Source organism: Ovis canadensis, chromosome 21 (genome assembly GCF_042477335.2).
Source record: "Ovis canadensis isolate MfBH-ARS-UI-01 breed Bighorn chromosome 21, ARS-UI_OviCan_v2, whole genome shotgun sequence".
NCBI classification, from domain to species: domain Eukaryota; kingdom Metazoa; phylum Chordata; class Mammalia; order Artiodactyla; family Bovidae; genus Ovis; species Ovis canadensis.
The window spans coordinates 28702013-28774101 of record NC_091265.1 but is presented as its reverse complement, the minus strand read 5'-3'; the positions used below and the strand labels follow the sequence as shown (position 1 = coordinate 28774101).

General features: G+C 42.9%; 1 protein-coding gene across 2 annotated transcripts; it reads right to left on the bottom strand.

Annotated features, from left to right (window-relative positions):
- Positions 1 to 32139: 32139 nt before the first annotated feature.
- On the bottom strand, positions 32140 to 55066 carry FAM181B (family with sequence similarity 181 member B). 2 transcript variants are annotated; one of them, XM_069564903.1, is made up of 3 exons: positions 54560 to 55066; positions 39037 to 39124; positions 32140 to 34277 (listed from the first exon to the last, which is right to left on the bottom strand). In XM_069564903.1, exon 3 carries the CDS (start codon positions 33848 to 33850, stop codon positions 32585 to 32587), a length of 1266 nt encoding a protein of 421 aa, XP_069421004.1. In that variant the 5' UTR covers positions 33851 to 34277; positions 39037 to 39124; positions 54560 to 55066; the 3' UTR covers positions 32140 to 32584. The 2 variants fall into 2 exon arrangements, with proteins under 2 accessions (XP_069421004.1, XP_069421005.1); XM_069564904.1 differs by lacking the exon at positions 54560 to 55066 and having other exon boundaries at positions 38575 to 39058.
- Between the last annotated feature and the right edge of the window lie 17023 nt (positions 55067 to 72089).

Sequence of the window (72089 nt, the reverse complement as noted above, 5' to 3'; positions counted from 1 at the left end):
CTTCCAACAACACAAGAGAAGACTCTAAATATGGACATCATCAGATGGTCAACACAGAAATCAGATTTATTATATTCTTTGCAGCCAAAGATAGAGAAGCTCTATATAGTCAGCAAAAACAAGACCAGGAGGTGACTGTGGCTCAGATCATGAACCCCTTATTGCCAAATTCAGACTTAAATTGAAGAAAGTAGGGAAAACTACTAGACCATTCAGTTCAGTTCAGTCGCTCAGTCGTGTCCGATCTTTGCAACCCCATGAATCGCAGCACACCAGGCCTCCCTGCCCATCACCAACTCCCAGAGTTCACTCAGACTCATGTCCATCGAGTCCATGATGTCATCCAGCCATCTCATCCTCTGCCGTCCCCTTCTCCTCCTGCCCCCAATCCCTCCCAGCATCACAGTCTTTTCCAATGAGTCAACTCTTCGCATGAGGTGGCCAAAGGACTGGAATTTCAGCTTTAGCGTCATTCCTTCCAAAGAACACCCAGGACTGATCTCCTTTAGGATGGACTGGTTGGATCTCCTTGCAGTCCAAGGGACTATCAAGAGCCTTCTCCAACACCACAGTTCTAAACCATCAATTCTTCGGTGTTCTGCCTTCTTCACAGTCCAACTCTCACATCCATACATGACCACAGGAAAAAACATAGCCTTGACTAGACGGACCTTAGTCGGCAAAGTAACGTCTCTGCTTTTGAATATACTATCTAGGTTGGTCATAATTTTTCTTCCAAGGAGTAAGCGTCTTTTAATTTCATGGCTGCAGTGACCATCTGCAGTGATTTTGGAGCCCAAAAACGTAAAGTCTGACACTGTTTCCACTGTTTCCCCATCTATTTCCCATGAAGTGATGGGACCGGATGCCATGATCTTCATTTTCTGAATGTTGAGCTTTAAGCCAACTTTTTCATTCTCCTCTTTCACTCACATCAAGAGGTTTTTTAGTTCCTCTTCACTTTCTGCCATAAGGGTGGTGTCATCTGCATATCTGAGTTTATTGATATTTCTCCCAGCAATCTTGATTTCAGCTTGTGTTTCTTCCAGTCCAGTGTTTCTCATGATGTACTCTGCATATAAGTTAAATGAGCAGGGTGACAATATACAGCTTTGATGCACTACTTTTCCTATTTGGAACCAGTCTGTTGTTCCATGTCCAGTTCTAACTGTTGCTTCCTGACCTGCATATAGGTTTCTCAAGAGGCAGGTCAGGTGGTCTGGTATTCCTATCTCTTTCAGAATTTCCCACAGTTTATTGTGATCCACACGGTCAAAGGCTTTGGCATAGTCAATAAAGCAGAAATAGATGTTTTTCTGGAACTCTCTTGCTTTTTCCATGATCCAGCAGATGTTGGCAATGTGATCTCTGGTTCCTCTGCCTTTTCTAAAACCAGCTTGAACATCAGGAAGTTCACGGTTCACATATTGTTGAAGCCTGGCTTGGAGAATTTTGATCATTACTTTACTAGCATGTGAGATGAGTGCAACTGTGCAGTAGTTTGAGCATTCTTTGGCATTGCCTTTCTTTGGGATTGGAATGAAAACTGACCTTTCCAGTCCTGTGGCCACTGCTGAGTTTTCCAAATTTGCTGGCATGTTGAGTGTAGCACTTTCACAGCATCATCTTTCAGGATTTGAAATAGCTCTACTGGAATTCCATCACCTCCACTAGCTTTGTTCATAGTGATGCTTTCTAAGGCCCACTTGACTTCACATTCCAGGATGTCTTGCTCTAGATGAGTGATCACACCATCGTGATTATCTGGGTCATGAAGATCTTTTTTGTACAGTTCTTCTGTGTATTCTTGCCACCTCTTCTTAATATCTTCTGCTTCTGTTAGGTCCATACCATTTCTGTCCTTTATCGAGCCCATCTTTGCATGAAATGTTCCCTGGTATCTCTAATTTTCTTGAAGAGATCTCTAGTCTTTCCCATTCTGTTCTTTTCCTCTATTTCTTTGCATTGATCACTGAAGAAGGCTTTCTTATCTCTTCTTGCTATTCTTTGGAACTCTGTATTCAGATGCTAATATCTTTCCTTTCTCCTTTGCTTTTCACCTCTCTTCCTTTCACAGCTATTTTTAAGGCCTCCCCAGACATTCATTTTGCTTTTTTGCATTTCTTTTCCATGGGGATGGTCTTGATCCCTGTCTCCTGTACAATGTCACGAACCTCATTCCATAGTTCATCAGGCACTCTATCTATCAGATCTAGGCCCTTAAATCTATTTCTCACTTTCACTGTATGACCTAAATCAAATTCCTTATGATTCTACAATGGAACTGAGAAATAGAGGGATTAGGGGCAGGAGGAGAAGGGGACGGCAGAGGATGAGATGGCTTGATGGCATCACCGACTCGATGGACATGAGTTTGGGTGAACTCTGGGTGTTGGTGATGGACAGGGAGGTCTGGCATGCTGCGATTCATGGGGTTGCAAAGAGTTGGACGTGACTGAGTGACTGAGCTGAACTGATTGCCTTTTTCTTAATTGTTTTGGGTTGATTTTGTTGATCTTTTTTCTTCTCTTGTACTTATTGGCTATATAAGTCCCTTTACCATTTGTTGTAAAGCTGGTTTGGTGGTACCGAATTCTCTTAACTTTTGCTTGTCTAAAAATTTTTTGATTTCTTCGTCAGTTTTGAATGAGATCCTTCCTGGGTACAGTAATCTTGGTTGTAGATTTTCCCCTTTTAGTACTTTAAATATATCCTGCCATTCCCTTCTGGCCTACAGAGTTTCTACTGAATGATCAGCTGTTAAGGGTATGGGATTTCCCTTGTATGTTACTTGTTGCTTCTCCTTTGCTGCTTTTAATATTCTTTCTTTGTGTTTAGTCTTTGTTGGTTTGATTAATATGTGTCTTGGTGTGTTTCTCCTTGGGTTTATTCTGTATGGGACTCTTTGTGCCTCTTGGAGTTAAATGACTATTTCCTTTTCCATGTTGGGGAAATTTTCAACTATAATCTCTTCAAAAATTTTCTCATACCCTTTCTTTTTCTCTTCTTCTGGGACCCTATGATTCAAATGTTGGTGTGTCTGACATTGCCCCAGAGGTATCTGAAACTATCCTCAGTATTTTTTTCATTCATTTTACTTTATTCTGCTCTTCAAAGTTATTTCCAGCATGTTATCTTCCAGCACACTGATTTGTTCTTCTGCTTCAGATATTCTGCTATTGATTCCCTCTAGAGTATTTTTAATTTCAGTAATTGTTTGTCTCTGCATGTTTATTCTTTAATTCTTCGAGGTCCTTGTTAATTGATTCTTGCGTTTTCTCCATTTTGCTTTCAAGGTTTTTGATCATCTTTACTATCATTATTCTGAATTCTTTTTCAGGTAATTTACCTGCTTCCTCTTCATTTATTTGGACTTCTGTATTTCTAGTTTGTTCCTTCATTTCTGTAGTATTTCTCTGCTTTTTCATTATTTTTTTAACTTATTGCACTTGCAGTCTCCTTTTCCCAGGCTTCAGGATTGAGTTCTTTCTTCCTTTTGGTTTCTGCCCTCCCAAGGTTGGTCCAGTGGTTTGTGTAAGCTTCTTAAAGGGTGAGATTTGTGCTGAGGTTTTGTTTGTATATTTGTTTGTTTTTCTGCTGATAGGCAAGGCCAAGTGAGGTGGTAATCCTGTCTGCTGATGATTAGGTTTGTATTTTTGTTTTGCTTGTTGTTTACACCAGGTGTTCTGCACAGGGTGCTACTGGTGGTTTGGTGATGCAAAGGCTCAGGGCTTGATCTCTGGTCAGAAACGAAGTGGTTTTTTATGGAATTAAGTGAGATTAAAACAAATATCCAAAAACAAGAAACCAAAGATGATCCCCAGACAAATGCCAGTTACAAAATCAGGCAAATAATAATTAAAATAATGGAATATACACATATACATATACAACCATGAGTAATGTCAAAACAGTCCAACAAAAATAAAGTACAATAGATTGACCAGGCTAACAAAGGAAACCAAAAATTATATCTATCAGAACAAAACTAACTGAAGCACAAACTGGAAAACTAAACTAAAGCAAGGTGCCAATTGGGGAATAAAGCAATGAAAATAAAACTAACAAATACATTGAGAAGAAAGTAAAGAAAGATAAGAAATAAAGAATAGAAATGCAAAGTTAAACAGAGGTAGATAAAGAAGAGTTATATACATTAAAGATTAATTGCAAGGGAAGAAGAACAGTAGGAAAAGCAAACAAAGGAATAAGTGTAGAAAAAATAATAATAGGTTTAAAAAATTAAAAAGAAAAAAAGAGAAAGGAAAAAAAAGGAAAACTCCTCAGAACTGCAAAAGCCCAACATAGAAGCAGAGGTTTATAACAACAATAAAAAATGTGACTGAGGAAAAAAAGAAAAAAAGAAAAGCTTAATTAGATTTCATACTGTCAATAAAATCGACAACTACAATGGGGAGAGGGAGAAGGGAAAAAAGAGAAAAAATCCAAAAGACTCTACAGAACAAGTCAAACCATAATATATGTTTTTCTTGAGTCACTGCTGTCAGAGTGCTTTCCCTTACTGGGAGTCACAGTCCACCTCACCTCCTTAGGATGCCCTCCAACACTGTGCTAACCTCTGGACCTGCTGTGGGAGCAGCGCAGATTCTAATCTGGTCCTACTCCTCTGTGTTCTTGCCTCCAACGTCCACAGCTATCAGAACTAGTGCATTCTCTTTTGTGGGAGCTCTCAATGACCTTTCATATATTCCATAGACACAGAGTCTGCATAGTTGACCTTGTGGGTTTAATCTGCAGCTTGTATAGCTGGGGGGAAGGTTTTGGGTCTTCTTCCCTACCCACACTGTCCCTGGGTTTCAATTGTGGTTTTATTTCCACCTCTGCAGGTGGGTCATCCACTGGGGTATGCTCCAGAGGCTGCCCTGGAGGACTTGGGTTTGCCCCTGTGAGGGCCAGGTGTGGAGGTGGTGCAGCTGCTTGGGTTGCAGGGGTTCTGGCAGCACCAAGTACTCAGGGGAGTTGGCGGCTAGGGTAGCAGGAAATATAGTGCTCTAGAAGGGTATGGCAAACAGTGTTGGCCAATACGCTCCAACAGTCTTGCCTGGAGAACCACCCCCCCCACACCCCACCCCACCGCCCCCCACCTCCCCACAGCCCCCCACCTCCCCCCACTGCCCCCTACCCCCACTACCCCCGACAGAGAAGCCTGGCAGCCCACAGTCTACAGGTCACAAAGAGTTGGACACTACCAAAGCAACCCTGTGCACATAGATGCAAGACATTTTTTGCCAACTGTAACTTCCTCCAACTTTAAAGGAAAACTGGAGAAGGAAATGGCAACCCACTCCAGTGTTCTTGCCTGGAGAATCCCAGGGACGGGGGAGCCTGGTGGGCTGCCGTCTATGGTGTCACACAGAGTCGGACACGACTGAAGCAACTTAGTAGTAGCTCTGCCCCAGTGAGAGTTGAGTGTGAAGGTGGCGAAGCTGCTTGGATTACGGGACCTTGGCAGTGCCAAGTGTGCAGGGACATGGACGGCCTCCGCCACAGGAGTTATGGCCCGATCAGAGTCTTTTATTGAGCCTCTTGTAGCCAGAGATCAGAAGGCCTCTTTGGCCAGTATTTCTCTGTAGCTCCACCTGTTCAGGCACTTGGAAGGCTCCCTTACGTGGGGTCCTTCTCTGTTTTTCACCGCGTCAGGCACATAGAGGGGCCCCCTGGCTGGGGTCCTACTCTGTAGATCAGCACGTCAGTCACTTAAAGGAGCACCCTGGATAGGGTCCAACTCTGTAGTTCAATGTGTCAGGTGCTTGATGGGCCAGCCTCTCTATTTAGTTGCTGATGCTGGTGTGTAGGGGGAGGGAGGCTATGGTGATGGCTCCACCACCTACTTGTGACTCAGCAGTATCACCTTGCTTCCATGCTGGTGGAAGCAGCGGCCACCAGGAAAGCAGGCTGCCCTGCTTTCCTCCACAGGTATTTCCCACCATGATCTCCTCCCTCATATCCCCTCTATCCGTCTCTCTGCAGTCAACAGCAGCCCGCACCCTAGGATTGCTCCACAATCCCCAAACTCCAGCTCCCAGCCACTGCACCTCCCAGGGGATCTATGACCCTGTCCAGGGTATGTATGGCTGCAGCAAGGACTTTCTGATTCTCATTCCATTTAGGCTGCCACAGATCAGCTCTTTCACTATCAGCCTTAAATCCTTCTCCTCCGACTCAGACAATTGCCCTGATGTGGGGATCGGACCCCTGCTTCAGTTCCCCCAGCCCCCGAGGGCAGGTCCAGTCCTACTAACACTCCTCTTTTTCCCCCTAGTTCCTTCCTCCTACCGAGTTTGTGTGTTCTATATATTCTTTTCCGCTGGTCAGGTCCTCCTGTCCACTCTCTGCGGGTGTTCTGCATGCACTTCCGTGTCTGAAGGTGTGTTCTTGATGTATTTGTAGACAGAGATGTACTCCATGTCCACCTACTCCTCCATCATCTTGTTCTCCTTTGCCCATCCTTTTTTAATGCAGAAATCTTCATGTGACAAATAACTTACATTTTCTCAGCTATATATTCATCTGTTGCACAGAATAGATCCCCTTCAACAGATCCTGGGACTGTTATAAGAGCAAGAAATAAACTTCTATTGTGTTGAGCCATCACATGCATGAAACTTTTTGTTACCAGAACCTAATCCTACACACCTTAAGCTTTAAACTGACTATTATAGTACAAGGCAGAATGAAGTAAATGCTAGGTAGGGATATAAGTCAAACACTTAGAAGAGCACAGGTAAAGAAATGGTGATATTTTCTGCTTAATATTTACTATCCAGCATATCAGATTTCGCCCTCACAATAACCCTGCTGAGTATATTCTAGTATCACTCAGGGAACTGAGATCAGAAAAATTAAGGAATCTGCACAATTTCATGAAGCTAACTATTTGTAGAAATGGGATACAAATATACGTGTCACTTCAAAACCCGCAGTCTTTCCAAGACACCATATTACCTTTATAGTGGAGATCCAGGATGACTCAAGAGGGGGCTGGTATGTGAACTGGGCCTGAGACAATGAAAACAGTGCACCAATCAAGTATCAGAGGCAGCCAAAGGCATCCACCAGTATCACACTTTTACACAAATTAAGCTTTGCCCAAGTGGCCCAGAGTTATATTATATCATGGTGGTTAAATTGGAAACAAAACTTGTTCAACACGTAAAACTACTTTCTGGAGACATAACTCACCTTCTCAAATTGAGCATGTATTTGTCCTCTTGTAGGTACACAAGTCCTTGGGGAGAGACCCATCCACCATCTGTCTGGGTAACTAATAACTGCCAAAAACCAGGGGCTGAAGCTCTTAGCAGAGTGAAGACACTCTAGGATCAGCAGTCAGCTTCCACCTCTTCATATAGACCACACCAATTAAGGGGACTAATTAGGTTTCTGTTAGATTCCAGGGATTCATTCAAAGAAAATCTTGTAAAACAATTTATCCTAGAACATGTACTTGGATAATCCAGAAGATTGATTTAATTAGAGGAATAAAACTCACTGAAGTAGATTCTAGAACAGAATTGTTTCTATCAAAACAGCACGGGGATCACTGTCCTGGGGGAGAAAAAAAGACATGCCAAGCGTCCCCTGCCCTCCTTTTTAATGGACAGATGACTGTAGTGATTCATCTCTTAAGCATTTTAGGTCCAAACCTAAAGGAATATTTTTCACTGAGTCTTTTCTGCCTTCATTAAGCCACACTGACAATATAGATCTCAATTCCTCCTCCCAATGTTGCCATGTTGGGGACCTGGATTCTCTAACAAAATCCGTGTTCAAGGTCATCTTTGTACCGAATGTCCTGTATATCCACTTCCAAATTGTGAGCAAGGAACAAGCTGTGTCACGTCGTATTAAAGACAACCCAGTGTTTGCTATATTGTGCTATAATCTAGAATTTATAACTGCTCCAAACAGTGAAGACGGTGTTTGAAATTTTTATGTATCCCATATCACCCCAAGTTCACACTCTACCTGGAAGTAAGGTTGGGGTCACAGGAACAGTCAAAATCCAAATTCCACTCTTTCCTGCCTCCATGTGTGTATGCAGAACCTCAACTTCTGCAGAACACCTGCAGAGTCTTGCTAAGAATTCCCAGAACATGTCTATCTGTGCTCAGGAGCAAAATCAGTCAACTTCCTTGTGGGGACCACAGTCTCTCCTCTTCCCACCCCTTCTCTGCTTTCCAAAAACTCAGATCCAGAACCAGTGGGAACTGGATGAGGAAACAAACTGAAATAGCAGATGCCACACTCTACTCAAACTTGCCCTGCCCAACCTACTACCAAGACCCCCGGTTTCTAGTTTGTCCAAGCTGGCTCCTTTTCTCATCAGGGTAATCCCCTGGAGAAGGAAATGGCAACCCATGCCTCTATTCTTGCCTAGAGAATCCCACGAACAGAGAAGCCTGGTGGGGCTATGGTCCATGGGGTCACAAAGAGTCAGACGTGACTCAAGCAACTGAGTAGGCATGCAAGATCTTGTTTAGAAGACTCCTCACCTGCGGCTCTTAGTTGCTCAGTCATGTCCGACTCAGCAGCCCCGTGGACCGTAGCCCACCAGGCTCCTCTGTCTATGGAATTTTCTAGGTAAGAATACTGGAGTGGGTTAACATTTCCTACTCCTGGGGATCTTCCCAACTCAGGGATGGAACTCACATCTCTTGCATCTCCTGCATTGGCAGGTGGATTCTTTGTCACTAACACCACCTGGGAAGCCCACAACACTCCTCCAAACTCTGCCCATCCCCTCCCCGCCCCCCAACACACATCCAGCAAATAGGCTTCTGATGAGCTGGACCCTCCTAGACAGCAGACAGCTGTGACTTCTCGGGCTAGTTCAGGCTGATAAGCTTTTCACACTCTCATACAATATGTACCCTTCCTTCATATAATGTATCAGAGCCCATGGTCATATCTTATTATGTAATTGATTAAAATTGCACAAGAGTCTTTCGAAGAATTCCCAGAACACGTCTACTTGTGCTTAGGAGCAAAGTCAGAAAACTTCCCCATGGAAGCCACAGTCCCTCTCCTCTTCCCACCCCTTCTCTCCCTCCAGGGAAGAAGCGACCGTGTGCAGTGTGCTCACCGCTGCAACCCCACTGCTCAGCACAGACTGGCAAACCTGCAAGACATTCAACAAACATTTTTTGAATGAAAAGACTCAAGTTTGGAATGCTTCCTTCTCCTTCTTCAGTCCTATCTACTGGCTTCAATCACTGTAAATAAAAGGAGAGCTAGTTGGGCCAGGAATTATTATAATGAAGAAGGGAATTCCCCTTCTTCTAGAAAATAGAGCTTCGGCTCAAATTATTAGACACTATTGCCTGCTATGTGCGAAGCACTGATTCCTAATAATAAGATCTACTATGAGGTAGATCTTACTATTATTGATCTTTTCTAGAAGACAGAACCAAAACAGAGAAGAAAATATTAATAACTTGCTCAAATGGCAAGAACCAGCAAGGAGTACAGCCAGGCAGTCTAGCTACAATGTCTGCACGTGCTTTGACGTGAAAGGACTGCTTTGAATCCCTCAGTTCAGAATCACCGCTCTCACAGTTAAAGCTAACAAACCAAATAGCAGAACCTAAAAAGGGACTAAGAGAATTACATAGAAATATTAGCATCATAATGACACTAGAGTAAACTATACCTATGCCTATGGTGCTTTCACGCTCAGTCCTGTCCAACTCTTTCTGAGTTCATGGACTATAGCTCACCAGCCTCCTCTGTCCATGGGATTTCCCAGGCAAGAATACTGGAATGGGTTGCTAGTTCCTCCTCCAGGGGGTCTTTCCAACCCAGGGATCAAATCCACGTCTCCCGCTGCTCCTTCATTGGCAGGTAGATTCTTTACCACTGAGACACCAGGGAAGCCCTTTACCACATACCATAGATATATATATATGTATATTTATATATACATATATACTACTATACATACATACACACACACACAATAGAATGTTAGCCATAAAAAAGAATAAAATTTTGCAACTTACAACAACATGGTTGGACCTGGAGGCTATTATGAAATAAGTCAGACAGAGAAAGGCAAGTACTGTATGTTATTATTTGTATAAGGAATCTAAAAAGTAAACAAACTAGTGAATAAAACAAAGAAGAAACAGACTCACAGATATAGAGAACAAACTAGTGATTACCAGTGGAGAGGGGGCAAAATGGGGTAGAGGATTAAGAGATACAAACTACTATCTAAAAAATATATAAGCTACAAGGATATATTATACAGCACAAGGAATACAGCCAATATTTTATAATAACTTTAAACATAATATAATCTATAAGAATATTGAATCACTATGCTGCATATCTGAAATTAATATAATATTGTAAATCAACTATACTTCAGTTTTTAAAAATGAAGGATTGAGTTTGAACATAAACAATCTGAATTCATGCCTAGTGCTCTATCCAAATCACAAGATAGAATTATCCAATTCCATCCTCAGCACCTGTCGAACAAACAAGTCTTACTCTTTGGAGTTCATAGTTGCAAAATTCCTTCCTCTCCCTATGGGTTTCCTTGGACTTAAGCTCTAACATCTTCTCTGAGTATAAGGAGAACACAAGAATAATGGCATCTCATCAAACTATGTTTTACCAGCTCCATCAGTCAGAGTCTTCAGAGTAAACAGATGATATGCTCAAGGGGAAAAAAATGAATGGAGTTTTACAAAGGTCTTACCTTATGCCGGTGGAGGTGAGGGAAACGGTGATGGATGAAGACCCAGACACTAGCTACAGCAGGAAGACTTTACCACCTCAGGCACAAAGGACCCGGGGAAGAAAAACAGTGGTAGAAGAGCCTGGACAGAGCCGGAGCCGCAGAGTAGGGCCACAGAGCTGGAAAGGCAGCCTGTGGTAGGCAGAATATTTAGGAATGGTCGCAAGACTACACTCTCATCTTCAGAGCAGCTGACTGTGATAAGCTATGCCTCCTGAGATTGTGCTATGAGATTATATGTCATGTGGCACCAGTGGCCTTAACTAAGGGGGATTATCCAGGGGAGCCTCATCAAATTACACAAGCATTTAAAAGCAGAGAATCTAGCTGCTAAGGAGAGAAGCTAGGAGAAGCCAGGAAGACTTAGACTTTGAGGACTTGACATACCATGGCTGGCCTGAAGATGGAGGGATCATGTGGGGATGATGCAGACAGCCTCTAGGAGGAGTGGGCAGCTCAGCAAGAGCCAGCCAGGAAATTGGACTTTGGTTCTAAGGCAGCAGGAACCAAACCTGAGAGCCTGAATGAGCTTGGAAACAGACATCCCTGCCCCCACCTAGAGCCTCCGGTTAAGAACCCAACTCAGCCGACACCTTGATTTCAGGCTTATGAGACCCTGAACAGAGAACTCAGTTGAGTCTACACATACTCCTAACTCCCAGACCTGTGTGCTGATAAATGGGTGTTGTTTTCAGCCAATAAATGTGCTGCTTTCTTACAGCAGCAATAGGAAACTATTGGGTTGGACCAAAATTTCCTTCAGTTTTTAAGTAAAAATAAAAGCCACATATTTCATGTTCACTAAGACTTTATTGAACAACGTATTTGTTCTGTTCCACTACCTTCTGCCATTTTCCAGGCAACTTCATAATTCCATCTTCCCTAAACTTTTTATCTTTTTGAACAAAGAACTATTTCAACTGCCTTTTACAATCTTCCAGGAAATTGAAAGTTTTTCTGAAATTCTGAAATTTTTCTGAAATCTGAAGATGAATATGCAGATGAATCAGAACTTTCCGCCCAAATGGGACAGTTTTTGCCTGGCCATCAGAGAAATATGTGATCTCGTATTATCCTGACACATGTTATCACACATGTGTTAGTCATTCAGTCATGTCCAGCTCTTTGCAATTCCATGGACTGTAGCCCACCAGGCTCCACTGTCCGTGAGATCTTTCCCAGGCAAGAATACTGGAGTGGGTTGCCATTTTCTTCTCCAGGGGATCTTCCCAACCCAGGGATCAAACCCAGGTCTCCTACATTGCAGGCGGATTCTTTACCATCTGAGCCACAAAGTCTCATGTTATCCTGACAGATTATATGTTCTCTGTTGACTAATTGCAGACTCTTTTCATCAAGTACTGCCTTCAGTTGGTCTCATTAGGTTAGCTGTCACAATCCAATCCAACAAAATTGTTTCAAATGAAGTTAAAGACAATTAAGTACTACTAGAGTCACCCAGGTGGCTCAGTGATAAAAAAAAAAAAAAAAAATGCCCCTGCCCATTCAGTAGATGCAAGAGACTCATGTTTGATTTCTCAGTCAGGAAGATCCCTTGGAGGAAAGCATGGCAACCCACTCCAGTATTCTTGCCTGGAGAATCCCATGGACAGAGGAGCCTGGAGGGCTACAGTCCACAGGGCTGCAAAGAGTCTGACACTACTGTCTGAGCACAGCATAGTTGACCAACCTTTTGGCCAACCCAATAATATAAGCCAAAGAGGAACAGCTGTTGTCAGAACCAAAGATCCCTACCCATGTGGGAAAGGCAGGGAAATAAGCACCCCAAACTCTATTTTCTCCTACCAGGGCCTCCTATTGACCAGGCCTTTGCAATCACCCTTTAAGGTCAGTCTTACAGAGCCTTGCTCAGGAAAGGCACCAACAGGTTCCAGGCCCAAGGGTGAATTTCTATTTCTGTAGAGAAGGAAGCTTTTACAGTCTTAGGACCCACTAAAGAAAAAGAATACAAACTTACTATCACAAGATGAATCACCAAGCAAATATTTATTTCAAAATTTTAAAAATTATAAGATGACACAGATTTATTTAAAAAAAAGTACTTTAGCATTTTTCTTAATTGCTCTCAAAATGTTTCTGTCCTATGTTTTGGCTGTGTTTTGTTTAATTGCCCCTTCATATGGCAAGGATATTGTAATCTTATTTTCTATGGAGAAAATAGACAATAGTCTTTAGCGTGGGTGATTGATTCTTTTTTCTCCTTATTTAAGGAAATTTTTTCACCTTCACAGCTTGTTATTTGCAGTATCATGTGAAATCTTAGAATTGCTGTCAAGATCCTGGGAACCTTCTATTAATTTTCTTTCATGTGTGAATGTTAAGATTCCAGGATATTTCAAGATTTTTTGTGCAATGATTAGCCTAAACCATCCTTGAATTGTATATTTATTAACCAGTTTGCTGTTAATATTCTTGCTGCACTGGTGTATTTTGAGTTGTATAGCATTTTTTCAGTTTCAGAATTACTAAGGAACAAATGTTTCCTGATATGTTCATATAATTTACAACTCTTCAATAAATGGATTACCAAATAATCCAAGAGCCTAATAGTTATTTCTATTTGAAATTTCTCTCTTCTAGTGAATTACTGCTTGGGGCATAATCTGAAAAGAATTATGTTTCAATTTACTTCTTGTAGTCAGAATAATTTTTTTTATTTTTCTCATTTACTGCTTTCATATTTTATATTCTCTCAGTTTTACCTGTATTTTCTCTCAGTTCTTTGAAAATAACTTTAAATTTGTCAAAATAAGGTCAAATCAGAAGTCTGTAGTTTCTGTAATTCAACTTTTACCGAAATGGTCCAAAACATCTTTCAGAAATCAGTTTAAATGCATGTTGAAGTTTTATCAATCTTTCCTATTTTATCAACTCTTCCTGTCAAAAAAGGGGAGAAATGTAAAGTGTTTAGAATTGTACATGCTTTTAAAAATTACCAAGTATATTTCTCTCAGAGAGAAATTCAGCTTTGACAAAGTATCAACAAGAACTGAATAGTCTATAGTTTTATATATGTGATGAATTAGAAGAAATTTCTACAGACGAGCTCTGACTCCATACATATCAGACCTTGTTTCTCCTCTCCTGCCCGTATTGCTCCCAGACCAGGCACTTTAGATTCTATTACAGCACAGCCCCTCTAACTGTGAACCTTCTAATAACTGCACAGTGGGGGCATGAATACTCTAGAAACCTTTCTATCTGAACAGCTGGCAATAACAATTCTCCATGGAAGACAAAGATATAAATATATCCACTAAACTCAGACTAAACTTATCCCTCTCAGCTTCCCATTAGATGAACCCAAAAAATTCCCATGGTCTCTCCAACAGCATCCGATACAAAGGGAAGTGTGGTGCAGGGAAGTTGAAAAGGTAGGAGACAGCCATCATTACCAGTGGCATGCAGTTAAGAACATCTTAACTTCTGCAAATTGCAAAAAAACATAGCCATATGAACACATTGCCAGAGGACCACACACACACACACACACAGATACACACATCCTGGGCCATGGAAGGGTCTTGTGTAAGTGAAGAACCCTGAAAATAGACATTTATTGACTTCATGGTAAATCAGTGGTAAGGCGTGGTAAGCCTGTCTATTGTCAATTTGATTAGCATAACCAGCATGCACAACTGTATGGGTTAAGAAAGAAAGTGAAAAGAAAGTCACTCAGTCGTGTTCGATTCTTTGCAACCCCATAGACTGTAGCCTACCAGGCTCCTCCGTCCATGGGATTTTCCAAACAAGAGTACTGGAGTGGGTTGACATTTCCTTCTTCAGAGGATTTTTCTGACCCAGGGATCAAACTGGGGTCTCCCACATTGTAGGCAGACGCTTTACCGTCTGAGCCACCAGGGAAGCCACAGAAAGTCACTCCAACTTCTGTAACAAATACAAAGATGACTTACAGCCCAAGCACATTAGAGGTTTATTTCTTGCTCATATACAGTCCAGAAGAGATTTTCTTTATTGACTGGCAGTTCTCCTCTAAATAGTTCCTTCCACCTATGGCTCCATCTTCAGTGCATGAATTCCAAGACTGCCATGCCCAGTTAAATCAAACCACATAGGAGAAAAAGCATGGAGGGTCACATATGGGCAGTTTTAGGGGCCCAACCCACAAGTGAAGCATACCTCTCTCACACTTCATCACCTAAAACTCAGTCACATGCACTCATCTAACCACAAACGGGGAGCCAAGAGTGGAGACCTTGCTTTGTAGCAGTTCAGGCCCGCAGAGGTCTTCAGCTTGCATCCAGCATCACTCCACAATCCGGTCTACAAGCAGAGAAGATGCACCACTGCATCAATCTCTGTTTCGTGGTTGCCAGGGCAGACACAAAGTGAAGAGAGGAAGAAAACAAACCCATTCCTTTCACCTCTACACCAGGGAAGCTACTGGAGAAGGAAATGGCAACCCACTCCAGTGTTCTTGCCTGGAGAGCCCCAGGGACAGGGGAGCCTGGTGGGCTGCCTTCTCTGGGGTCGCACAGCGTCGGACACGACTGAAGCGACTTAGCAGCAGCAGCAGCAGCAGCAGGGAAGCTTCTGGCCACAGAGTCCTGTGCGCCTCTCATCACTAGGTGGCTCTCTAGGCCTTTGGATTCCCCAAGATTTGATCTGAGACAGCTTCCAGTGAAGCAGGATAAAAGGATTTTCCAGTCATCTGAGCAGAGATATAAATGGCCCTATTCTTCCTGGCCTCTCCCAAAGAACAGGTCTGGGCCTGCGTGTACCTCAGGGAGATTAGCAACAGAGAGAAGAGAAGGCACTGCAGTTAAGCAGGGCATGGGGGACCTCCACTGGAGGCAGAGAGGGCCTGGCCAGAGCCCCGACTCCAGCTGAGATGCTCAATGGGACAGCGTCTCACACTACTTCCATCTCCATCATGAAGTGGAGACTGTAACACCGCAGACATCTCCTACAAGTTTCCGGCTTTTCCAAGTGCTTTCACCAACACTCTCTCCTTTGTCCCCATGACATCCCACTGCAGTGGGCGTTAGGCATTGCTGGTCCCACTTTGCAGGTGGGGAAACAGAGGGACTAAATGAAAACTTACTTGCCCGAGGTTACAAGGCAAGTAAGAGGCAGAGGCAGAACTTGCCAGTCTTCCCATTGTTCTGCGCCCTGCATTTTATAAATCACTGCCAATTACTTGATCCCCTTGTTCCTCACTATGGCATACTGATGACAAGTGGTCTCATTTGAAATAAAACTGTATTCATTTCACAGAGGAAATTGAGATTCAAGGAAGTCTAAGCAACCTGCCCATTTGGCAAGACTAAGGTCATAATTCACATTTCTAGATTTCCTCTTCAAACAGGCTTTTTAACCCAAACACCAAACACTGTAACTGGCCAAAAGGCCAATTTTCTCTACTTCCTGCCACATAGCATATAAATATTTAAATTCTTTTCAGATGTTTAGAAAAGCCCTTTTTCCTCTCTCCCACCAGACATGATCCTATAATTTCGATCAGTGTCAAAATCACCCCAATCTTTTACATGCTCCTGTTGTACATTTTGTCAACTGCGTGAATGAAGAAAGTAGAAAATAAAGGCATTGACAGAGGCCGAGGAGCAGGCAGGTAATAGAAGTGGCCAGTCTTCCCGAGCCCGCATGAGAAGCTTGTGGCACAGAACAGAGGTCTTCAGACTGGCTTCCAACCCTGGCCTGCCTGCACCAGCCACTTCAGCAGTGTAGGCGGAGCTGGGGCTGTTTCTCAAGCTGCCCGCTCACCCCGGGTGATTCAGAAGATCAGTCAGGACTGAGGATCATTCTGCTCCCATGATCTGCCCTTGTAAGCAGATCTTTTCCCTTAGCCGAAAGGAAATGATAATCTCATGAGAAGAAATGATACCAAACTGACCTAAAAGTCAGCTACAAGCATTAGCTCAGAGTTGGGAATCATTAAAAAGCCAACAGGACTTTGATCGTCCAAAGACTCCAGGTGAAATGGGAATAAATTCACAGTGAAGGAGGGGACTGCATCCTCTGGCCACATGATTTTCAGATTCCACAAATATTTGCTAGTGTCTGAAACATGGCAGACAGTATTGGAGGCTGCTTACATTTCAGTTCATTTCATGACCATCATGTAGAGACGACAGTGTCCTCCTTTCAGAGATGATAAAATGGTCAAGGGACTGACCTACAGTGCTTGCAAGTACCAGAGTTAGTTACATCCAGTCAGAAACAAGGGCACTGACCATCTCCTGGAAGTCCGCCTGGCCCTTTACTAAGAACTATGTGCATGATTTCCAATGGTCAGAGCCACCGTAACCAGCACGCAATGTCCTTTTTCCCACTTTTCAGATGAGAAAACCAACACTTAGAAAGGTTCTTTAACTCCCAGTGGCATCAGTAGGAAAAGGCAGAAATAGAATTCAGCCCAGGTCCACCTGGGCTGTGCCCTGTGGGTCCAAGTTGCTGTTGTTGCAGCTGTGATGGTTCCCCCACTGTTTTCCAACTCACTCTGGGCAATTGGTGTGCAGTGACACGTAGGGGCAAAGGTAAGCCCCCTGCCCCCACCTCTGCTCAGAGAGAGGACAGTAATTAAAGTCAGGCTGCAGGCTCCCTGATTCCTCACGCCATTGTGGGGTAGAGAACGGCTGCCTCTGGCAGCCACCCATGACCTGGGCCTGTGCCAAGGGGTTTCAGATTCTGCTGGAGTTCGGGCTACTGTTCAAATGTGTCCCGGGTTTCGCTGGGCCCTTTGGTCCCCTGCCACGCAATGAAGTCCTGCTGTTTGGGGCATAACTGATTGAGAGATTGGATTCTGGGCAGCACTCTGCACCCAGGACTCTGGTGTCCTGGGGCTCGCCTGGCACAAAGATGACCACCCACCACTGGGGCCTCGGAGGGAGGGCTGGCCAGGAGCAGGATGGAGCGCACAGCGAGGGGCCAGCGCTCTCCCGCCCGCTGCTGCGAGCCCTTTGTGCCGGTTTTGTTTTGTCTTCTGGGGTAAAGGCTCCCTCCTCCATCACCCCTTTAGGAACCAGCTCATGTGAAGGGGCCCGTTAGTCACGGATTCCGAGTCATTGTGGAGGGATCGGGCATTTTCAGTGCCGGAGCTTCCAGTGACCTTTTAAATACTGAGATGAAAAATAAAGATAAATCCAGAGCCCTTCCTCAGTGGATGCAGAGAAGAGAAAGGACCACAGAGTCTGAGGCTCTTTTCCTGCTCTCTGTAGAGGACTCTGGGCAACAGTAGTAACAATAACAGAGACAGGTTTAAAGAGGTCTTTATATAATGCCTGGGTCTCTATATACATTGTCTAATGGACCCATAACCCCCTGTGATATCATTATTGCCAACTGACAGAAGAAAAAGCTGAGACTCTGGTTTACTATTCTACCCAAGAGGTTCCCTGATAGCTCAGTTGATAAAGAATCGGTCTACAATGCAGGAGACTCCAGTTTGATTCCTGGTCGGGCAGATCCCCTGAGGAAGGGAAAGGCTACTCACTCCAGTATTCTTGGGCTTCCCTTGTGGCTCAGCTGGTAGAATCTGCCTGTATAGTCCACAGGATCGCAGAGTCAGACCCTACTGAGCGACTTTCGCTTTCACTTTTCCAAGGGCACACAGCTGAGAAGGCAGTGCAGGAATTCACATTCAGTTCTGTCTGGCTGCCTGACTCCAAAGATGCCCCTCAACATTCAGATCACCTAACCAATGTAGCCAAGACCTACCTGTGGTTGCTGTTCAGTCGCCCAGTCACGTCAGACTCTTTGTGACCCCATGGGCTACAGCACGCCAAGCTTCCCTGTCCTTCAGCATCTCTGAGAGCTTGCTCAAACTCATGTCCATTGAGTGACTAGGTAGGAGTTGCCAACTAGAGTAGGCTGGAACAGGAAATCAACTGGGAACCCTGAGGGAGCCTCCCTTAAAAATGAGGGCCCCATTATCTTACTCTTTCAACAATTACCATGGAATGGGGGGCTTAACCACAGTCATGTATTCCTCCCAGTTCCAGAGGCTGAAAGTTTGATATCAGGGGGCCAGTGGGATAGGGTCCTTGGAAAGGCCCCTGCTTCTTTCTATGTCCTCACAGTGTGGGGAAGAGAGTGAGGAAACTTTCTGGTGTCTTCTTTTACAGGCACTAATTCCATTCATAAAGAACTCCACCCTTATGACTTAATTAACTCCCAAAGGCTCCATCTCCAAATACCACCACAGTGGAGATTAAGGTTTCAACATTTAGATTTGAGGGAGGACACACACATTCAATCCATAACACTCGTAGTTCAGGCAAAGGCTTTAAAAGGAAAAGTTTATTACCCAAGTATATCCTAGAAAGAGAGGAAGGAGAGTGTCTGTGTTGTTGGGTCCCTGAGGTGGTGGTTCTGGACGAGTCCCAACCTAGAGCTCCTGGGAGGAGACTGTCTTCCCACAGTGCACATGGGACCTTTGCAGCAAATGGGGTCAGCTGCACCAACAGGTCTGTACCTGAAAGTAAGATGAGTTTCCAGCGGTGAAACCCAGGGTGAGAGCTGCCTATACAGTGTTTTTGCACAAATTTTAAAAAGAAGAAGGCATCCCCTTTTTGGGTGCCCAGTTTAGTGGCACGAGAATCAGCATGCGCTGGATTTTAGTTTCCACTCATCTCCTTGGCTGTGCAGACTCCACAGTGTATATGACCTGTATCACTCAGTGAAGCCGAGTTGTATGACAAGCAATGACAGCAGCAGATTTATCTTTAGACCCCAGTTCTAAACCCACATGAATGGCCAAGCCAGTCTGGATACCCTTTTTGGACTAAATGTCTATTTGGTCATGTAAGCCTCCAGGGTCTGGTATGCTCTGGGGAGAGGGGAGGACTCTAGCAGAGAGATAGTAAGAATTCATACAAATAAGACAGAAGGTATTTGAGCAGTCTGTAAAGAAACCCAGTTGCAGTTGTTCCCAGTTCTGTGGATTTGTTTATGCAAGTTAGACCACTCCGAGCTCCTTCACACTGAGTGCGGCTCTTATGTCTCTATCTTCTGCGACCACGTGTGTGTGCTTAGTCTCTCAGTCGTGTCCGACTCTTTACAACCCCATGGACTGTAGCCCACCATGCTCCTCTGTCCATGGCGATTCTCCAAGCAAGAACACTGGAGTGGGTTACCATGCCTTCTTCCAGGGGATCTTCCTGACCCAGGGATCGAACCTATGACCATACATAGTGGGAATTCTCATGGTCAGGCATGAACAGCTTGATGGAAAAAATTGCCCTTAAGCATAATGTATGATCCTTTTAATGTACTGTTGAACTTGATTTGCTAATATTTTGTTGAGGATTTTGTTTCAATATTCCTCAGGGATATTGGCTTGTAATTTTCTTTCTTTGTAGTGTTGTCTGGCTGTGGTGTGTCAATGAAAAAAATCTTGCCAGCCATATCAGTAAACAAAAGATATTGTAGCCATCAAGCCACTAAAGGGATTCATCAACTCACTGAAGGGATTCAGGATGGAGACGGATGCACTGTCCATTGCCAAGTCCTCAGCCTCTGCAGTCTCCTCCAGCTGCTCAGACTAAGGGGATTCAGGGTGAGAAAGCACAGGATTCTGGCCCCCAGGAAGCTGAGATGCTTATCAAAGGAATGATTTCAGTGAGCCCAGACCCTTGCATCTTTCCATATATAGAAAAGTGCTAAATTCCTTAACTGGAGAATTAACTTGTGTGTGTGTGTGTGTGTGTGTGTGTGTGTGTGTGTGGTGTGTGTGCCAAGTTGCTTTAGTCATGTCTGACTCTGTAACCCAGTGGACTGTAGCCACCACAGTGGACTATCCATGGGGTTCTCCAGGCCAGAGTACAGAAATGGGTTGCCACGCCCTCCTCTAGGGTAACTTCCCAACTGACAGATCAAATCCATGTCTCTTATATCTCCTGCATTGGCAGGTGATTCCACCTGAGATATCTGGTTTTCTTTAATTAATAGTGATCTTTTGATGTTCCGACTACCTGGTCTTTGATGTTAAAAACGCCTATATATCCTGGCTCCTCCCTTACCTCTTTGGAAACAGTCTCTGAGATGCTGTGTCCTGGATTTAAGTCCTCAGTTTTACCCACGGAATAAAGCATAATTCTCAACATTTAAGTTGTGGGTTTTTTGGTTTTTTTTTTAAGTTGTCAAGTATCAGGGAGATGCTAGCCTCACACAATGCAGCTGGCTTGACAATGATCAGACAGGGCCATGAGCTGTGCCCCATAGATGGGTAGGGCCACAGGCTGTAATCCACAACTGGACAGGGTGCTGGCTGTGCCATGCTGTGGGGCTGGCTCCCTGACTGGGTTGAGCCACCGACAGTGCTCAATAATCAACCTGGGCCTTAAGCTCTGAGACTGGGAAGGATTAGTATGCTACCTCCCCAGCTGGGCGAGGCCACAATCGGTGCTCTGATGCTATGCAGAGTTGCTGGCCTGGCTCCCTGCCCAAACAGGGCAGCAAACTGGGCTCAGAGGTTGCTCAGGGTCTCTAGCCAGGCTTTCTTGTCAACCAGATCTGGAGGCTATGCTCAGCAAACAGTCAGGGCTGGGGGCTTGGCACCCTGTCTGGGTGGGGCCATAGGATGAGATCTACAGCCAGATGACCCTTTGGCTGCGAACCCAGCCTGGGCAGAACTGCCCACAGAGTTCCCTGGCCAGAGAGGGCCACAGCTCGGCTCTGCGGTTAAGCAGGACCACTGGCTGGGCCCTCTGCTCAGGTGCCACCACCAGGAGGAACAAAGTCGGCCAAGACCCATGTGCTGTGCTGCTTCCTGTCTAGCTGACCCCTGGTCATCTAACCCTACTGATTCACACCCCTCCAGGGATTCCTGGGAGATGAGACAGGGCAAGTAGTCCTCCCAGGAGGCATCCTGGAACACTGAGGAAGCTGGATGTCAACCTTGAACTCTCTTCCTCCCACAGGAGAAGAGGGAGGCCCTGGGGGACCCTTCAGAGAGCAACGCCAGCCTTGGGGAGAGGTGATGCAAAGTGAAATCCCGCTCTTCTAATGCACTGTTCCCTGGTTTCCGTGATCCCAGGGAATGCCTCAGCCCCACTTCTGGGTTCTGGAACCTTCAGAGAGGCATCTTATTGTGCACAGTTGCTAGTCAGTCTTTCTGTGAAATAGGTGGAAGGAACCACCTCTTCCACCATCTCGCTGACATCCCTCCTCCTGACTAATATTTCTTTATTACTATTTCCTGCCTTGAAAAAATAGTCATTCTTACACTGCTGCCAAACAAATAGAATCATGACTTAGATGGTTAATTTCATGTGTGTGTGCTGAGTCATGTCCAGCTCTTTGTGACCCTAAGGACTGTAGCCTTCCAGGCTCCTCCATCCATGGGATTCTCCAGTCAAGAATATTGGAGTGGGTTGACCTACCCTCCTCCAGGGGATCTCCCCAGTCCAGAAATCAAACCTACAACTCTTGTGTCTCCTGTATTGCAGATAGGTTCTTTACCCACTGAGTCACCTGGGAAGCCCCCAATTTCATGTTTTTAACAATTCTACTAATTTCTGACTTTAACAAAAACTTCTCCTTTTGGAAAATGAAAAGTGGTGGCCTTTCATGGGGTAAATATTGCAAAGGCAATAAAACAGGGCTAGAGACACTGATGAGGACCAGGTTTGGATAGCAGCTTAGTCACAAGTTCCCAGAGGCAAGTGGAACTTGAACTTGGGAATCCGTTGGGGGAAAAAGAAGTTGAGAGGGGCAGGTGAGACATTCAGCACTATTAGAATCCAGGAACAGCAGTCACGTGAAAGGCAGTATCTTAGTTCCAAGCCATCCTCAGAGGCATCTTGAGGCAGTGGCTGGAGCTGGCAGAGCATTTGGTAGCAGGGAAGCACAGCGTCTGTCCAATAGTAAGGAGGGCCACATGGTAAGCCTCTGAGTCCCTGTACGTCAGACACAGGTAGTCCCTGGAGGTACAACAATGAAGGGGACATACACAGTGCCTGGGCTTACAAGCCTCAAATGCAGACAGAGGGCCAGGCCCCAGCTGAGTGAGCTGGGTTTCCTGACAGAGCTCCGGAACACAGCTGAACTCGAGCGAGGGACAGGACCAAAGCGGTGCCACGCAGATCAGACACACAGAGAGGAGGGTGGGGGAAAGGTGCCCCACCTGAGCACACAGATGCTTGTTTGCTTCCCCACCACCATCACTGGGCCAGTGGACCCCCTCCTGGTGAGAAGCAGACCCCTTAGGCCCTGGCAGGATAGGTTCTTCCCGGCCCAGAGGCTGAGTATTTGCAGCCAAGCGATGCTGGATGCAGTGAGTTTTAATAGCCTCAGAGAGCGTCACAAGTAGGAGGAGACACAGGAGACGCGGGTGTGGTACCTGGGTTGGGAAGACCCCCTGGAGGAGGACATGGTGACCCACTCAGTATTCTTGCCTGGAGGATCCAGTGGACAGAGGAGCCTGGCGGGGTACAGCACACAGGGTCGCAGAGTCAGACAGGACTGAAGCGACTGAGCATGCACACACGCCACAAGTCAGCCCTCTGTCGGATGCACTCATTCCGCCAAGCCCGGGCTTACTCCGAGCTGCTCAGTCTGCTTCCAACCTTCTTCAGTCTGAGGAGAGCCCACCCTCAAATTGTGGACAGCTCTGACAGGCTGTGTTACATCTGTTCCGAGTCCCTTTCCTGGTATTCCTATTCCCCTAAAATGAAATGAAATCAAATCAAATGAGATAAAATAAAACAAAACAAAATAAGGCATGGTTAATTCTCCAAGCCAGGCTTCAGCAATATGTGAACCGTGAACTCCCTGATGTTCAAGCTGGTTTTAGAAAAGGCAGAGGAACCAGAGATCAAATTGCCAACATCTGCTGGATCATGCAAAAAGCAAGAGAGTTCCAGAAAAACATCTATTTCTGCTTTATTGACTATGCCAAAGCCTTTGACTATGTGGATCACAATAAACTGTGGGAAATTCTGAAAGAGATGGGAATACCAGACCACCTGACCTGCCTCTTGAGACATCTGTATGCAGGTCAGGAAGCAACAGTTAGAACTGGACATGGAACAACAGACTGGTGCCAAATAGGAAAAGGAGTACATCAAGGCTGTATATTGTCACCCTGCTTATTTAACTTCTATGCAGAGTATATCATGAGAAATGCTGGGCTGGAAGAAACACGAGCTGGAATCAAGACTGCCGGGAGAAATATCAATAACCTCAGATATGCAGATGACACCACCCTTATGGCAGAAAGTGAAGAGGAACTAAAAAGCCTCTTGATGAAAGTGAAAGAGGAGAGTGAAAAAGTTGGCTTAAAGCTCAACATTCAGAAAACGAAAATCATGGCATCCGGTCCCATCACTTCATGGCAAATAGATGGGGAAACAATGGAAACAGTGTCAGACTTTATTTTTTTGGGCTCCAAAATCACTGCAGATGGTGACTGCAGCCATGAAATTAAAAGACGCTTACTCCTTGGAAGAAAAGTTATGACCAACCTATATAGCATATTCAAAAGCAGAGACATTACTTTGCTGACTAAGGTCCATCTAGTCAAGGCTATGTTTTTTCCTGTGGTCATGTATGGATGTGAGAGTTGGACTGTGAAGAAGGCTGAGCGCCGAAGAATTGATGCTTTTGAACTGTGGTGTTGGAGAAGACTCTTGAGAATCCCTTGGACTGCAAGGAGATCCAACCAGTCCATTCTGAAGGAGATCAGCCCTGGGATTTCTTTGGAAGAAATGATGCTAAAGCTGAAGCTCCAGTCCTTTGGCCACCTCATGCAAAGAGTTGACTCATTGGAAAAGACTCTGATGCTGGGAGGGATTGGGGGCAGGAGGAAAAGAGGACGACTAAGGATGAGATGGCTGGATGGCATCACGGACTCGATGGACATGAGTCTGAGTGAACTCTGGGAGTTGGTGATGGACCGGGAGGTCTGGCGTGCTGTGATTCATGGGGTCAAAAAGAGTCGGACACGACTGAGAGACTGAACTGAACTGAACATAAGTCTTGTGTAAGTACACATACACACACACACATGCAAAAAAAAAAAAAAAAACCTTTGTGTGGCACAATAAATAGGATTTAATTTTGCTTGTCATAGTGTTCATTCCTTTATAGTTTCCTAGGACTGCTATAACAAAGTCCCACAAACTAATTGGTGGCTTCGAAAAATAGCAACGTACCGTCTCACAGTCTTAGAGGCTAGCAGTCTGAAATCAAGGTGTCGGTGGGGTCTCCGTGAAGGTGCTGGAGAAACATGCTTCCCGGTCTCTTCTAGCTTCTGCTATTTGTGGGCAACCTCTGGCACGCCTTAGCTTATAGACACACCTTGCAATCACATGGCTATCTTCTCCCTGCATATCTTCACACTGTCTTCCCTCTGCATCTATCTCTGGGTCCAAATTTCTCCTTTTTATAAGGACACCAGTCATACTGGAATAGCTTCCACCCTAGTGACTTCATTTTAATTTGATAACCTCTGACAACTTAAGACCCTATTTCCAAATGAGGTCACATTCTGAGGATCTGTCTGGGGAGTTAAGACTTTTGAGGGAATACAATCCAATCCATAACATTTATTCTAGGTAATAAGTGATCTTGAGACTGTTGTCAAAAATCTAGCCAGGTATTCTTCTTCCTCCTCCCCTCCCCTCCCTCTCCTTCCCTACCATCACATTCTATGAAAAAATAAGAATGATTTTTCTCAACTTGGAATATGTTTCTAAGAACATCACATTTTGAAAGTGAAAAAGTCTTTCATTTAGCAATTAAACTAGCTAGTACTTTGTGACATCTCTCAGATTATTTTCCTGTATTGCTTCTTCACTCTCATATTAGCACTAAACATCTCCTGTATCTATAATTTGAACTAACTGTCCAACTCAATTTTAGACTCATTGAGAACAGGGCTTCTAGTTATGGTTAATCTCAAGGAAGAAAATTCTGGTCACACTCTATACATGAAACAATGACTGAAAGCATGTTTTAATATCCACTGTGCCTGCCACCAAGTGCACTTTTTTTTTTTAAGTCACTCAGTCATGTCTGACGCTTTGTAACCCCATGGACTATATACTCCATGGAATTCTCCAGGCCATAATACTGGAATGGGTAGTCTTTCCTTTCTCCAGGGGATCTTCCCAACCCAGGGATCAAACCCAGGTCTCCCGTACTGCAGGTGGATTCTTTACCAGCTAAGCCACAAAGGAAACCCCAAGAATACTGGAGTGGGCAGCTTATCCCTTCTCCAGCAGATCTTTCCAACCCAGGAACCGAATTGGGGTCTTGTGCATTGCAGGTGGATTCTTTACCAGCTGAGCCACCAGGGAAGCCCAAGAACACTGGAGTGGGCAGCTTGTCCCTTCTCCAGCAGATCTGTCCAACCCAGGAATGGAATTGGGGCCACAGCATTGCGGGCGGATTCTTTACCAACTGAGCCACAAAGGGAAGCCCAACAACACTGGGGTGGGCAGCTTATCCCTTCTCCAGATCTTCCCAACCCAGGGATTGCATTGGGGCCTCGTGCGCTGCGGGCAGATTCTTTACCAGCTGAGCTACCAGGGAAGCCCTCCCACCAAGTGCACTGCTCCAGGCAAAATAACTTTGTCCTTTGGTTCAACAACATTACTAGCATAGTTGTTCTTGCCACGTACATGAATCCTGCCACAATTAGGGTTTCCACAGAAAGTAGGCTCTCTTTGAACATTAGCTCTTTAGCAAATAGTGGCATATGGCCATTTGACCATATGCCTGCCATAAGTCTGGGGAAAGGTCCAATGTGAAGTTTCTTTTTCAACTTTAAAGCCCCATACAATTCACTCAATAATCATTTATTACATGTAATTATTGCCAAATTCCAGAAAATGATAGGAATGCAGAGGTTAGTACCACCCTCTATAGACAAGTCAGAGGAATAAATATCTGCTATTATAATAGTATGATTAACTGCAAGAAGATAAGCCTGGAGGTCTTGGAGTAGCATAGTTGATTCCATGGTAGAGGCACTTAACTGATTCAGAAAGGTTTTAAAAGGTGACACTTAAGCTGAGAATGAAAGGTTTAGTGGAAACGAACAAGCAGAGAAAATGGGGATTACATTCTAGGTATAGGCAGAAGAGGGGTAAATTCATGAAAGCGCCACGGATATAGAGCATTCAAGCACCTATCTATAGTTGGTACTAGATTCCTACAACATGGAGACTAGAGGGGAGTGGGAGGGACTGGAGCAGTGACAGGAGAGGCTGACAGGACCCGTGTGTTTGAGCTACCAATTCTAAACTTTACCTTGAAAGTGACAAAAACACTGAAGGATTATAAGCAAAGGAGTGATGACACAGAGTTGCTTTTTTAGCACTAACGCATCATCCAGCAATGAGGAGGATGAGTTAAAGGATGGAGAGTTCAGAGATAACGAGGTCTTTAGATCATTGCAGGAGATGAGGTGAGGGGTGATGAGGACCCCAACCAAGGAAGGGGCTGGGACAGAAGAGCAGAGGAGACACAGGAACAGGGCCTTTCCAACTGCAGGCCCAACCTACTAGTGAGTTGTAACAGCAATCAATGGATAATAGCCAGGCTTTATTAACAAATAGGAAAAAATATATTGATGTACCACACAGTTCCTACATGAATCAGGGCTTTGTAAAGAAAACACACACACACATACACACAACGTCAATTATCTACCAAAACAGATCATTGAATATTAATACAGATAATAATCTACTATTTAAATTATTAAATATGGGTATGTTTGTATGAATATAGTTATATTGAGTTAGGATATAAAATTAAGTTTTTCTGAAGATCATGAATAAAAATATTTCAAACATACTGACTTAGAGACTAGTTCAGAATAGGCCTTGGTAACCATTTGGACAAGATGAGAGGCTACAAGAAAAAAATGTGGCTAGGTTGACAATGGCTATTCAGGTATGTTTAACTTTGGGACAAAAAGTTGAAGGAGTTTATGCCCCGCCCCACCCCCTGAGAAGCTATACAGGAAATAAACGGGAAACTGCTCTAGGATGGAGGAAAGAAGCTGAGGCTGCAACGATAGATCTTGGGGTTGTCAGGGCATTCGTGATCAAGGAAGCCTTGGGAAGTGCCACCCTCACATGGAGAGAATATGTGGACTGTGAACAGCAAAGGGCAGAAGTGAGGGCACCCGGGGGCACACCAGAGTGTGAGAGCACCAGCAAGCAGAGGAAGAAGTCCTGGCCAGAAAGTTAGAAGGGAAACCAGACTTCCAAAGACCCAAGAGGAGTTTCAGGAAGATGGAGCCCAGTTGTTCAGATGCAGCGCAAAGGCCTTGAAAGTTTGAGGCCAAAGACTCTACAGTTGGTAACTGGGGCTTCATGAAAACAATCTGGGGGAAATAACGGGCAGAAGTAGGCTTCCCTGGTGGCTCAGACGGTAAAGAGTCTACCTGCAGTGCAGGAGACCCGGCTTCGATCCCTGGGTCAGGGAGATCCTCTGGAGAAGGAAATGGCAACCCACTCTAGTATTCTTGCCTGGAAAATCCCATGGATGGAGAAGCCTGGGAGGCTACAGTCCATGGGGTCATAAAGAATCGGTCACGGCTGAGCGATTTCATTTCATTTCAATGGGCAGAAGTAGATTGACTAACTGTACCAGTTTGCATAGGATTGGGGGGTTTCATGCTACATGGCACTTTCAATGCTAACACTGGACAGTGCTATGCAAACTGGGATGGTTGGTCACCTTAGGACTCAACATAGTTAAGGTTTAAGTTGCAGATGAGATGGAGGCAAAAAGTGTGGATTCTTTTTCTGAGAGACTCCAACTCTAAAAAGAAGAATGTAGAGTAATATTCCCTGTAGAGAAGGAAACAGGATCAACAGTTTTAGACTTCTTTATTCCTCCTCTTTCTTACTTTAAAGCCATGCTAAAGGCTTAGTTCTACAATGAAAGGAACAAGTGAGGATGAGGTTGCAGCTGTAAGAGACTAGGGATAATTAATGGGGCAGCATCTTGTCCTCAAGAAGCAGAAGAGGCAGACGCTGAGTCCTGAAGGAAGAAGGTCCCACCTGCTTGAGAGAAAGTTCCATGTGTGTAAGTGGGGATGGGAAATCGAAGGGGATTACAACAGATGCTTTCCATCTTGTCAGGACATGGAGTGAGGAGACAGGTGGGACTGAGGCTTGAAGGGAGATGAGCAAAGGCGTGGAACAGCTGTTCAGATGTAAGAAGACTAAAACACATTCCAGGAAACAAGGAATGCCCAGCTGAGATGGGGAGTCATGAACATGCAGAGTACAATGTAATTATTATTACTAACTAAGCTAAGGTCCCCAGCCTGTCCAAAGTCATACAACTGCAAGCATATTATAACATACTTCCATTCTTGAAAAATATCTGATGCTGTTTTAGTCTCTGAGTCATGTCCAACGCTTTGTGGCCCCTTGGACTATAGCCCACCAAGCTCCTCTATCCACAGGATTTCCCAGGCAAGAATACTGGAGTGGGTTGCCATTTCCTTGTTTAGGGGATCTTCTTGACCCAGGGATCAAACCCACATCTCTTCCTTACAGGTAGATTCTTTCCATTGAGCCAAGGAAGCTCCTTGAAAAAATCTACCATTGCACTTAAGAATTGTCTATGGGCAAGTATATGGTTAAACAGGAGACAAAAATACTTGCTAAACAGGCTTTAGGGAAAAATGACATGAGAGAAAGCAACAGTGTGTTCAGCCTTTGGCAGGACTGTTACTAAATGGGCACTCCTCACAGTACTGCTGTAGGGGGCACAATCCGACACACACGAGCCCAGGCTGGAAAGTAACACAGGGAGCAGAATCAGAGATCGGGCAGTTTGGAACCTACAGAGGGGCCAAGCACACATTCCCAGCACCCTGCATGGCTTTGCACCTTGACCTAATGCCAAGTCTTGGCTGCCTGATACTAAGAACTCTCTCTCCTTCTTGGTGGGCATTTATACATACCCTATGCCAAATCCCCATGATAATCCTTTGAGATAGTTCTCCAGCTGGGCCAACGGGGAAGACTGTGTTTCAATATGGTTAACTAGTCCATGACTGGTAAATTAGCAGGGATGAGGTGTAGCTAAGCTGACTGACTTAGCCCCTCCCTTTGCCTTTCTTTATTTTCACCTGTAACAATGAGGATAATAACAATATCTAAGCAGAGGCCTTTGTAAGTATTAAATGAGATCACGTATGTGAAAGTGCCAGGCACCCCCACAGACGCTGCTCATTTATTTGTCCAGCACAGCAGTTTTCAACTGGTAGCAATTTTGCCCCCAGGGGATCTGTGGCAATGGGGATATTTTTGCTTGTCACAAGTAGGGGGATGCTATTGGTCTCTAGTGGGTACAGGCCAGGGATGCTGCTAAAAATTCTACTGTGCACAACCCCCACAACAAAGAATTCACCTGCCCAAAATGTCAGTGGTAGTGAGGTAGACCCCTGCTAGCAGCATAATGCAGAGGACTGGGAATCACACACGCTAACAAAGCACAACAGGGTCTCACAAGTAACAGGTCGCAGTGATAGGATGCTTGTAGATCTGGATCTTGGACCCACTACGTGCTTTTGGCAAGGTATTTAACCTGTCTGCATCTTACCTTTCAAATGGGGATCATAATAGCATAAAGTCACCTCAATAAGTTAAATTATTGCTGAATAATTTTCTGCTAGCACAATGAAATTACTCACTTGTCACCACCTTGAAATTTAATAGACACCAAGTGTCTGAAGATGCCAAGAGTTCTTTTCATAGTTAACAAGGCTCGCTGCTGTATTTCCCGTAGTGCCTTCTCAAGACAGCTTTTCTTCAGAAGTGACTTCAGGATAGCATTGAAAGTTGTCTGCCATGGCTCAGTACCATTTGTTCTTTCCCCAAATTCTTTTCTAAAAAGATGGCAGTACTTTTGATTTACACAAACACTGACCTAGATTCTAAAATCTTTTGCCTAACACTGGGTTTCAACTTTCTCCCATGTAGACACTCTTACCCTCTATCTTGGCTACCTGAATAGAAGCAGCTCTCTGCTCTACAATATAATCAGTAGGCAATATCTTCTATTGAAGGGGTGTTGGTCTCTCGACATTTTCACCAGAAAAGTCTACAGAACTGAAGGGCCCCCTTTCTTCTTTCCAGCGGCTCACTTCCCACCCACTCTTTCCTCCTCTGCCCCTCAACCATCCTGCTATGCTGCCACTTCATGGCTGGTTAAAATATGTCTCTTTTCCCCAATCTCCCTATGATAATCAGATCAGACTCCTCTCCAGGGCTCCTTCAGGTTCTATTCATCAAACCTGCTATCCAGGGAAGACTCCCTTGGAAACTTCACACCTTCCCTACTCCCTTTCTAGGAGAGAATGTAGGTCTAGGCAGTGAGGAAGCACAGACAGGCAGAAACCAACAGATGGGGAGGGGAAGAGGAGGAAAGAGGGTAGAGAGAGTACAGCTTGTAAGGGAAAAGGCAAACAGATCAGCCAGCAAAGAGCATGGGGCTCACAACCCTAATGGCTTCCATGTGTAGAAAACATTTATCTATGTGCATAAAATCCATATACCTGCAGTACCAATTCAACAATGGGGAGTGGGGTAGGCTCAAGGCATGTTAGGTATTTTCCCTCTGAGCTACCCAACAAGCAGTAAAAGAGTGGAAGGAAGAGGAATATTGTCATCCCCACCCTCTGAGATAAGGAAACTTGGATGCAAAGATGTTATAATTGGCCTAGTCTCCACCTCCCAAGGAGAAGGCAATGGCAACTCACTCAAGTACTCTTGCCTGGAAAATCCCATGGATGGAGGAGCCTGGTAGGCTGCAGTCCACGGGCTTGCTAAGAGTCGATCAGGACTGAGCATCTTCACTTTCACTTTTCACTTTCATGCATTGGAGAAGGAAATGGCAACCCACTCCAGTAGTCTTGCCTGGAGAATCCCAGGGACAGAGGAGCCCTAGTGGGCTGCCATCTATGGGGTTGCACAGAGTCAGACACGACTGAAGTGACCTAGCCACCTCCCAAAGTGGCTGAAGCATGGGAAAACGAGAGAAATAGACTCCAGGTTTGCTGACTTTCTCCCATACCAGAAATCTTTAAGAAAAGCCCACAGGAAAAAAACATCAGAGAGAGCAATGAGAGTCCAGAAAAAGAAAAATGAACAACAGCACTGATAAGAATGGGAGAGATAAAGAGATGGAAGAAACAAGGTGGGTGGAAGAAAAACAGGCGGAAGAATGACAGAGACTGACCCCGGTCCCCAACCGGGGATCAGTAAAGGGAGGGTCGCGGTGGCGCACTGGCCTCACGTCCTCAATAACACTGTCACTAACAAGGCAAAGAGACCACACAGGAAACCATCCTCTAAGAAGACACCCAAATCAATAACAACATACCTCTGCTCCAGTCTTTTCAATACAGACTTTAATTCACAACGCGCTCAAAGGGGAGGGAAGGGGAGAGCCCAGAGCACTGTTGGGAAGGGGCTATTACACTAAACACACTAACCTTTTGATGAAAAGTTGACAAAGGAACAGGGGGCTGCAGAAGCCACCTCCTGCCCTTTCTGCCATCCCCACCCCATTTCCCCCATCCCGTCTTGGTTTCTTGGCTCGATTGATTCGGTAAGAACCTATCACCGGCTTTTTTTTTTTTTTTTAAACATGAGGCTGTGGTTAAAACAACCCCCAACTCCTTTTCATCTCTTTTTCTGAAGTTTCTTTTATTAATCGAATTTTTAAAATCCCGTTTTAACTCCACGTGCATTTGACGGTCGTTCTTAAGGCTCGGGAGAGACCCAGAGCGGGGAGCCCCAAGCGCAGTGTCTGCTGTGGAAGAAGGGTGCCGCGCAGTCAGTCCCGGGGCGCCCCCTCCTCGCCGGGCGCCCCTTCCCAAGCCCCGTCGGGTCTCCAAAGGCCGGCGAACGCCGTGCGGCTGTAGCCCGCGCTGTAGTCGTAGGACACCTGTTGGGGCGGCGGCGGCGGCGCCGGGGGCAGAGCGCAGTCTGAGAAGAAGGGGGCGAACGAGGCCAAGAGGCCGGGCCCGTCGTCCCCGCCCGGAGAGTCCGCGGCGGCGGGGTAAACGGAGCGCAAGGGCTCGTTCAAGGTCAAGCCACCGCCGGGCGCGGGCAGGGGCGGCTTCTTGGTCCCGGGGCCGCCGGGGGCGCTCCAGGGCTCGGGGTACAGTAGGCTCCCCACCATCGCGGGCTGGGACTCAAAGAGGCCGGGCTCCAGCTCCGGGGGTCCCCGCAGGACGGCGGCCCCGGCGGGGAACACATCGAGAGGCTCCGCGGCAAGTAAGGCACCCGCCTCGGTGCCCGCGCCGTAGTCGGGCCCCAGAAGCTCGAAGAACTCGGCGGCCTCTGAGCCCTTCTCCAAGTCACCCAGGCTCACGCCGGGCCCCGACGGGCCGCACCCGCCGCCGCCGCCGCCCGCCCGGGACGGCTCGGTGAAGAAGGACGGCGGCAGGTTGCGAGCCCGCAGCGGGACCTTCCTGGAGCCAGGGACGGCCGGGCCGCCCGCGGAGCCGGCCGTGTCCCCTCCCACGAGCCCGGCCGCGGGCGCCGCCTCCGCAGCCCTGGCCGGATCGGCGCCCCCGGGGACGTGGCGCAGCGAGTCGAAGAGCGCGGCCAGGCTCCGGCTCTGCAGGCTGGCGGCCGCTGCGGCCTGCGACGCCTCCCGCCGGGGAGCCGCCTTGCCGTGGGCCGGGACCGGGACCGTCTGGGCGCCGGCGAGCGGGCGCTTGGCAGGCATGTCGGCGGCGCCCGGGGAGGGCGGGCCCGGGGGCGCGGCGCCCATGAGGCCGCTGCAGCGCTTGATCTGCTTCTGCAGGTACTTGCGGTGGTTCACCTTCCGCTTCGACTTGCCGGGCTTGTCCAGGGCCAGCTTGATGTTGCTAGACGCGGAGTCGATGAAGCTGAGCAGGTCGCGGGTGGCCTCGCGCGCGTCCCCGCTCTCGGCGCCCGCCAGCAGCGAGCCCGCCGGCGTCCCGGTCTCCTCATCCTCGAAACAGCAGCCCTTGTCCAGGGCTCCGAAGGCGCCTCCCAGCCCGTCCGGGGAGCCCCCGAAGCCGAAGGGGACGAAGGGGTGCGTGCTGAGGAGCGCCGCCTGGACTGCCATCGCCTCCGCTCCGGGGCGGCCGGGGCGCCGCCGGCCGCTTCCCGCCCGCCGCCCAGGCCCGGCTGCCGCCCTGGCGCGGTGCGCGCGGGGTAGCTTCCTCGTTCGGGGCCGGCTCGCTGCTCGGCCTCCCGGGGGAGCTCATTAGGTCTTGTAAGCGAGGGGAGGAGGGAGGGAGCGCGCGGCGACCGCCCCGGTGGCGAAGGGGAGGGGCTTACTTAGCGGGGCTTAGTCGAGGAGTCGGGGCGAAGGGGTCGCTTTTCTAGTTTTCTAGGCTTTCTCAAGCTCATCTTCTTAACCCCTTAGTTTCCCTTCGCCCCGCGCGTTTCTCTTGGCCAGCTCCAGCCGCAAGATGTGAAGATGGGGTGGCGCGTGCTCAAACTCCAGCTCCTATTCAACCACACCCGGGCGTGGGGCACTCTCCCTGAGGCTGAGAAGGCAAGAAGACACGAGGGTTTCAACCCCAGCTCTAGTAATAATAGTAACCACCGGCTACGGAGCTTGGGAGCTTCCCAGATGGCGCTAGTGGTAAAGAACCTGCCTAGCAATGCAGGAGATGTAAGAGATCCAGGTGCAATCCCCTGGGTTGGGACGATTCAAGGGAGGAGAGCACGGCAACCCTCTCCAGTATTCTTGCCTGGAAACTCCGATGGACGGAGGAGCCTGGCGGGGCTATGGTCCATAGGGTAGCAAAGAGTTGGACACGACTGAGGCAACTTAACACACACCAGGAACTTGCTTATGCCAGGCACTGTCCCTGCACTACCTCATTTAATCTTTGAACAATAGTCCTTTGAAGTACCTATTATCACTATCCAACAAAGGAGGAGACTGAGCCTCAGAGAGTTTCAGGGAGTTGGCCAAAGCTATATCCAGTCCAGGCTAACTCCAAAACTAGTCCTAAGACCTTGACAAAACCTAGGTTCTTTCTTGGCCTCGGGCTTCCTCCCCTATCAGATGGGAGAAGGAAGCTAGTGTCTCTACACGGTCTAGCCCTGGTCCTAAGATTCTAACTCGAGATTCAGATTTTCATTCTCAACTCTGATGCTCATTCTTCTACCCTTTAATTGTTACAGGCAACAGTTTACAGCAACTTGAGGCCAGCGCTCAACTCATCTTTTAGTAGTTGATAGAGGAGGCAAGGGAGAAAGTCACTCCCACTAAGCCAGCTGGTGCTTTAGAGAAAGAGCCTTGTGTGTGTATGAAACTCTCAGTATCTTAAGGCAAAATATGGACCAGAACCTCTCCCCTACGTGTCAAACCATTTAGGTTGCCCTTTTGGAACTTCTGTTGCATTTCAAGAATCTCCTTGAAGTTCATTTTAGACCCACTCTCACCTGGGCAAGCTTCTTGAGAGTAGAAAAATGAGTGATATGGCAGAGCATGACAGATGATTCAGAAAGACTTGGGTTCTGATCTTAGCCTCACCACTCAGTCCCTCTGTGTTGGGTTGAAATCCTACCTCTGATGAGTACATAACTTTGGGCAAACCAGCTGACCTTTCTCTGCCTTAGCTCTCACATGTTAAATACAGGTTAGGTTGCCCACCTCACAGGGCACTTGTGATCTTTAAAGGAAACATCTTGCGGAAAAATCCTTATCTGTTAACTGTTCTATAGCCTATGATGAGTATTTGCCCTTACTTCTTTAAAACACAAAAAGGTAATTATGTTTCCTTACATGGACATTGAATATGCAATAGAACACTTCAATCACAAGGTGTTCCTGAGGGTTTAGTGAGGTTACATATGAAGATGCTGTGTGTGTGATAAAGTGTTCCCTAAATAAGTTATTATAGTTTAGCTGCAGAGTCTACCCAGGGCAGATATAAACCATCTCTTTAAAAACTCCTTACTTTAAGCCTCATTTTTCAGGATGTAGCAAAACCGTTTTTGAGTACCCTGAAGGCACAGCCTTACCAAAGGAGAAAGGGCCAGATAAACACTTTTCATTTGGAAGATGAAGTACTTTTCCCAAGCTGACATGCCAAAGCAAACTTTTTTGGAAAAACTCAAGTTGGCTCAATTATAATGTACCTTTCCTTTGAGTTACACACAAGATTTTGTCCTCCATGATTGGACTGTTTTATTGTTGGTGACCTTGCACTCAGAAAATTGTATGGACTTGTCGCTGAGCTCCATTTCACCCCCCCCCCCAAGATTCACCCCCCCACCCCAGATGTGGATGTCAGCACTTCCCTTTCCCTGTCAGCAGGACCCTTCCATCAACCTCTGGCAGCCAAGAGCACTAACTCTTTTTTTTAAACTTCTTTCAACTGAGCAGCTCTTACAAATCCCCCAGACAGAGATTATATAGGACAATATATTTAATTGACATCTTTAGTCTGAAAAAAAATCTCTCTTAGTTCCCAGAGTTAGCTAAGCCCTCACATAATCATATTCAAGATGAATGGAATATGAAAATATTCATATATAAAAGCCTGTTTCCAGATCATTGGAGTTCTGAGCATCAAAAATGATTTGGCATTAGATGAGGATAGGTTCAAATTCTGGCCTGCCACCTGCGAGGCGAGTGCCCCTGGGCAAGTCAGTGTGCCTTTCTAAAGCTGTTTCTTCATCTGCAAATGGGAGTGGTTCTAACTATCCTCAGAGTCTTTGTGAGCATTAGGTAAACGGAGAGGCAGGTAGTATCTCTGAGTCTTGCTTGTTTTATCTGTGCAATGGAGATCATCTCAACTCCTCAGGGTTGTAGGGAGATGGTATATGTGAAAGCTCCTGGCACAAAATAGCAGCTCAACAAATGCCCATGTTTTTTATTCCTCCGCTCACTTCTTACCAATATATCTCCCTATAAAATCAACATCATTTGTTCTTTCCCCCAACAAAATGAGTGACTATTTTCCAATGCGAGAAAGCAGTTATACTTTCAGGTTGTAGAAACTTAGAAACAGACAGTGTAATAGAGTGCCAAAATTAGAACCAGAGATTGAGACTGGAGCAGTATACCTTTTCATTATCCATCTGGCTATAAAAATTTACTTAAAACCCTATACTTCAATATTCCCATCTATAAAATGGGAATATTATGTAAATTTAATAAGGCTAGGGAGGTAAGACTATACAATGGAGAAAAGACAGCCTTTTCAACAAGTGGTGCTGGGAAAACTGGACAATTGCATGTAAAAGAATGAAACTAGGACACTTCCTAACACCATACACAAAAATAAACTCAAATGGATTAAAGGCTTAAATGTAAGGCCAGAAACTATAAAGATCTTAGAGGAAAACAAAATCAGTACTCTCTTTGACATAAATCACAGCAAGATCCTCTTTGACCCACCTCCTAGACTAATGACAGTAAAAACAAAAATAAGCAAATGGGACCTAATTAAACTTAAAAGCTTTTGCACAGCAAAGAAAACAATAAATAAATAAAAAGATCAATAAGACTATTGTGAAAATCAGTGAGATAATGGAAATGGAAGTTCTTTGTCAACCATAAAGTTCTATATACAAATATAAGACCTCATAGCTTAGAAGTTCCACAGCCTAAATCACAGAATTGATCCTTATGTATAAAATATCCATTCAATCACTTATTCATTCAACCAAAAGATAATGACACCAACAATATGCTCAGCACTGTGCTAGTACTGTGGATACAGAGACAAGAAGCCATGATTCCTACCCTTTCTGGTGGAAAGACAGACATGCAAACAAGCCATTGTAATATAATGTGATACTTCTCAATAGAAGTAAATTAAAGGTACAATAGTTGATGAGATTAAAGACCTTCAAGTTGTCCAGAGGAAGAAGCCTGCATAAACAGGTATAATTTGAGCCACGACTTGAATGATACATTTGTGTACACCAAGCAAACAAGTGACATCTCTGGAACAGCCAGGCAGAAGGATGGTCATACAAAAGCATTTGTGTTTATGGAAAACTATAAATAAAAAGACAACAATGAACAACTTCTGCTTGAAATAACTCTATACCTGAGACCAAATAAATCCTCAGAGCTTCCAAAGTGCAGCTAAGTTGCTCATGTGGACCCCACCTTGTGGTCTCAGTTGTTTTCTTCATCTCCTTTGCAGAAGAGCTCTATTCCAGATGGAATGAGTTTCAGCAAAGTCGGTGGCCTGTGCCTGCCGGCCCATCAGCCCCTCCTCCTACACCCTGAGTGAGCAGGCTCACTTGACTGGTTTGACATCAATCCATTCCACTTCCTCTGGGGAGGAGGGACCTGGCTCCAGCCTGCATGAGGGCCTCTCTGCAGAGCTCCAAACTGAGCTCTTTTGCCCCACTGATACCTAATGCTGAGCGAGTGGGATTAGTCTCCTTGGGAACCAAGCCCCCCAGGGACTCAAGGGCTGAACTCGCCCCAAATCGTTTGGGAGAATTGAGATTTCATATTGTTCTTTTACACTTGGATTTCAGGACATTACTGAGACAAAGGCCCACCTGAGAGCTGCCTCCTTTCTTGTGAGTAAATATAGCAGCGGGATCAAAAGCTGACTTACTTATTTTGTTTTCCTCTTTGTAACTTTAATCATATTCCCTGCAGGACAATCTTAGTGCTCAGAGATGTCAGGAATGTACATTCATAAAGGGAGAAATAATTATGCATCTTTTTCTCTCTCTTTTCCTCTTCCCATGCCAATTGCTTGTCACTCACTACTTTGGAAACCTCAGATAAAACAAATCAATTCCTCAATTTCACCATGCAATTTATAAAGGATCAGTTTCATCACGGAATAATGTTACCTTACAAATTATGCACTCTCCAAAATGTATCTCTTATTTTCTTTCTCATCCTTTCCTCCATCCTTCCGGTCCAGCTGACGTTGACTATGCTGGCCTGGATGATCCAAGGTGGCGTCATTGGATGACATGACTTCACCTGCGCCTACATGGGCGATCTGTTGGTTTAACAGTACTCAGACTCCTTACATGGAAGCCTGGGAATCCCAGAGACAATGTTGCAAGAGGCATCTGTCAGGCATTCTGCGACCTGGCTCCAGAATTCCCAGAACATCACTTTCACCACATTCTATTGGTCAAACAAATCACTAAGGCCTGTTCCCGAGGAGGGAAATTAGAATCTATCTCTCAATGGAAGAAACATCAAAGAATCTGTTTGGTTTGTGTCTTAAATCTCTTTTCATCTATATCACCCTCCCTTTTTCTTTTCCCTTCAGTTGGTTTATTGAGGAAGCTGGTTATTACCTCGTCATCTTCTCCCACATTCTGGATTTGGTTGGTTGCAGCCTTCTCCTTGGCATCATTTAATACGTTTCTCTGGCCCCTGTATTTCCTGAAAATGAGAAGTAGATGTAGGGGTTTGGTCAAATTCATATTCTTTTTTATGCTATGTGCTCACACACACACATACACATACTATAAAATATATGCTACAATGTATATGTTTCAGAATAACAATGCCAACATTCTTACTAATAATTACTACAAATTTTTCCTTTTTTTCCATTATTTTGTCCTCAAAATATGTCCCACTAATGATAAACAGTCCAATTACTATGTTTTAAATTCACTTTTTAAAATCCTCTCTGTGTGGTTATGCCATCAGTTCACTACATAATTGAATTAGGTTAGGTTTATTTGTTTTACTTTGCTTTATATAAAATTCCTTTATAAATCTTTATTTTGTTTTATAGTTTTTTTAAAAAATTTAGATGGTTTCAAAGTCAAAACTATACCACAAGATATGTTCAAAGAGAGCCAGCTTCTATTGTGGGCCCTCTACCCTATTCTCTCCCCTCTTCCTATAGGTAATTGTTGTTGTTTTGATTTGTTTGAGTTCAGGCTTATTCTTTTTAGTTAATATATTTATTATACATTTTCCTCTTCCTTTTTTTTTTAACTTAACAATAATGCATCTCCCTTCATTTTTTATAGTTGTGTAGTATCCCACTGGGTGGCTCTATCACCATTTATTTGTTATGATTAACTTACTTGGGTTTTTCTAGACCTTTTATATTATAAATTGTGCTACAATGAATAGCTCCAATGTAAAACCAAGGTCTCAACTACTGGTCTGGTGCTCCTTTCATAATATTGGTATGGTTATAAAAACAAGGCATATACTAATTTACATTTCATCCCTTTTTTCATTTATTTAACATTTATTGAACTCAGACTATGTGTTAGAAAGCATTATGAATTTGGAGGAATATAAAGATTCATAAAGCAAAGTCCTACCTTCAAAGAATCCATGACTTGGTAGACAATGCAGACACATATTCAACAGATAGCAAAGCCATATAAAATAAAGTGCAAGCAAAACACTGAGGGGTCAATAGAGAAAGCCACTAGGATAAAGGAAATTGGGAAGGACACATTGATTGTGTGACATTTGAATACAGTGGAAAGAGCAGAATTTCCCAAAGTACATAAAGACAGACACTCGATACAGACTGCACAGAAATAGTTCTAATGTTTGTCCTTAGCTAGGATCTTTTCATTTTTACAAAGAGAATGTATTAATGTATTATTTATTTGTATACATTATATATTTAGTTAAAATATTAATTCTTCAACTGAATGTGGATGGCATTTTCAAAGAGTATTTCTATATTCCTGGACATGTAGGAGACTACACTAAATGGGCTGGGATTATCAAAATACTAAATGCGAAGCCAAGAGACAATATGAACTCTGTAGTGGGCCTCTTTCTTTCTATATCTCTTGAGATATTGTTGGGCTAGGTTCATGTCAAAGGAAAATAAGACTTGGAGAGAAAAGACCTAGATTTAAGGTTTGGATCTAGTGTTTAAATGCATTTTGTTTATAGAATAAATTATTATTCTATTCCACTTCATTTCAGAAAAAAAATTTAGACCAATTATGAGATTATGTAAAATGCAATGAAATAATACAACTCAAACTGGAAATCAGTGCCCAAATTTGGTTCCTAATACCATTCCCCAATAAAAGGAACCAGACCTCTTTGAGAAATGGCTAATTCTAGGACTGAAGGTAGAGAATGTACAAGATGACCCTGGAACTTTTTTAGTACCAGAAAGTAAAGAAGTGCTCAAAACATGTTAAAAGAGATACAGGGCCAACTAAAAGAGTTCCCAATAACCAAAGTTGGAACAATTTAAGCAACAAGATAAAAATGTAATAATGGATTACAAGCCAAAGAATAAAATAAATATTCATTAGTCCATACTAATGTGAATGATTGAACAAATAAATAAGTGGAGAATAATAGCTAAATCTCCCATGAAGAAGAGTTCCAAATAATTTATATAAATTCTCTGCTCTCAAGGAGGCACAGTATAACTTCTCATGCTTTAAGTGTGACTTTATTGTAGCTACCTTCTTCCAAAGAAAGCAGCATGGGAAAAAGGGGGAAAAGAATGATTTCAGAGTAAAGGAACCTGACAAACAGCACTTTAGCCAGGTGATCAAAGTTAACAACAGTGTAATATTGTTAGTATATACCCTTGATAGGATGTGATGAGAATGGCACTTTACTTCTGTGGTTTACCCAAAAAGCTGTTGCTGCCATTTAATCATGAGAAAAGCAAATCAGAAAAATCTCAACTGCAGGGAATTCTACAAAATACTTGACCAGTACCCCTCCACACTGCCAAGGACACCTGGGAAGTGTGCGAAAAAAAAAAACAAGGGAAGTCTGCGAAACTGCCACAGACAAGAAGACCCTAAGACAGAACTGTAATGTAGTCTCCTAGATGGGATCCCAAAGCAGACAAAAGGATATTAGATAAAAACTAAGGATATCTAAACTATAGACTTTGGCTAATAATGAGGTATCCACATTGGTTCATAAGTTGCAGAAGATGTGCCCTAGTAATGTAAAATACTAACAATAGGTAAGGAAACAGGATGCAGGACATATAGAAACTTCTCTATGCCATTTTTGCAATTTTTCTGTGAATCTAAAACCATTATTAAATAAAAGACTTATTTTAAAAAAGAAAAAGATAGGAGGGTTTCATGAAGAAATAAAAATGTAAAGTATTAAATGGGATCAAGAATGACATTAAACCTTGCAAACAAATATATCCTTGTGAAATCATTGCAGTCTTGGCTCTAGTCTTCCTAAGAATCAATGAGAAAAGTGAAATCTAGTCAGTTACCATAATTAACACTACCCAAAAGATAAAAGGAAACCAATTGTTTAGGATAAATACTGGGTTAGCCAAAAGTTCGTTCAGGCTTTTCTGTAAGATGGTATGGAAAAACCAGAACAAACCTGAACCTTTTTGGCCAACCCAATAGAAGGATCCTTAGTACCAGAGCCAGCCAAGTATTTTTCTCAAGGGTCCTGATGAAGAGGAAAATGTAAAATAGAATGAACAATCCTCATACACACAGCTGTGGCTGGTCTTTGTGATAACAGCCCTAAAGGAATCACTGATCCCTGGGTCCAAGCTCCTTTGCTGTATGACATTACCCCTCTTCCATTACGAGCTAGTCTGTTTCTCCACACCTTTGAATCTGTGCAGAAGACAGTGCGCAAATTGCAAACCTTTGCAGCCTTGCAATGTAAGAGGCACAGCAGCTTCCACTTCCACACTGTTGCAAAACTAGGACCCCAGGCTATGAACAATCGCAGGAGAAACAAGGTTCCCCAGATGAGAGGCAGCACCACTGCCAGACAGGCCAGTGAGACCCTTTTGCACCCTCCAAACCCAGTCACACCATCATATAACTGAAGCTACATGAGAGATTCCAGGAAAGACCTGCAAGACAACCACTCATAACAAATACCATCATGTAAAATCATGCATTTTGATTTTAGGCTAATAAATTTGGGGATGGTTTGTTATGCAAAAGTTTGATGAGCTGTTTTTAAAATAATAGCCCTCACTACCGAAGGATAGTACCAAACTCCAGTACATCTATCCAAAGCAACTGAACAGAAAGTCTTCATTCCAACTGAACACCTTGGAAATCTCTCTTGAGCAAGGTAATCCCTGCACTGCACACTTCAACTGAGATAATGGATGTGAAAGCACTTTGCTAACTGGAGAGGATCCTACCAATAGTCATTTGTCCAAATTTTTAAAAATTACTGTGGGCTTTCCAGAATATTGCTAAAGCAGGGCAGCAAGCAGGACATGCATTAAAAAAACACTATATGGGACTTCCCTGGTGGTCCAGTGGATAAGAATCTGCCTGCCAATGCAGAAGACATGGGTTTGATCCCTGGTCCAGGAAGATTCTACATGCCAAGAGCAACTAAGCCTGCATGGCACAACTACTGAGCCCACATGCCTCAACCCCTGAAGCCTGCAAGCCCAGAGCCTGTGCTCCACGGCAGTGAGAAGCCCGTGCACTGCAGTGAAGAGCAGCTCCTGCTCACCACAACTGGAGGAAGCCCATGCAGCAACAAAGACCCAGTGCAACCAAAAGTAAAAGCAAATAAATAAATTTAAAAAAAATTTTTTAAGCAACAGCAACACTGGATTCTCCTTACTCTGGATAACCACTAAGTCAGTGTTTTCTAAACTGTGTCTTCTACTCCCTACTTTTCACCAGTGATCACTCAGCTGATCCCCAGATGGCTTGGTATTTTCAAAAGAAAAAGAGCTGACACAATTTTGTGTACATATGTTTCATAAATTTTAAATGAAAAGTTATGGCTATCATAGAAATTAGCTTTTTCTTTATAATCACATCCTAGTGGTTACACATGTGTTTCAAAGACTACATGTATTTTTTTTGGCTAAATTACGTGATCAGTTAATAGATGCAGTTTCCACCTCATTTAAGTAATTTTCATATCATAGTTTTTATTGGTTACATTTTCATTTTCTTCAATGTTACATATTATATCTGTATCTTAAATATATGAAAGCATATCAATGACTTCAAAGCAGTTTTTATAGTACTAAAATAGTGAGAAAAATATTTAAAACATTATAAATACATATGATAAATAAGACAAATTAAAATATAAAATATACATGCTGGCATAAACATATATGTAAGTATAATAATTTGTATAAGAACTGCAAAAAAAAAGGAAGAAGGAATTTGGAAACTAGCTGAGTTGAGGCACAGAACCCAGGAAAGCCTCAGTACTTGAGAAAGTAGGAGTGAGGAAAAGGAAAAATAGGAGAATTGGCTAAAAGTCTATATAAGAATCAATTAAAAGTAAATCAGACAGGAGAAGGACAAATGCCATATGACAATGCTTATATGTGGAATCTTTAAAAATGGTACAAGTGAACCTATTTACAAAGCAGAAATTGAGTCACAGATGTAGAAAATAAACTTACAGTTACTGAGGGAGAAAAAGGGAGGCATGGGGTAAATTGCAAGATCAGGATTGACATATATACACTACTACATAGAAAGTAGATAACTAATAATAACCTACTGTCTAGCACCGGGAACTCTACTCAATACTCTATAATGACATATATGGCAAAAGAATATAAAGTGTATTTGTATGTATATATGTATAACTGAGTTTGCTGTACAGCAGAAACTAACAGAACATTGTAAATCAATACTCCAATTGTAAAAAAAAAAAAAATACTCCAACTGTAAAAAAAAAAAATTGTAAAAAAACTTCAATTTAAATTTTTTTTAAAGGAAGCAATTAGATTTCAAGATCCCCTCCCCCACCCCATACTGTCATCCAACTGAAAAACAAGATTTTTCTTTCCTATGGAATTGAACTTCAATGGTTCTACTGTAGGGGATTCTATGTGTTGACACAATGTAGAGTGAGCAATGACACACTACTAAAAACAAAGGGATTAAATGAGATTTTACCTTATGAATAAAGAGCAATGACCCTCATTTTTTCAGTCAGTTTCTAGAATATTTGCAGAAAGTCATATACCCCCCAATTGGAATAGTCTTCTCTGAAGGGTTAATAGCACAAGAGAAAGGACTGGGTGGGTTTCCAATAAGCTTTTTTGCTATCCACTCTTAAATATAAATTGTCATCCAACGTTCATCAGACAGTTTGGCAATGTCTCCAACACAGATAACAGAGACCAAAAAAAGAAATATATTAGGAGGAAAGAATCCCAGAGGAAATAAATAATGCAAAAAACAAAAGAAAACTTTCATATAAATTATATTTCAAAGAGATAAAATAAGGTTAAAGATTAAAGAAATAAAAAATATCGCAACCATGAAACAAAAATTAGATGCTACAAATCAAGGAGGGGAGTAAATCAAAAGTAAGAAAGTTCTCTTAGAAATCTATGATTATATATTTTTAAAAATCAATAGAGAGATTGGAAGGTAAAGTTAAGGAAATTTCCTAAGATGAACGAAAAGTGAAAGAAATGTTCAACATTAAAACTATAGGGATTTGGGATAAAACGAAGGAGAAAATACTATTAAAGAAATAAAACAAAGAAATGTTATAGGACTGAAGGATATGCACTCCCAGATTAATAAAAGAATCCACTAGATGCCTAGTAAACTTAAAGACCCCTAACAAAGTACATTATTATAAGTTTCAGAATATCGAAGAAAAAAGATCTCTCAGGAGAGATAAACATTATGCACAAAAAATAAAATCAAAATAACATCAGACCTCTTATTAACAATACTGGAACTTGAAAAACTTGGAGTGATGCCCTTAAAAATCTGAGAAGAAATGATTTCCTGCTTAGCAGTCTATACCAAGCTCCACAATTCCTCAAACATAAGGACAGAATAACATTTTCATATATATAATATCTTATGAAATTTCCTTTTCTCAAGGAACCACTGAGTAATGTGCTTCATGAAAAACACAGAAGAAAATAGTATCCAGAAAACAAGGGATCCATTATGGGTAGAGTCAAAGAGAATTGCCCGGACAGTGACAGAGAGAAGAATCACCACAGCCATATAGCAGGCTGAGTGGTGGTGATCAGTCTAAACTAGAACAGGAAAACGGAAAATTCCCAGAGAAAGAGGGGATGTTGCCAAGAAAAATAAGCGAGAGTGATCAATTTTCTTATGTACTTGACAGTGATGGTAGAGGATGGCAGATACTCTTGCTGCTTTGAGTATCCTACCCTTATTCTTACCTGACAGAGTGCACTTCCCCCTGTAGAGGCTGAAAATCACAGAGTTACATTTCCCATTTAATCACAGCAGGAGCATGAGAGCCAGTCTCAGCCAATGAGGCATTAAGAGCAATCTACTCTTGGATTTTAGACAAGTCTCCCCTCCCTTATATATTTTAAAAAGAGATAAAAGGAGAAAAAGGAAAGAGAAATGCTCCCCTTCCTGCCTTTGATATATATGTGATACTTGGAGCTGCAGCAGCCATCTTAAAACCATGAGGACTCAAACCTAAAAAACAAAAAATCAACATGCTGAGGCTGGCAGAGCTGAAATATGAAAAGCACTTGAATCCTCGCTGACATTGTAATGTTACTGAGTTAACTAACCCCAGAACTCCCTAGCTCCGGACTTCTTTAAGAGTAAGGTAATAACACTGTTTTGTTTAGGCTACTTTTAGTTGGATGTGGTGCTACTTTGCAATCAAAAGCATTCTAAATTCTTTAAGAAGGTGTTCTACTTCTGTTAATGTGTTTAAGAATAAAATGAAATATATATAGAAAACTAAGCACTCCCTCAAAATAAGACAATTATTAACTCCAGGCAAGGCAAAAAGCTGTATGAGAAATTTTAATAAAATGTAGAGGAACTGTGAACAATATTTATCTAATGATAGAATAATCATTAAATAATAATTTAACCAAACTGTATTATAACTACACTGAGAGGACTAGGAAAGGAGAGAGGTGGCACACCCACAGGTGGAAAAGGTTTAAGTGTTCTATAAGTAATAGAGTTTTCAGGGCAAGCAGTTTTTTAAGGGGTAACACCTATAAAAGGTAAAGGGGAGAGAAAATGGAACTGGACAAAGAAAGCCTCTGGACTACAGTGCAGATCTGAGATCTATGAAAGGAAAGGAAAGAGAAAGCTGAATCCAGCAGGGAGGACCTCAGACAGTTCCATGGACCCGACAAGTCTCTGCAAGCCCGGAGGGGACCTCTGGAGCAAAGGTGACTCAGTGAAGGAATAATGCCCCAGGCAGAAGTGGCTAGGCCTGTGCATTACCCCTTTGCCCAATCACTGGATGGAGTCACCTCTAGAAGAATGTGACCTCAGCTTAGAAGAGCAGGAAGCCTGAACAAGTTAACACCTAAAGGCTGTCCAGTCACTGTACTCAGAGCAGCTAGGCAATGAATCCTTTTTGAAGAGGGATCTCCGCAGTTCATCTCCATGCCTGCTGCATGAGTTTATTTTGAAGCATGTAGGCAAAAATAGAAAGAAAAAATAATTTTAAAAACATTTCAAGTCAGAAATAGGGATAAGAGGGAAGAAAATTCTAATATGTTTCTTTCTAAACCATGCACTTATTTAATTAATAAGTTAAAATTTTCAATTTAAAAAGTCATTCTATAGTTTTCCCACAATTACTCTATTCCAAGCAGAAATAATTATACTATAATACTAATAAGGGTATTTGTAGCAATGTCAAGAGTATTTCTCAAGTACCTTATCTTAGCAACATATTCAGTACCCTGAATAGCCAGGACTAATCATGTTAGAGCTGAAATATTGACTGCTTTATGCTGAGGATAAGGTAATAGGATTTTTAGGAAGAAAACAGTGGAGAAAGCAACTTGATAACCTAAGAACTGATTTTCTTTTCTTTTTAGGTGATGGTTTTCTTCACTTATCCAAGAAAGTAGTTAAAGGCACATTATTAAGAAGTATTTCAAAACTATATCAACATATTGCAATGGAGCATAAAAAAAGTACTTTCTAGATCCACATGCAGCCAAAACTGGAATTAGAAATCCATTCATCCCTACCTCTCAAATTAAAATATTCAAGCATAGCATGCTTTTAAAAAGTAACATCTCATGGGATATTGTATTAGAAATATCTGTATAATTTTTTGGTCTTTATAGTTGGACTGGGACTTGGTAGCTCAGCTGATTGAAAACAAACAAACAAACCTGCCTGCCAGTGGAGGAGATACAAGAGACAAGGTTTAATCCCTTGGTCTGGAGGATGCCTTGAAGAAGGAAATGGCAACCTACTTCAGTATTCTTGCCTGGAAAATCCCACGGACAGAGGAGCCTAGCAGGCTACAGTCTATGGGGTCTCAAAGAGTCAGACATGACTTGAGCAGGCATGCATGCATACTCTCACACATAGGTGGACTGGTGGTCAGAGAAAACTAGATAGATAGATAGATAAAGAAAGAGATCCTAATGTGAGCAAATCCTGGCATTGGTACAGCTGCACACTGCTAGCATCATGAGCCCAAACTCTTGTTTTTTTTTCTGCTCCATCTTCCTTAGTGTATTTTTTTTCATTCTTGGGTACCTCATAGTTGTAAGATGACTTATCCACTTCCAGACCTCAAACCTCTATTTCAAAAAGACAAAGGGGCTTTTCCTCAGGAGCTTTATGACTTTATACAGAAAGGATGGTCTGTCTAGTCAAAGCTATGGTTTTTCCAGTAGTCATGTAGGGATGTGAGAGTTGGACCATAAAGAAAGTTGAGCACCAAAGAATTGATGCTTTTGAATTGTGGTGCTGGAGAAGACTCTTGCAAGTCCCTTTGACTGCAAGGAGATCAAATCAGTCAATCCTAAAGGAAACTAACCTTGAATATTCATTGGAAGGACTGATGCCGAAGCTGAGGCTCCAATACTTTGGCCTCCTGATGTGAAGAGCCGATTCATTGGAAAAGATCCTGATGCTGGAAAGATGGAGAGTAAGAGAAGGGGACGACAGAGGATGAGGTGGTTGGACGGGATCATTGACTCAATGGACATGCGTTTGAGCAAATTCAGGGAGATAGTGAAGGACAGGGAAGCCTGGTACAAGCCATGGGGTCGCAAAGAGTCGGACATGACTGAGTGACTGAATAACAAGTTTCCCTCCCCAGAAAAACATCTCATTACCCTGAATGAGATTACATGCTTACCATTATATGACTCAGTAACCATGGGGAAGGATATTACAATACTTTCTTTAGGACAATCATAACTTACCCCTGGATCACACAGACATCTACACTTACTGAGATGGAGGGCTCTTTGCTCAACACCTAAACAGATAAGTGTTCTGCTAGAAGAAAAAGGGGGCAGGAGGTGGCTTTGGTTATAAAAAGGACAAGATGCCCCAATTGATCCAAATATCCAGAATTGCCTAAGAAAACCACCAAACATTTCCTGTCATTCCCAACAACCTACAACTGGGAGCTGTAACCAGGCTGGACCCTCTGAAGCCTTTCCAAAATATACGCCCACCCTTGTCCTCCTTCTGCCTTTTGTCTGTAGAAAAATTTTAGTCAAAGAATAAATTTAATCAGAGAAGCATGAAAATGCAGGAAGAAAGGAAAACAGTCAGGCAAGATAAAATAATAATATTTTAGCCACTAAACAATGTCAAAGACCTTTAGTTCTTCCTTAAAGACTATAGATAATATTCTGAGTTATATCCTTTAAGCTGTTCTGTACATACAGATACCCCCACCAGCTGGAAGAAGTTAACTGACACTGCCCACAAGCATGTAGGCCCCAGGCTGGTTGGAACCAGAAGGTTGATGATGCTGACTGCCCCTTATCTCACCACCAACCAATCAGAAGAATGTCCATGAGCTGCTCCTTGATCACTAGGAGACTCCTCACTACCCCCTTCAGGGTGGGTCACACAGTCTTGAAGGGCATTAGTCCTCTGTGCCCCCTTTTGCCTGGCAAAGCAATAAAAGCTTCCCTTTTCTACTTCATCCAAAATTCTGTCTCTGCGTTTCTATTCAGCACCAGTAAACAGAGGCCAAGTTTTGGCAACAGGAGTAAGAACTTCTAACTTACTATAAATAAAGAATAAGAAAAATTGCCTAGGAGTAGAAGTTGAAGCAATATGTGGCTGATCTGGATAGTCATCTTGCTAAAAACTGTATATGATTTCACTCCTCTGATATGAAGCATTTTTATTACTTTTTAAAAACTGTATTCTCTTGTTATAATCCATGATTAATTTTTTAACACTTAAATTTCATTTGCCTAAAATTGGTGATCTGTATTAGTAGGGGTGAGGTTTCTTTTTAAGGTAATAAAAAAAATGCTCTGGAATTAGATAGTGGTGATAGTTACACAACTTTGTGGATATACTGAAAATCACTGATCTGCATGTTTTAAAAGGGTGGACTTTGGAACTTCCCTGGTGGTCCAGTGGTTAAGAATCTGCCTTACAATGGTGGGGACAGGAGTTTGATCTCTGGTCGGAGAACTAGGATGCCACATACTTCAGAACAACTAAGCTCATAAGCTGCAACTACTGAGCCCATACACTCTGGAGCCCAAGCACCACTTCTAGAGAGTCCATGCACTGCAGCAAAAGATCCTGTAAGATGCAACAGTGATCTCGTGTGCCACAACTAAGATCCAACATAGCCAAATAAATACATACATTAATATATATTTTAAAAGACTGAATTTTTATTGTATATGAATTTATCTCAAACACAAAAAAATTAGTGACATGCCTGTGTGCTGAGTTCCCACTGAGAAGCTCTCCAACGTCAAAAGTTCGAGAAGGAGCCCAGAAGGCGATCGAGAGATGGGCACTAGCTCTCTGAAGTGCTGGAGTTGGCAGTGAGGTGGTTCACTTTCATTGCCTGCTTTTCCAGCCAGTTTCATAGACTGTGAAGAGAACCTGACTCACACAGGCTGTTCAAGTTGTCCTGCTTTCTGCCGTACAATCTGATTCCTTATCCAGACAATGAAAGTATCCATTTGCTATTCCAAAATCCTCTCTTCACAGAGCACAGCACTGTTCTGCCCCAGGACTGCGAAGAAAATTGTGCACTGTCCCACTCTCGAGGACCCCAACATCCAGTCTGTAATTGTGGGATGTATAAGGGGTAATGGTCACGCAGAGGTCAGAAGAATAACTGGCTAGGAGGTGAGGGGGGCTTCACACAGGCTTGAAGTCTGGGATGGAAATTGCCATAGGCAAAAGGGAGCAAAGAACATTTCGGGTGAGGACACAGCCAGGTCAGAATACACAGAGGTAAGAGACAGAAGGTATTAGCACAACAGTGAAATGTGTACACAGAATATGGTTTGCATGGGTGGGAGCAGCAGGAGATGAGGCTGAGTCAGAGGACAGAGACTTGAATGCCATCCTAAAAAGCTGGCATCATTATATAAGCTGGGGGGGATGGATGGAGGACACATGCATCAGAATGGTCAGTTCTTTATTTAAGAGAAAGTATTTTTTATATGTATAGCATAGTATATATATTTTATATATATTTATTTATATATAGTGTATATATTTTAATTATATATAGGGACATTGTATTGTATATTGTATATGGAATATATATATGTATATATATATGCAATGGAATACTATTTAGTAATAAATATACATATATATTTCACAACATAGGGAATATAACTAATATTTTATAATAACAATAAATGGAACATAACCTTTAAAAATTGGGAATCACTGTGTTGTACCCCTGTAAGTAGCCATCATGGTCAACAAAAGAGTTCAAAATGCAGTACTTGGATGCAATCTCAAAAACTACAGAATGATCTCTGTTTACAAGGCAAACCATTCAATATCACAGTAATCCAAGTCTATGCCCCAACCAGTAATGCTGAAGAAGCTGAAGTTGAACAGTTCTATGAAGACCAACAAGACCTTTTAGAACTAACACCCATAAAAGATGTCCTTTTCATTATAGGGGACTGGAATGCAAAAGTAGGAAGTCAAGAAACACATGGAGTAACAGGAAAATTTGGCCTTGGAATATGGAATGAAGCAGGGCAAAGGCTAATAGAGTTTTGCCAAGAAAACGCACTAGTCATAGTAAACACCCTCTTCCAACAACACAAGAGAAGACTCTACACATGGACATCACCAGATGGTCAACACTGAAATCAGATTGATTATATTCTTTGCAGCCAAAGATGGAGAAGCTCTATTCAGTCAACAAAAACAATACCAGGAGATGACTGTGACTCAGACCATGAACTCCTTATTGCAAATTCAGATTTAAATTGAAGAAAGTAGGGAAAACCACTAGACCATTCAGGTATGACCTAAATCAAATCCCTTATGATTCTATAGTGGAAGTGAGAACTAGATTTAAGGGACTAGATCTGATAGATAGAGTGCCTAATGAACTATGGATGCAGGTTCGTGACATTGTACAGGAAACAGGGATCAAGATCATCCCCATAAAAAGAAATGCAAAAAAGCAAAATGGCTGTCTGAGGAGGCCTTACAAATAGCTGTGAAAAGAAGAGAAGCAAAAAGCAAAGGAGAAAAGGAAAGATATAAGCATCTGAATGCAGAGTTCCAAAGAATCGCAAGAAGATATAAGAAAGCCTTCCTCAGTGATCGATGGAAAGAAATAGAGGCAAACAACAGAATGGGAAAGACTAGAGATCTCTTCAAGAAAATTAGAGATACCAAGGGAAAATTTCATGTAAAGATGGCTCGAAATGGTATGGACCTAACAGAAGCAGAAGATATTAAGAAGAGGTGGCAAGAATACACGGAAGAACTGTACAAAAAAGATCTTCACAACCAAGATAATCATGATGGTATGATCATTCACCTAGAGCCAGACATCCTGGAATGTGAAGTCAAGTGGACCTTAGAAAGCATCACTACGAACAAAGCTAGTAGAGGTGATGGAATTCCTCCATTCCTTCATTTGAAATAGTGGAGCTATTTCAAATCCTGAAAGATGATGCTGTGAAAGTGCTGCACTCAATATGCCAGTAAATTTGGAAAACTCGGCAGTGGCCACAGGACTGGAAAAGGTCAGTTTTCATTCCTATCCCAAAGAAAGGCAATGCCAAAGAATGCTCAAACTACCGCACAATTGCACTCATCTCACCCACTCTAGTGTTCTTACCTGGAGAATGCCAGGGACGGGGGAGCCTGGTAGGCTGCCGTCTATGGGGTCACAGAGTCGGACACGACTGAAGTGACTTAGCAGTAGCAGCAGCACATGCTAGTAAAGTAATGCTCAAAATTCTTCAAGCCAGGCTTCAGCAATACGTGAACCGTGAACTTCCAGATGTTCAAGCTGGCTTTAGAAAAGGCAGAGGAACTAGATATCAAATTGCCCACATCTGCTGGATCATGGAAAAAGCAAGAGAGTTCCAGAACAACATCTACTTCTGCTTTATTGACTATACCAAAGCCTTTGACTGTGTGGATCACAATAAACTGTGGGAAATTCTTCAAGAGATGGGACTACCAGACCACCTAACCTGCTTCTTGAGAAACCTATACACAGGTCAGGAAGCAACAGTTAGAACTGGACATGGAACAACAGACTGGTTCCAAATAGGAAAAGGAGTACGTCAAGGCTGTATATTATCACCCTGCTTATTTAACTTCTATGCAGAATACATCATGAGAAACACTGGGCTGGAAGAAGCACAAGCTGGAATCAAGATTGCTGGGAGAAATATCAAGAACCTCAGATATGCAGATGACACCACCCTTATGGCAGAAACTGAAGAGGAACTAAAAAGCCTCTTGATGAAAGTCAAAGAGGAGAGTGTAAAAGTTGGCTTAAAGCTCAACATTCAGAAAACAAAGATCATGGCATCTGGTCCCATCACTTCATGGGAAATAGATGGGGAAACAGTGGAAACAGTGTCAGACTTTATTCGGGGGGGGGGCTCCAAAATCATTGCAGATGGTGAGTGCAGTCATGAAATTAAAAGACGCTTACTCCTTGGAAGGAAAGTTATGACCAACCTAGATAGCATATTGAAAAGTAGAGACATTATTTTGCCAGCAAAGGTCCATCTAGTCAAGGCTATGGTTTTTCCAGTGGTTATGTATGGATGTGAGAGTCGGACTGTGAAGAAGGCTGAGCACCAAAGAATTGATGGTTTAGAACTGTGGTGTTGGAGAAGACTCTTGAGAGTCTCTTGGACTGCAAGGAGATCCAACCAGTCCATTCTAAAGGAGATCAGTCCTGGGTGTTCTTTGGAAGGAATGATGCTAAAGCTGAAACTCCAGTACTTTAGCCACCTCATGCAAAGGTTTGACTCATTTGAAAATACTCTGATGCTGGGAGGGATTGGGGGCAGGAGGAGAAGGGGACGACAGAGGATGAGATGGCTGGATGGCATCACTGACTCAATGGACGTGAGTCTGAGTGAACTCTGGGAGTTAGTGATGGACACGGAGGACTGGAGTGCTGCGATTCATGGGGTCGCAAAGAATCGGACACGACTGAGCGTCTGAACTGAACTGACTGAAGTTATATGATATTGTACAATAACTATACTTTAATAAAATGAAGAAAAATTTTTAACCCTCTTGTTTCTTGTTCTACTGAAGTATAATTTACAATGTTGTATTAGTTTCAAATGTACAGCAAAGTGATTCAGTTATACATATATATTCTTTTTCAGATTCTTTTCCATTATAGGTTTTTATAAGATATTGAGTAATAGTTTCCTGTGCTGTACAGTACATCTTTGTTGTTTACCTATTTTACATATAGCAGTATATATCTGTTAATCCCAAACTCCTAATTTATCTCCCCCCACACATTGCCATCTCCTTTGGTAACCATAAGTTTGTTTTGTAAGTCTGAGTCTATTATTGTTTTGTAAATAAGTTCATTTCATTTTTTTACATTTCATATCATTTTTTTTTACATTCCACATATAAGTGATATCATATGACATTAGTCTTCCTCTGTCTGACTTACCTCACTTTATATGACAGTCTCTTCATGTTGCTGTAAATGGCATTATTTCTCTCCTTTTAATGACTGAGTAATAGTTCATTGTATTATCCTACATCTTCTTTATCCATTCATCTGTTCATTTAGGTTGTTTCCATGTCTTGGCTATTGTAAATAGTGCTTCTGTGAATAAATAAAATTTTTAATGTAAAAAATTATGAAGTTCTGATGCAATAAAACAGATAAAAGAATACCCAGGTGGCAACAGTGGTGAAGAATCTGCCTGCCAATGCAGAAGATGCAAGAGTCACAGGTTGGGTCCCTGGGTCAGAAATATCCCCTGGAGGAGGAAATGGCAACCTACTCCAGTCTGGAAAATCCCATGGACAGGGAGGAATCCCATGGCTATAGTCCATGGAGTCACAAAGGCTCAGACATTACTGAGCAACTGAGCACAAAGCGGTACAAGATGGATGAATCTCAAAAACACTATTACTGGGTCCAATAAGCCAGCTATAAAAGAGTGCATACAGTATGATTCCATTTATATGCAATTCTAGAACAGGGAAACTGTGGTGCTGGAAGTCAGGACAGTGGTTGCCTGTGGGGAAAGGGCTGCCTGCAGGGAAGCACAAGGGCTCTTTCTGTGGTGACAGAAACCTATCTCTTCATTGAGGTGCTGTTTACATGGATGTGCATGTTTGTCAACACTCATGGAACTGTACACTTAAGATCTGTCATGTCTGTGTTTGTAAAATATACATTAAAAAAAAAAAGAAATCTCACCCAGGTGTGAGTAATAAGGATAGATCAGCAGAGAGCAAGGCTGAAGATGAACCTGCCTCCTCTTTCATGACATTTCATTCAGGGTCTGCTCAGTCACGTGGCCAGTCTGCCCTGGTCCACACAGAGGAGTCCAGGACAGAACTGGAGGGCTTGATTTCCAAAGAGCAATTGTGTCCTTTCCTTTCCCTGGAAATGAGGAAAATTATACCAGGCCCTCCATGTGGAATCTGCTTTTGTTCAGATTCCGTACAAATACCTGATTATCTTACTCCTCTTGGAGACAGTAGACTTAGTTGAATCAATACGGAGCAATTCTATCAGAACACAGCAGAAGGCTGCGCCGCGCCCAGGGTGGTTTACAGCAAAATGTGACAAGTGTGTACACCAGGGAGACTAGAGCTTCCGCGAAGCCGGGTAACTTGAGCAGCCCCCGGTGCAATATCCGGTGTGCCAGACAGAAATGCTTAAAGACCTAGATCCTATTATATGAGGTTGAATTCATTCAATTAGACAGCTTAAGCAGCTCCGATCAGCCGCTGGAACACTTCTCCGCGCAATGCTAAAACAATGGCCCCGGGGGCAGCTGAAGTTTGCTTTCTCTTGTGTGAGGCCAGCTGGAGTTGCCGAGCACATGGCCGCGCTGGGGAGGGCCAACACCGCATAACTGCATTAAACCTGCCTGTTCTTTCCGGAAAGCACTTCCTGACTGCATCGAGAAGGAAATGAGTTACGGGGGAGCTTTGGGTCTTAGGACACCACACTTCTCTTTCAGTCCCCCTCCCCCAACCCGTCAATATCACTTTTATGAAAAGAATCTAAATTTATACTCCCCTGCCTAGGGCTAAAGTTTTGCTATCTTATACTTGCTCTGTCTCTCATTGCTCTTAAAGTGACGTTTGTTGGCCATAGCACTTAGGGCAGCAGAAAATCAATCTGAAAAGATTTCTATTAGGTAGAACTAGGGTATCACGAACTCCATTGCACTTTCTGAAGTTACTAGTTTGCTTTCAAAATGTACATTCAGTGATTTTCGTTGTTGTTGTTTAGTCACTAAGCCATGTCTGACTCTGACCCCATGGACTGGAGCCTGCCAGGCTCCTCTGTCCATGTCGACCTCTCTCAAAAAGCCCTCCCAGGTGTCTGTTACCAACTCAAGGATGTCATAGCTCCCTCCCTAGTGCTTCCCTGCTACTTTATCTCTTCTAGGGCACATCTTTACTCATTGGTCCATCCTCTCAACAAGCATTTATTGAGCTCCCACTACACTGGAAGCAGTTCTAGGCACCTTCACATATTATTCATTTAATCCTCATAGTAACACTTTCAGGTAGTTAGTATCATCCCCCTTTCACTGAAGACACCTAAACTCACAAAACAGGCAGCTTGCCAAAGGTCTAACAGCTGGTGCTGACAATATTTAGCTTCAAATCTAAATTTTCTGTCCCCAAACTCAGCCTGCCTTGTAGCAGCTATGTGTGTACTTTCTGTCTCTGTCACTGATAAATATCTACTAGGGTCTACTCTGTGCCAGGCACTGTCCTAAACACCAGGGATACACACTGAAGTCCTGGCCCCAAGAAGACAGATATATTCCCAAGGATCTCTTAGTTTTTTGTTTTTAATATTTATTTATTTGCCTGTGCCGAGTTGCGACATGCGGAATCTTTAGTTATGGCATGCGAATACATGGGATCTATCTAGTTCCCTGACCAAGGATCAAACTCAAGCCCCATGTATTGGGAACTCAGAGTTTTAGCCACTAGACCACCAGGGAATTCCCCCAAGGATCTATTTGAGTCTGAAGGTCATGTCATTTATTTATTCAATAGGCAGACATGTGGGGAGCACCTGCTGTATCCTAGGGACTATATTCTGGGCACAGTCATGCTCCTGTCCTTGGGGCAGTATTTGAACAGAGGCCCAAGCAGAGCGTCACTGGAGGGATGATTTGCTGTGTAAGGCTAGTTTAGAGAAGGCTTCATAGAGAAGATGAGTTGGACCTTATAGTCTAAGGAGAATTTTGACAGATTTTTTCAAAAAGAGGTAAGGCATCCTATGAGGAAGTCTTCATGAGCCAGGACATGGAGGTATAAAACCTCAGGGTAGCATCAGGGTAATTTAAACAGCATCATGTGGCTGAAATGTGGGGTGTGAGGCAGGGAGTAGAGAGAGGGAGATGAAATTGGAAAAGGTGCCTCAAAAGCGACAATAAAGGAGCTGAGAGGTGATCTCAGGAAAATGCAGAGAACCATTGGAAATTTCTGAGCAGAGGCGCTTACTTACCTTTGTGTTCCACGGCATGTGGCACACTGCCTTGCTCCTGGTAGCAGTTTTTAGCATTTGTCACTTTCCTGGCACCAGAGAAATCTCTGGCCCCCAACATGATGTCATGCTCTGTTTACACAGGAAAAAATAATGCCTATGCTCTTACATATAGCAATTTTCTCATCAACCCCTCTGCCAAGTCACCTCAGGTCTGAGAGCAGTCTTTCTCTTTTATCCAAGGCCAAATTGCTGCCTCCTTGTTGTTGTCACTGCCACAGACCCTGCATTTTCTCCTTGGAGAATAGAATTTGGTCCAGTGGGAGCAGTACTAGCTTGGGAGGCTTAAGGAACTGGAGTCCTGACCTCTGCTCTACAAGTGCCTGGAGGGTAGCCTTTGCTTGTGGCCCTTCTTTAAAATGGAGAGATGATTTCTACATTCCTCTCCAGACTTAAAATCTCCTGATTTTAAACATAGGGTCAGTGTGCCTTCAGCTAGGCCCAACAGTGGCGATATCTACAAAATTCTGCTTTAACTTTGTCAGAATAATTTCTGTCTCACATCTCCACCTCCTCCTTGCCCAATTCTAGGAAGGTTTCCAGAGATGTTTGCACCTATGCTTCAAGAGAGATTTGTGTTGCTAAGCTAGAAACAGAAGTTTCTAAAGAACACTCTTTCTGCCAGTCTTCTTTGAAACCCTCAGTGCACTGAAGATATAAGGCTATTTGTCCCAAATAGAGTTCAGAGAGAAAGCAATACTTTGCAGACGAGAGGGGCAAGAAAAGCAAGATTGAGAAGAATCTGTTTCTTATGATAACCCACAAAATCAATCTTGCAAAAGAGGGTGTTTTTGAGAAGGTAGCATTTATTAATAATTACCCTGGAATGGGAATTCCCTGGCGGTCTAGTGGTTAAGATTCAGTGCTTTCACTGCTGTGGGGCCTGGGTTTGATCCCTGGTTGGGTAACTAAGATCCCACAAGCTGCATTGGGGTGGCCAAAAAAAAAAAAAATTACCCTGCAAGCATAAAGCAGGATGGTCCCAGCAAACTGTGTGTTGTGGTCACCCTACACCACCATTAAATCCAAACAGAAACGTAGCATCACACCCCCACTGTCCTACAGACATCACTAATCAATCCTCACACTTTCCACTGAACCCAGGAGAGCCTAGAACCCTTCTGAACAAGTGCTTCTGACACTGCTAATCTGTCACTGTTGGCCCTTGAATTGAAATTTCTTTATTACAGTTAATCTTTTAGCAGAAGACTAACACAGTGGATACTGCGGTGCTCTGCCTAGTTCTCCCCCGGGGATTGATGAACCCATCCCTCAGCTGCTGAATCTATCTGCTGATGGCTGACAGATGGACCCCTCACCATTGCCCACAGCTGAAGGTCACTGCCTTGCCCAAGGTCATGTCCTCTCTCAAATACACTGGAGACCAATGGCTGCTTGATGGAAGGATACAAAAGCCAGAATCTGCCTTGCTTCAATCTGAGTCAAGTCTGGAAGGCCATCCCAGCTCCAAGCTTTCTGTAAGTTCAGCTGAGAGTGATGGCTTCTCCTCTGGCTCAATCTTGACTCTTCTATAGATATTATCTCCCAGGAGTTCTCCTCAATCAGCCTTCCACCCACAATTCTCCACCTCAGGATCTGTTTGCAGGGATCCCTATCCAAGGAACCAAGCTGCCTCTGTGCCATTAGTAAGAAGTAAACTCAAGGTTAACTTCCTAATATTTACCTCAGTAACATATGTCAATTAGCATATATGTCTTGTTTTCACATCTAATCGATCTTAATTTAAAAACTATCCCAGAAAACACAATGCCACTTCATTTTTTGCAATCAGACGAGTGCAAGTTCTCCCCTGTCTCTAGTCTCTAGTGGAGAAAGCAGGATTGCTATGTGGTTCCACAGCAGTAAAATGAAGCAAACACTCATAGGGAGATAGGAGATCAGGGTTTTAGTTCTGACTTTGCCACTGACACAGGACTGGAAAAGGTCAGTTTTCATTCCAATCCCAAAGAAAGGCAATGCCAAAGAATGCTCAAACTACCGGACAATTGCACTCATCTCACACACTAGTAAAGTAATGCTCAAAATTCTCCAAGCCAGGCTTCAGCAATACGTGAACCATGAGCTCCCTGATGTTCAAGCTGGTTTTAGAAAAGGCAGAGGAACCAGAGATCAAATTGCCAACATCTGCTGGATCATGGAAAAAGCAAGAGAGTTCCAAAAAAACATCTATTTCTGCTTTATTGACTATGCCAAAGCCTTTGACTATGTGGATCACAATAAACTTTGGAAAATTCTGAAAGAGATGGGAATACCAGACCACCTCACCTGCCTCTTGAGAAATCTGTATGCAGGTCAGGAAGCAATAGTTAGAACTGGACATGGAACAACAGACTGGTTCCAGTACGTCAAGGCTGTATATTGTCACCCTGCTTATTTAACTTCTATGCAGAGTACATCATGAGAAACGCTGGACTGGAAGAAACACAAGCTGGAATCAAGACTGCCGGGAGAAATATCAAGAACCTCAGATATGCAGATGACACCACCCTTATGGCAGAAAGTGAAGAGGAGCTAAAAAGCCTCTTGATGAAAGTGAAAGAGGAGAGTGTAAAAGTTGGCTTAAAGCTCAACATTCAGAAAACGAAGATCATGGCAGCTGGTCCCATCACTTCATGGGAAATAGATGGGGAAACAGCGGAAACAGTGTCAGACTTTATTTTGGGGGGCTCCAAAATCGTTGCAGATGGTGACTGCAGCCATGAAATTAAAAGACGCTTACTCCTTGGAAGAAAAGCTATGACCAACCTAGATAGTATATTCAAAAGCAGAGACATTACTTTGCCAACTAAGGTCCGTCTAGTCAAGGCTATGGTTTTTCCTGTGGTCATGTATGGATGTGAGAGTTGGACTGTGAAGAAGGCTGAGCGCCGAAGAATTGATGGTTTAGAACTGTGGTGTTGGAGAAGACTCTTGAGAGTCCCTTGGACTGTAAGGAGATCCAACCAGTCCATTCTGAAGGATATCAGTCCTGGGATTTCTTTGGAAGTAATGATGCTAAAGCTGAAGCTCCAGTACTTTGGCCACTTCATGCAAAGAGTTGACTCACTGGAAAAGACTTTGATGCTGGGAGGGATTGGGGGCAGGAGGAGAAGGGGACGACAGAGGATGAGATGGCTGGATGGTATCACGGACTCAATGGAGGTGAGTCTGAGTGAACCCCGGGAGATGATGATGGACAGGGAGGCCTGGCGTGCTGCGATTCATGGGGTTGCAAAGAGTCCGACACGACTGAGCAACTGAACTGAACTGAACTTGCCACTGATGCACTATCATGTGAGCAAATAATTTCCTTTCTCTTGCTGTTGGTTAGTCACTAAGTCATGTTCAACTCTTTTGTGACCCCATGGACTGTAGCCCGCCAGGCTCCTCTGTCCATGGGATTTCCCAGACAAGAATACTGGAGTGAGTTGCCATTCTCTATTCCAGGGGATACTCCTGAACCAGAGATCAAACTCAAGTCTCCTCAACTGCAGGCAAATCCTTCCCATAGGGGAAGCTAGGTGAATCCAAATTTGTTTGTCTATAAAATACAGAGCTTTTCAGAAAATTTGTCTGAGACTTAGAAATAATGCAGAAAGGTAGGTCCCACATTCTTTCAGTGTTATACAGGTACAAAGACCACCCAGAGATTATCTAGAGATATGAATCTAATTTCTCCCACAATGTACTATTGATTGAAGGTCTCTGATTTAGTGACATTGCTTATTATCTGGTAGGGTTTTATCTCACAGATATGCAAATAATTTCTGTCCATGGAACAGATAACCACAAAGATTTACAATCCAGTTTTTTTATGTAACCCAATCAATTTACCTTAACATTATATAATATATACCTGACATTCTTAATGTTCTTTGAACCAACCATAACATCTTAACGGTTCCCTCACTAATTCATGAGTTAACTAGAATTTCTTACCTGTGGTTCATTCTATATATGTAGTGATTTTATCTTTTTAAAAATTATACTTCAGCAGGCTTGATCTGCGCCATGATACTGGATGCAAACCAATCCACATACCCATCTTGAGAACACAGGACTCATATGATGTTAATGTAACACACATCACTGAGGCATCCTTTCTGCAGAAATCCTCTGGCCCACATTACCCTTTCAGAGAGCAGTCAGCAATACCAGAGTGTCCAGAGCCATTGTCTCTTGATCACTGTGTGGCTGGGGTGGGAAGCTGGGAAAAGAACAGCATGGCCAAGACTTAATGACTTCCCCAGGGCTTACCGAGGTCTGAAAGTTGTGAAAGTTATTGGGTTGGCCAGAAAGTTCATTTGGGATTCTCTGTAAGATGTTATGGGAAAAAAAAACAAACTTTTTGGCCAACACAATACATGGTCAGAGCTGGGATTCAAACCCAGGCCTGTCTAGCACTAAAAGCATGCCTGTAACTATCCTACTCATACCTTCATGATGTGTCTCATCTACCCGAATCCCCAGTGTATGTCAGATATGTCCACTACATAGGAGGTACTCCGTATACACCCCATGCAATTTTTAAAATTTTAAGTATCCTAGTGGCTAGAGGGAGAAGGAAATGGCAACCCACTCCAGTATTCTTGCCTAGAGAATCCTATGGACACAGGAGCCTGGTGGGCTGCTGTCCATAGGGTCACACAGAGTCAGACACGACTGAAGTGAGTTAGCAGCAACAGCAGCAGCAATGGCTAGAGACTGGCTATTTCCAAGGGACCAAATATATTGATAAACCTCACTTCAGAGCCCTGGGAGACAAACACCTGGGAGCCAGACAGGCCTATGGTCTACCCCATCGTGGCCATTTCATGACCCCTTAACAGTGTAGCCCTGAGCCAGAAGTGAAATCATGTGAGTCTCAGTTTCCTCCCCTGTCACATGCAAATAGCTCTCATAGGCTTGTTATAATCATTAAAGTAGAAAAAGGAGCATGAATGCACTTAGCACAGGACCTAGCAAAGGTGGCCCCACCCCCAGTGGTCTGGTCTTTCCTTCCTCGCTCAGGAGACCCTGGAAAGCTATGAGGACTTGGCTGTGCCGCCGCTTCTACCAGCCCCCACCGCAGCCACACAGTGATCAAGGGATGGGAAAATGCTCTGTTCAAACAGGTGTCACTGTTCTCAACCTACAGTCTCATTTCCTGATCGTGTCTTAATCTGCTCGTCGGTGGTGAAAGTTGATTTCTTGCACATTCTTATATCAGTGGGAATTTCTGCCCTTGGCTGACAGGCATTATGGGCTGGCTTTGACATACAGCCCTACAGGGTCTGAACAGCCCCTATTCTTTCCCAGTTCTGAAAGGGAGCTTTGTGCCAAGGATTCATTAAACTGCACTGCACAGCCCCTTCATAAATGGGGCTCAATAATGAACAGTCGATTTAACTGGAAAAGCTGCTGGAGCTGTTAAATTAAAGGGAAATAAAGTGCACTTTAGACTCAGTCTGCCAGAAGAAATGGTGACCTAAAAGGAAAATCTTCATTTTTACTGAAGTTTTTTTAAAAGTGTAAAATGTCCAGGAAGCTTCCTTGTGACGGGCAATGAGACATAAAAGTGGAGAACATGGGCTTAAGATAGTGATGCTTTATATTCACTAGCATCACCCCAAAGTGAGTCTTCGGCTCTCAGAGGAGAAAAACGATTGATCTAATCTGGGGAAGGAAATATGAAGAAGGGACTCTGCAATAGGCCACAAGACATGATTTTTTATTTTTTTCATTTTTAAAGTTATTTTATTTAAGACCAGGATTTCATTCTTGGGACATTTGAAGGACCAAGAGCCATTCTTTTTGGTTTTTCTGATCTTTTTTGGGAATAAGGAATCTCTCCAGGAGGAGATCTAGTTATTTATCCTCACACTACAGCTCAGAGTTATATTTGATTTGAGTACTGGGCACTCTAACTCAGCAAGCTCCCCTCTTAGATTTGAGATTGTCAGCCGTATGCATAAGGGCGCAAAGAACTTCCCCTTCAACCTGAGTTACATCACTTCTTAGCATGGTGAGATTGAACTTCTACTAATATATGCTGGAATGTTATGGTTTCCAATAGCTCTCACGTGCAAGAAGTAAAAGCCACTGTGCTTCGGCATAACCATATGGTGGTCTTGCTTTTTTCCGCTAAACTCCCATGAGCTGAGAATTCTTCTTTACAAGCTCCCCAATCCTTCGTGTTTTCAAATCTTTGTACCTAATCGGCTCCCGGGTTTGTCACAGGCTTTCTTAGTCAAGGCCTGGTTTTCATCTTTAAGCATCGTTTTACCATCAGAAATGACAAAAGTCACTCATCACAGGGAATTTAAAGAGAAATCTGAAAGGCAATGTGAAATAAATAAAGCCTACTTCCACCCTCATTGTTCAGGGTCACTGGAATCCAAACACAGATTTTCAGTTGCAAATCTGTACAGAAAAGGCAAAACTTCCTTTTTAAGAAGTTTTATGCTCTCTTTCTAGAACCAACCTTATATTTCATTTTGAATTCTAAGCCATCAATTTATTTTTTTTAGGACTCTTCATCAAGCAATTCAAAGCCACCTTGAAAGTATCCTGAAGTTGAAAAAATAATCTCTAAATGTGTTCATTTTTAATAGTAACTATGGTGACCCACTAAGCAGTATTGTTTTATTCTTCATCCATCTACCACCAATGAGTCACGGTTGACCAATGTAAATCATGGGCTCTCTACACCATGAAATTCTGGGTTCATAAAATACTGCTGCCTGTGACAACTTCTGGGGGACTTTGCTCAGTGTGAGCCCTGATGGTTACTAGGGTCTACACCTGCATCAGAGCAAATAAAGTTTAATTCACCTTCCATCAAAGATTGCCAGAGTTCAAAACAGCTACGCCACCCTGTGTGAGCCTGACTATATTTTGACATTTAGCAGTACAGTAAATATTTATTAGAAAATACATATTAGACTCGTCTAGCTTTTAGACATGGCATGAGCCATTCAAATGTACTTTTCTGGTCATGACTTATCTAACATAAATAACTTTCAACCCACTCAGAAGACATTTAGCCTTAAAGATGAGAGATAAGAGAACTTTCTGGATCTGACCACAGCCAGACCGAGAGTTAAGGGAGAATGTTAGTATGTTACGATTTATCTAAAGGAAAATGACCAGGAAAGTGATGCTGATCAAAATCAAAGCACAGGAGAAAGTATGCTTCAATAGTATTCATAATATCCTTGACTTCTTCTATTTATTTTAAGAAATAAAATTTTATGTGCCTTTTTCCCTATCAGTGTGTGATCTTTCTGAGGAAAGTACAAAGGATATCCTTGGTGCTTCATGGAAAGTATAACAGGTAGAGGTTTAAGAAATATTTGACAAGGGAGTTTAAAAAAAAGGGGAAAAGAAAGAAAAGGGAAGAGAAAAAAGGGGATGTGAGATAATGAAAGGAAAATGTTAGCTCAGGGAAACTTAGAAATGACACAATAGCTTTCTTCACATATTGAAATTATATCATTTAGAAAACAGATTAAAATTTATTCTAAAAATCATTTTAGAAACCAAATAATTTAATTAGGAGCTATGATTAAAAGTCTAAAAGATGTCTGGTCCCTGGATGTAAGGAGCTTAGACATTGCTACCTCATCCAAGCAAGTAATAAGCTGGGGGAGTGGGGGGAAGGAAATATCAACTCTAGCTCCATAAGAGAAATGAGGGCACAGGACAAAACACTATCCCTCTGAGATTAGAGAAACAGATATGCGAATACAAGGAATCACAAGTTACTAGAACAGAAACATCTTTGGAACCAGTGCTGGCGGCTCAGTGTGCAAAAGTTTGAGAGCTAAAAGCTCAAAGGGCTACTGTCATTGTGGAATCCCTATAATTTTATAAGTTTTACTTCCTGAAGTTCTACGCATCCTCACAATGAATATTAGAGAAAAATTCTCTTATGCTTCCAGCATGGGTAAGGGAAAAGGAAGCAGCTTGAAATATGCTCAGTTCAGTTTAGTCACTCAATCGTGTCCGACTCTTTGAGACCCCATGAACCACAGCATGCCAGGCCTCCCTGTCCATCACCAACTCCCGGAGTTCACCCAAACTCTAGTGCATCCAGTCAGTGATACCATATAGACATCTCATCCTCTGTCGTCCCCTTCACCTCCTGCTCCCAATCCCTCCTAGCATCAGGGTATTTTCTAATGAGTTAGTTCTTTGCATGAGGTGGCCAAAGTATTGGAGTTTCAGCCTCAACATCAGTCCTTCCAATGAACTCCCAGGACTGATCTCCTTTAGGATGGACTGGTTGGATCTCCTTGCAGTCCAAGGGACTCTCAAGAGTCTTCTCCAACACCACAGTTCAAAAGCATCAATTCTTCGGCACTCAGCCTTCTTCACAGTCCAACTCTCACATCCATACATGACCAATGGAAAAACCATAGCCTTGACTAGACAGACCTTAGTCGGCAAAGTAATGTCTCTGCTTTTCAATATGCTATCTAGGTTGGTCATAACTTTCTTTCCAAGGAGTAAGTGTCTTTTAATTTCATGGCTGCAATCACCATCTGCAGTGATTTTGGAGTCCCAAAAATAAAGTCTGACACTGTTTCCACTGTTTCCCCATCTATCTCCCATGAAGTGATGGGACCAGATGCCATGATCTTCGTTTTCTGAATGTTGAGCTTTAAGCCAACTTTTTCACTCTCCTCTTTCACTTTCATCAAGAGGCTTTTTAGTCCCTCTTCACTTTCTGCCATAAGGGTGGTGTCATCTGCATATCTGAGGTTATTGATATTTCTCCCAGCAGTCCTGATTCCAGCTTGTGCTTCCTCCAGCCCAGCATTTCTCATGATGTACTCTGTATAGAAGTTAAATAAGCAGGGTGACAATATACCGCCTTGACGTACTCCTTTTCCTATTTGGCACCAGTCTGTTGTTCCATGTCCAGTTCTAACTATTGCTTCCTGACCTGCATACTGATTTCTCAAGAGGCAGGTGAGGTGGTCTGGTATTCCCATCTCTTGAAGAATTTTCCACAGTTTGTTGTGATCCAGTCAAAGGCTTTGGCATAGTCAATAAAGCAGAAACAGGTGTTTTTCTGGAACTCTCTTGCTTTTTCCATGATCCAGCAGATGTTGGCAATTTGATCTCTGGTTCCTCTGCCTTTTCTAAAACCAGCTTGAACATCTGGAAGTTCATGGTTCATGTATTGCTAAAGCCTGGCTTTGAGAATTTTGAGCATTACTTTACTAGCATGTGAGATGAGTGCAATTGTGCAGTAGTTTGAGCATTCTTTGGCATTGCCTTTCTTTGGGATTGGAATGAAAACTGACCTTTTCCAGTCCTGTGGCCACTGCTGAGTTTTCCAAATTTGCTGACATATTGAGTGCAGCACTTTCACAGCATCATCTTTCAGGATTTGAAATAGCTCAACTGGAATTCCATCACCTCCACTAGCTTTGTTTGTAGTGATGCTTTCTAAGGCCCACTTGACCTCACATTCCAGGATGTCTGGCTCTAGGTGAGTGATCACACCATTGTGATTATCTGGGTCATGAAGATATTTCTTGTACAGTTCTTCTGTTTATTCTTGCCACCTTTTCTTAATATCTTCTGCTTCTGTTAGGTCCATAGCATTTCTGTCCTTTATTGAACACAGCTTTCCATGAAATGTTCCCTTGGTATCTCCAATTTTCTTGAAGAGATCTCTAGTCTCTCCCAATATATTGTTTTCCTCTATTTCTTTGCATTGATCACTGAGGAAGGCTTTCTTATCTCTCCTTACTATTCTTTGGAACTCTGCATTCAGATGCTTATATCTTTCCTTTTCTCCTTTGCTTTTCACCTCTCTTCTCTTCACAGCTATTTTTAAGGCCTCCCCAGACATTCATTTTGCTTTTTTGCATTTCTTTTCCATGGGGATGGTCTTGATCCCTGTCTCCTATACAATGTCATGAACCTCCATCCATAGTTCATCAGGTACTCTATCAGATCTAGTCCCTTAAATCTATTTCTCACTTTCACTGTATAATCATAAGGGATTTGATTTAGGTCATACCTGAATGGTCTAGTGGTTTTCCCTACTTTCTTCAATTTAAGTCTGAATTGGCAATAAAGAGTTCATGATCTGAGCCACAGTCAGCTCCTGGTCTTGTTTTTGCTGACAGTATGGAACTTCTCCATCTTTGGCTGCAAAGAATATAATCAATCTGATTTCAGTGTTGACCATCTGGTGATGTCCATGTGTAAAGTCTTCTCTTGTATTGTTGGAAGAGGGTGTTTGCTATGACCAGTGCCTTCTCTTGGCAAAACTCTATTAGCCTTTGCCCTGCTTCATTCCATATTCCAAGGCCAAATTTGCCTGTTAGTCCAGGGGTTTCTTGACTTCCTACTATTGCATTCCAGTCCCCTATAATGAAAAGGACATCTTTTTGGGGTGTTAGTTCTAAAAGGTCTTGTAGGTCTTCATAGAACCGTTCAACTTCAGCTTCTTCAACATTACTGGTTGGGGCATAGGCTTGGATCACCATGATATTGAATGGTTTGCCTTGGGAACAAACAGAGATCATTCTGTAGTTTTTGAGATTACATCCAAGCACTGCATTTCAGACTCTCTTGTTGACCATGATGGCTACTCCATTTCTTCTAAGGGATTCCTGCCCACAGTAGTGATATAATGGTCATCTGAGTTAAATTCACTCATTCTAGTCGATTTCAGTTTGCTAATTCTTAGAATGTTGATGTTCACTCTTGCCGTCTCCTGTTTGACCACTTCCAATTTGCCTTGATTTATGGACCTAACATTCCAGGTTCCTATGCAATATTGCTCTTTACAGCATCAGACCTTGCTTCTTCTTTTTTTTTTTTTTTCCAGACCTTGCTTCTATCACCAGTCACATCCACAAGTGGGTATTGTTTTTGCTTTGGCTCCACCCCTTCATTGTTTCTGGAGTTATTTCTCTACTGATCTCCTGTAGCATATTGGGCACCTACCGACCTGGGGAGTTCCTCTTTAAGTATCCTGTCATTTTGCCTTTTCATACTGTTCATGGGGTTCTCAAGGCAAGAATGCTGAAGTGGTTTGCCATTCTCTTCTCCAATGGACCACATTCTGCCAGACCTCTCCACCATGACCCATCCTTCTTGGGTGCCCCCACATGGCATGGCTTAGTTTCATTGAGTTAGACAAGGCTGTGGTCCATGTGATCAGATTGGCTAGGTTTCTGTGATTATGGTTTCAGTGTATTTGCCCTCTGATGCCCTCTCACAACACCTACCATCTTACTTGGGTTTCTCGTACCTTGGACGTGGGGTATCTCTTCACAGTTGATCCAGCAAAGCGCAGCCACTGCTCCTTACCTTGAACAAGGTCGCCCCTCCTGACCTTGAACGTGGAATAGCTCCTCTTGGCCCTCCTGTGCCCGTGCAGCCACCACTCCTAGTTTTAAACAAAGTCAGTCCTCAGAAGAAACTATTTAACCAGAGCCTAACCTACTTGGAGAAAGGAAAATACCCAGTTCCAGCCTACTCTAGTCATCCTGTTTCACTTAGAGGAGGAAGAAAAAAAAACCTGAGATGAACTTGTGAAGTTTACGGTCCAGAGGCATAGGCTCACTAAAAGAATGATTCCAAATCATAGGCACAGAATGCTTCTTCTCCCCTACCCCTCACTACCACATTACTATAGGGCTATTTACAGCAGTTCCTTTTACCTGGAATTTTATTCAAGAAAAATTATGAGGTATACTTTATGGCAAAAAAAAAAAAAAAACCACAGTCTGAAAAGATAAAACAAGCCTCGGAACCAGACTTATATATTGCAGGGATACTGGAGTTACCAGGCAAGGAATTTAAAACATTTATCTATTTAATAGATAAAGTCGACAGCATGCAAGAACAGATGGATAATGTAAGTTGAGAGATGGACTCTTTAAGGAAAAAACAAAAAGAAATGCAAGAGATCCAAAACACAGTAACAGAAATGAGGAATGCCTTTGATGGGCTTATCAGTAGACTGGACATGGCCAATAAAGAATTTATAAGCTTGAGAATATCTCAGGAGAAACAACCCAAACTAAGAAACGAAGGAACAAGACCTGAGGAAAACACAGAACAGAATATCCAAAAACTGTAGAACAATTACAAATGATATGGGTAATGGAAATACCAGAAGGAAAAGAAAGAAAGGAACAGAAGAAATATTTGAAACAATGATGTCTGAGAATTTCTCCCAAATTAATGTTTGGGAGAAATCATAGAGTTCACCAAATCATAGATTCAGAAAGATCAGAGGACACCAGACAGGATAAATGACCCCCACCCCCCACCAAAAAAAGAAAAAGAAAACCAGAAACAAACAAAAAGGCTACACTTAGCGATATAATTTTCAAACTACAAAAATCAAAGACAAAAAAATCCTCAAAGATGCCAGAGAGAAAAAACAACTATAGAGAAACAAAGATAAAAATTACACCCAGCTTTTCCTTAGAAACCATGCAAGCAAGAAGAGAATAAAAGGAAATACTTAGAGTGTTGAGAGGAAAAAAATGTCAGCCTAAAATTCTGTGCCCCATAAAATTATCCTTCAAAAGTGCAGGAGAAATAAATACACCCTCATACAAACAAGCATTGAAAGAATTTGTTACTAGTACACCTGCCTTAAAGGAAATGTTAAAAGAAACTATTTAGAGAGAAAGAAAATAATTTAAGCCAGAAACTCAGATCTACAAAAATAAAGAAAGAATGTTGGGGAAGGAATAGTGAAGCTAAAATAAAATTTCTGTTTCTCTCTCTCTCTCTCTCTCTCTCTCTCTCTCTCTCTCTCTCTCTCTCTCTGTCTATATATATATATATATATATATATATATATATATATATATATATATATATATATATTTTTTTTTTTTTTTTTTTTTTGCTGTGCCGGGTCTTCATCGCTGCATGCACTTACTTTAGTTGTGGTGAATGGGGGCTACTCTTAGCTGCGGTGCACAGCTTTCTCATTGTGGTGGTTTCTCTTGTTACAGAGCATGGCCTCAAGGGCACATGGGCTTCAGTAGTTGTGGTACACAGAATTCAGCAGGTGCAATTCCTGGGCTCTAGAACACAAGTTCAATAGTTGTGGCACACAGACTCAGTTGCTCCACAGCACATGGGATCTTCCTGGATCAGGGATCAAACCCGTGTCTCCTGCATTGGCAGGCAGATTCTTTACAACTGACCCACCAGGGAAGTCCTTATTTTTCTTATTCTTAATTGATTTTACAGATAAGTTTGTTCAAAACAATAACAGTAATAATGTATTTGATTATAGATACTTATGTACACATACATAATATGCATTTATCAATATGCTTATGTAGGTTTATGTGTAAGTGAAATGAATGACAGCAGTGACACACGAGATAGGAGGAATTAGAATTATTTTGTCATTTAGAGGCACTTGCACTACCCATGAAGCAGTATAGTGTTATTTGAAGGTAGACTTGGATTAGTTGTTAACGTGTATTGCAAATTCTAGGGCAAGCACTAAAAAAGGGAAAAAAAAATGTATAACTGCTGCTGTGGTAGGAAAGGAGAGAAAGTGGAATCATACAAAATGCTCAGTTAAAAAAACAAAAGGCAGAAAAAGAGTGGAAGACAACAATAACAACCAAAAAAAAAAAAGACCCGAGACCAAGGGCAACAAATAATAAATAGTGCTAAATATAATAGATATTAATCCAACTATATCAATATCTACTTTGAACAATAATGGTCTAAATGCATCAACTTAAAGACAAATTATTGGACTAGGTTAAGAAACAAGACCCAATTACATACAGCCCACCAAAAAAAGCCCTCTTGAAATATAAAACACGTGTAGATTAAAAGTAAATGTGGAGAAGTAAACAGCAGCCCACCCCAGAATTCTTGCCTAGAGAATCCCATGGACAGAGGAGCCTGGCTGCTATAGTCCATAGAGTTGCAAAGAGTTGACCACTATTTAGTGACTAAACAACAACATATAATAAGATCAGTTTTTCATCAGTTTTCATCACTGAGGAAATGTTTTAACAATCAATTATCCACTCTCAAAAAAAAAAAGAAAGAAAGCATACCTAGAACTTACAAAGAAATATGAGACAATTGTATTTAGCAGCTCTAATTATGAAATAATATGTTAGAGGCAAAGACAGAAAAGAGGAAGGTTTTACAGAGTATAACATGGAGCCCAGCAAGACATGAAGAGAGTAAGCCAGCCCATACAAAGATGACAGCTGGCTGAAAATCACAACATGTATGAATAAATATGTCATTTAAGAACAGAGTGTTAGAGGAACAGATGGCAGAGGAGTAGGTGGACATGGAATACATCTCCCTCCACAGATACATCAGGAATACACCTTCAGACACAGAAGTGCATGCAGAAAACCAGCTAAGAGCTGACAGGAGTACTGACCAGCAGAAAAGAATGTATAGACCCACGCAAAACTCAAGATCAAGC

Excerpts from the sequence above, each read along its gene's own strand:
- FAM181B (XM_069564903.1), bottom strand. The coding sequence starts at position 33,850 with ATGGCAGTCCAGGCGGCGCTCCTCAGCACGCACCCCTTCGTCCCCTTC.